This window comes from Nicotiana attenuata, unplaced genomic scaffold (assembly GCF_001879085.1).
Source record: "Nicotiana attenuata strain UT unplaced genomic scaffold, NIATTr2, whole genome shotgun sequence".
In the NCBI taxonomy this organism is placed as follows: Eukaryota; Viridiplantae; Streptophyta; class Magnoliopsida; order Solanales; family Solanaceae; genus Nicotiana; species Nicotiana attenuata.
The window spans coordinates 441,635-513,723 of record NW_017670523.1 but is presented as its reverse complement, the minus strand read 5'-3'; the positions used below and the strand labels follow the sequence as shown (position 1 = coordinate 513,723).

Below are 72,089 nucleotides of genomic sequence, written 5' to 3'. Positions count from 1 at the left end.
GGGCCCCGGGGGCCTCGGGTGTGTTTCGGGGTGGTTTTGGATCATTTCGGGCTGTTTTGAAATAGCTGATGTTGGTGCCTGGTGTTGTGCTTCGCGTTCGCGAGGATCCTCTCGCGTTCGCGAAGAAGGATTTGGCCTCAGGGACTCTGTTCATCGCGTTCGCGAGGAGGATCTCGCGTTCGCGTAGAAGGAAATCTCTGCTGCACAGGTCTGACTTCGGAGGCTCATATATCACAATCTATAAGGAATTTGGAGATGATCCAAAAATAAAAGTTGTAGCCCTTTGTGTCTAGTTTTTAAAAATGTAAACCATTTGGAATTTGGATTTGTGTACCAAAAGTTATGGCTGGTACACTATAGGCTGTCCGGAAAGATAAAGAAGAAATTTGTATTGCACAGGGCTGACTTTGGCAGCTTATATCTCAAAATCTACAAGGAATTGGAGATGACCAAAATAAGAATTGGTTTCTAGTTTCCAAAACATTAAACCATTTGTAATTTGGAGTTATACACAAAAAGTTATGGCCATTATACTAGAGATTGTCTGAGAAGAGTATGAAAAATGATTTTTGGGAATTTTCTTCTTCGCGAACGCGAAGAAGACTCGTCTGGGCAGTGTATAAGTGTAAAGAAATGGGTTTGGCTCATTTCATCTCATTTTCTCCATGGGAGCCGACCTAGGAGCGATTTTGGAGCTCCATTTTCATCATCCATGTCAAGGTAAGTGATTCCCACTTATTGCAAGTTAATTACTTGGATTATATCTAGATTTTAATATGGAAAATCATGTAAATTAGTAGAAATTTTGGAATTTTGAAGAAAACCTAGAAAATTAGTATTCTTAGATTTTGACCACGATTTTGGATATGGAATTAGGAGAAAATTGTATATTTGAGTTCGTGAGTTCATGGGCAAACCTTATCTTCGAGAAATTTCGGATTCCGGGCACGTGGGCCCGAGGGCGTTTTTGTCAACTTTTAGATCGGGGTTAGGAATTGCTATAAATTGGATTGTAATGAGCAATTGAGCATATATTAATGGATTTATATAATCCTTGGCTAGTTTTGGAGCATTGTGCGTCGACTTAAGTCCTCGGAGGAGCGTGGAATGCCGGTTATGGATCTTCGGAGCGAGGTGAGTCTCCTTTCTAACCTTGTAAGAGGGAATTGTCCCCATAGGTGAGTTAGTTGGTTATGTGCTCCTATTTGTGGGGGCTACGTATGCACGAGGTGAAGAGAGTCCGTGCGTAGCTACTATTACGCTATTGTTCGGGTAGTCTAGGACCCAAAAGCATGCTATACTTGGATTAATTGTAAACTTGTTGACAGTTTGAATTTTTTAAGTTACAATGAATTAGTAAATGAATTGCAAAAAGGATTAAACTTCATTTTCTTAAATTGTTAAAAGAGGATTTGCTTTTATTTGGATAAATGTTCCTCGATAAATTCTTAATTTGCTATTTGAGCATGTATCCCTATATGTACCTGCGTCGCATGTATGGTTCGCGAGCAGGGTGATTGTTTATTTTATGTTGACCACGTCGCATGGATAGTTCTCGAGCGGGGTAATAGATGCATCTATGGTTCGCGCCGTTCGACCCTCGGCAGTGCACAGTTTATTTTCTGTTGGAGCGGGTCGTACGCCTCGGCATGATTTGCGTATGCTTGTATTGCTGCCTTAAACTTATTGAAGTTGTTGTTGCCTCTTCATGGCTTGAGAATATTTGGATAAATAATGAAAAGGAATTTTGGGAAACTTCCTATAAAAGAAATAATTGTTTACTTGTTTCCTCCTATTGGATTAATAATCAAGTTTATAAGAGTCCACGATTTAATGAATTGTTGACATCATTATTGGACCACTAGTAAGTGTCGAAGTCGACCATCTCGTCTCTACTTCTTCGAGATTAGACGGGATACTCATTGAGTACACGTTGCTTTCGTACTCATACTACACTTCTGTGCATTTTTGTTGCACAGTTATATGTAACTCTAGTGGCCTACTGGGTGTAGCAGCACGGATGATTTGAGGACTAGGTGAGTTGCATTATTCAAGGCTGCCCGCAGCTAGTATAGTCTCTTCCAGTATATTGTATTTACTTTCTGTCCATTGTATTCCGGACGAATGTTGTATTATATTACTTCTTAGAAACTGCTCATGCACTTGTGATACCGGGTTCTGGGATGGTTTTGAAATATTTTGTATTAATTGCTTATTATTTAATTTGAATTGAAGCAGTTGTCTCTTTACTTATGAAATTAGAAGGAAAATCTGGGTTTTCAAAATTGTCTAAATTGGAATCTAATTAAGTATTTTAGTTGGCTTGCCTGACAGCAGTGTCCGGCGCCATCACGACCCTTAGTAGATTTTGGGTCGTGACAACATGGTATCAGAGCACTAGGTTCCCGTAGGTCTCACGAGTCATGAGCAAGTCTAGTAGAGTCTCGCGGATCGGTACGGAGACGTCTGTACTTATCTTCAGGAGGCTACAGGGCTATTAGGAGTACTTCCCTTCTTGATTCCTTATCATGCGATTTTATTCCTGTGAGGCTTATGCCTTTGTTTCTTTCCTACTCAATCTTACTCGACGCGAACCACTTGTTATAAATCGAGAATTGAAGAACCGTAATGGTACTACCGATGTGGTGCGGGATGTTTCTCTCGGTATAGCTGATCGGGTTGTTATCGTCGCTTTGTATAAGGATATTTTATTGTTTCAGCCCAGTAGCGGTACTTCTGAGGGCTCTGAGGCTAGGCACAAGTTGCCATAATGCTATAAACTACTGTTCCGCAGCATTGATATGATGGTAGGACATTTTCCTACGCGTCGAGGTGGTGAATGACTTGAAGGGAGGTTGACTCAGTGCATAATCTAGAGATTTGGTGTTTTATTCCCGGCAGGGGAAAGGCAATCGGGCAGAGGATGTTCAAGTTTGGGTTGATGAGGTATCGAGACTCGGTATTTGCTAGCGTGGCGGAGTTTTTTTTTCTCTACAATGCGGTGTCGTTGTCCTTATTGAATGTACTAAGTTCGTCGGTGTTATGACCTTCTACAATTCGCCTTTGGGGCAAGCTATTGTGAAATAGTATTGAAAATGTGGCTTCCAAATATCGCAGGGTGCGGTAGTTCAGGGTCGAAACAGTGTTTTTAATAACGATGGTATGAGAAAGATGATTTTCCGAAAGGTGTAAAGTTAGCAGCAATTGTGGGTTCAAGTGCCACGAAGATAGATTTTATTTAAGGCAACAGCTGAGCAGCAAAGGATGAGGAAAGACATGTGGGAAGTGTCAGGCGGTGGCTAAAATTTCTAGAAGGCCAAGTATAAGAGGAAAAGGTCGAGTAGTCGATTAAAGGGACGAGTTCCGCCAAAGTGGGAGAGTGGCGGAGTTGCATATGGGCATTGGGGTAGGATGACTATGCGCCTTACAGAGAGTCTGGGATGACTTGCAAATTTTAGTAATTTGGTGATTGAGGTCTACGGATTTAATTTGGAGTATGGGCTATTATGCGGCAGGAGATTTGATATAACGGGAAGGAGTTGCTTGAATGAGGAAGGATACAACGTAACCTTGAATTGGAAGAATGTTGCGCATATTTAATTGATGTCCACGAGGGGTGAATGGACTCGTGCAGCTGGAGAGAGAGCTCGAACTCAGGATGGGTTATTGATGTCATACTGATTTTACCCCGTGCAGCAGCGTTGGGAGATGTCGGGGAGTGATTTTCACAGGTGGGTTATTCCTGTGAGCAGTTTAGCGGTCGCGTGGTTGGCGAGGCTTCTGCGAAAAATTCTATGGGTTATACAGCGAAGGGATCGGTCGTGCGAATGTTGTTGATGATTCAGAGTATAAAAAGGGGGTTTCTACAGTAAGATATCGAGAATTTTGGCGGTTGATTGCGCAAGGTTATGTCAATAAGAGATCAAGAATCCTGGTAAATTCCAGAGTTGTGTAATAGTGGCTTCGAGCTAAGTGGGAGAGTCCCACCGCCTATGATGGGGTTGCATGGTTAATTACTTGCGGGGTTTCTGATTTTTAGCATATTGATGGGTTATCTCAGCTACGGGAAAAGAACATAGGTGGTAATTTGAGCAAAGGAATTATTAGAGGTGGGCTATCGTTGGCCTTATTGGCCCATGTTCAGACTTGGGGAAGGATTCAGGATGGTGCTTTGTAAAGATGTGGGTTCCAAGGGAATGATTCTGCCAGGTGCTTCACCAATGGGGTATTCATGTGCTAGAAGATTTATGGAAATGATTATATTCGGGGCCAAGTCAGAGCGGGTGGCTTTCAACAACGGTCCTAGTGAATTCAAAAGATAAAGTGTGATGCCTAATGATTTCGAGCCTATAGGTACGGTTAAGAATCAAGCTTGATAGAAGCCTATGAGAAGAGGCACAGAATGTTCTATGATGTTTTGACTTGCGATGTATCAATTGGGAGGTACGAAATGGTACGTGGGATTTGAGACAGCATGGTCTCGTGATTCAGGGTCACTCGGGAAGAGCGCGGATGGAGTGTGTTAAGTGTTGAATGGGGTTATCATTGTTTCTATGGCAATCAAGGACAAATTGGAAGAAGAGGGATTGGTTAGCCATAGTCGAATTGGCATGTTGCTGGTAATGATCAGTTCTTTCAGCGTGATCAAGTTATGCAAGTGAATTGTGACGGTGCGTGCGAGGCTTGTCGGCCGCCGTAGTTAGTGTTATTCAGAATGTATTCTACCGTTGTGGCCTGTTATGTGGAGGTGGATCCCGGAAGGGCTATGGTGGTTTAGACCACTACTTAGAGATTTGCATATTCTACGGTCATGAGAATTCACCTGTGTGTTGCTATGGTCCTCCTGAAGTGAGTTAAGTGGAAAGTTTTATATGATGAAGTGTTAATCTAACAGTGGTTCCGAAGCTATGATGAAAAACGAGTTCTATCGTATATTGGCATGTTGGGTGCAGTGAGTGGTATGGAATTTGAAGTGAAGATCAAGGTAGTAGTTCGGTGTCGGCAAGGACGTCACGAGCTCGGATGAGCAGGAAAGAAGTTTCGATGTTTAAGGTAAGTTGGTATTGTCTTCAGCGTCACCTGAGATCGGTGTTTTATAAAAAGGCTTTGCATCCTGGTTAATGATTCTTGATCGCTTTTCAGCGTTAGTGCGGCCGGTGGTTTGGAGATACGACCCAGTTATTTGTTATGGTAGGTTGTGGGAGTGTGTCCCACAGGAAGATTGTATAAGTGTGGCAGGTAGTCACTGGATTGATTAAAGACTTAAACCAAGTATGAAGGTTGTGATGATATCGTTGATTTGAGAATGGATGCCTGGAGGGCACTCAGTTTATTGGGTTGTGGACTGCGGAGGATTTCTCCTGTTGTGATAGTTGTCCTTGTGTGTTATGAGAAAAGGGAAGTTAGTATGGACCTTTGAAGGGTCATTTGCCTAGTTTGGTACGGTCAGGGTCGACTTGAGGTCGGTGGATGGATTTAAATGTAAATATGGGCTCTATATCAGGCCAGATGTGTTCATTTCAACACAACGCTCCTTAATGGAGGAGTAGTCGGGGTGTTATTTTGTCATCAGCTATTTCATGTAATGACGTATTGCGCTGTGCGAGTTGTGAGACGGCTTGGTGAATTCCTTATGTGTTGAGGCTCCGCGTAGAGATGATGTTATATGAGCAGGATGGCTTTTGAGATTTCAAATCGTATATCGCACCTCAGTTGTGCTTGAGTTTTGTGGCTTCTGGCGCTATATGTCTCCCCAGGGATGGAATTATGCACTTAGTGTGCTTGTGACCAATATTCGGTACATCATTGAAATGAGCAATCTAGCTCGGTGCGTATCTCCTTATGCGAGTTTTATGGATGGATCGGGTGGCACGCCGCCATAGTTATGTTGTTCAGATCGGGTTGCGCGCCGCAACAGTGCGAAGCTGAGTACAGTTCCCCATATTTGTTTTTATGTGTTTTGTTTCCTATTTTATGAGGAAAACTTATATTAGTTGTGTGCTCGCGTCACATGTATGATTCGCGAGCGGGGTGTTTGCTTAATTAAGTCGACCGCGTCGCATATATGATTCGCGAGCGGTGTAGTTGAATTTCCTTCTCAAAGTTTTCTTTCCATTATATCGCGTTCGATATGGTAGCCTATTGGCACATTGTAGCATCATATGGGACTTTTGGTCATGTCGGGGTGGCTTATTGCCTGAGCAGTTCGTACTGGGTGAGACGTGATCATTGAGTTCGAGATCAGTGCAATCTGGGTATATGAAGTATATTAAGAGCTAAGACCATTGTTTGGTTCAGAATGAGGTAATAGTTCTTGCCAGGAGTATAGACCCAATGAATTGTTGTTTCGGCAGTGGTTATGAATTAATACAGATCTCATCCGTCGTGTCAGTATTGTAAGAGTTAGAACAAGACCTATGTATGTCATGCGGTGCAATGGGAGTATCAGATTCGTGGAATTTCAATTAAATTGATCAGAGAATGTTATTGTGGTCCTATGAGTAAGTGGTCTAAGTTGTGAATTTAGCTAAGGTATGCAGCCGTGTTTTGGGCTGCGGGTAGTTATTGGTACGATGAGCGTATGTTGGAAACAGATCGGGCATAGAAATTCTGGATGTTGGAATTAGACTCTAAGGCTTATCTGCTTGAATAAAAGGAAATATTTTCAGAATTGATCGAGCTAATGTGCTCAACGGAGTTGTGGTAGTACGGAAAGGTGCATAAGGTGTTAAACAGTGATTTCAAACTACTTCAGTGTAGTTCTCAGCATGTTCGAGGACGAACATATGCTTAAGTGGGAGAGAATGTAACGACCCGACCGGTCGTTTTGAGCCCTAGCGCGTCGTTCGGCAGTCTGAGGCCATGAGCAGCTCCATTTCAGGTATTACGACTTGTACGCATGGCCGGAATTGAGTTTCGGGAAGTTCGGAGTTGATTTGGGAAGAGAATTCTCATTTTGGAAGCTTAAAGTTGAAAGAATTAACTAGGACGGGATTTTTGAGTAAGCGACCTCGGAATCGGGCTTTGAAGGTTCCAGCAGGTTCGTATGATGATTTCGGACTTGGGCGTATGTCTGGATCGGGTTTTGGAAGACCCGGGAATGTTTTGGCGCCTATTGTGGAAGTTAGCATTTTGGAAGAAATATCATAAGTATGTTTTGAAGTGCATTCCAGTGTTACCGACGTCCGTTTGGGATTCCGAGTTTGGGAGTAGCTCCGTATGGTGATTCTGGAGTTGGGAGCGCGATCCGAAGTGAATTCGGAGGTCCGTAGGTCGTTTTGGAGTCATTTGGCTAAACATAGAAAATTGAAGGTTTTTGAGAAGTTTGACCGGAAGTGGACTTTTTGATATCGGGGTCGGAATCCGATTCCGAAAGTTGGAGTAGGTCAGTAATGTCGAATATGACTTATCTGCAAAATTTGAGGTCAATCGGGCGTGATTTGATAGGTTTAAACATCGAAAGTAGAAGTTTGAAATTCTAAAGTTCATAAAGCTTGGATTGGAGGTCGATTCATGATTTTGATGTTGTTTGATGTGATTTGAGGCATCCAGCAGGTCCGTGTTATGTTATGGGACTGGTTTGTGTGATTGGACGGGGCCCGGGGGCCTCGGGTGTGTTTCGGGGTGGTTTCAGATCATTTCGGGCTGTTTTGAAATAGCTGATGCTGGTGTCTGGTGTTGTGCTTCGCGTTCGCGAGGATCCTCTCGCGTTCGCGAAGAAGGATTTGGCCTCAGGGACTCTGTTCATCGCGTTCGCGAGGAGGATCTCGCGTTCGCGTAGAAGGAAATCTCTGCTGCACAGGTCTGACTTTGGAGGCTCATATCTCACAATCTATAAGGAATTTGGAGATGATCTAAAAATGAAAGTTGTAGACCTTTGTGTCTAGTTTTTAAAATGTAAACCATTTGGAATTTGGATTTGTGTACCAAAAGTTATGGCTGGTACACTATAGGCTGTCCGGAAAGATAAAGAAGAAATTTGTATTGCACAGGGCTGACTTTGGCAACTTATATCTCAAAATCTACAAGGATTTGGGAGATGACCAAAACACGAATTGGTTTCTAGTTTCCAAAACATTAAACCATTTGTAATTTGGAGTTATGTACAAAAAGTTATGGTCATTATACTAGAGATTGTCTGAGAAGAGTATGAAAAATGATTTTTGGGAATTTTCTTCTTCGCGAACGCGATGAGGGTCTCGCGAACGCGAAGAAGACTCGTCTGGGCAGTGTATAAGTGTAAAGAAATGGGTTTGGCTCATTTCATCTCATTTTCTCCATGGGAGCCGACCTAGGAGCGATTTTGGAGCTCCATTTTCATCATCCATGTCAAGGTAAGTGATTCCCACCTATTGCAAGTTAATTACTTGGATTATATCTAGATTTTAATATGGAAAATCATGTAAATTAGTAGAAATTTTGGAATTTTGAAGAAAACCTAGAAAATTACTATTCCTAGATTTTGACCACGATTTTGGGTATGGAATTCGGAGAAAATTGTATATTTGAGTTCGTGAGTTCATGGGCAAACCTTATCTTCGAGAAATTTCGGAATCCGAGCACGTGGGCCCGAGGGCGTTTTTGTCAACTTTTCGATCGGAGTTAGGAATTGCTATAAATTGGATTGTAATGAGTAATTGAGCATATATTAATGGATTTATATAATCCTTGGCTAGTTTTGGAGCATTGTGCGTCGATTTAAGTCCTCGAAGGAGCGTGGAATGCCGGTTATGGATCTTTGGAGCGAGGTGAGTCTCATTTCTAACCTTGTAAGAGGGAATTGCCCCCATAGGTGAGTTAGTTGGTTATGTGCTCTTATTTGTGGGGGCTACGTACGCACGAGGTGACGAGAGTCCGTGCGTAGCCACTATTACGCTATTGTTCAGGTAGTCTAGGACCCAAAAGCATGCTATACTTGGATTAATAGTAAACTTGTTGACAGTTTGAATTGTTTAAGTTACAATGAATTAGTAAATGAATTGCAAAAAGGATTAAACTTCATTTTCTTAAATTGTTAAAAGAGGATTTGCTTTTATTTGGATAAATGTTCCCCGATAAATTCTTAATTTGCTATTTGAGCATGTATCCCTATGTGTACCTGCGTCGCATGTATGGTTCGCGGGCAGGGTGATTGTTTATTTTATGTTGACCGCGTCGCATGGATAGTTCGCGAGCGGGGTAATAGATGCATCTATGGTTCGCGCTGTTCGACCCTCGGCGGTGCACAGTTTATTTTCTGTTGGAGCAGGCCGTACGCCTCGGCATGATTTGCGCATGCTTGTATTGCTGCCTTGAACTTATTGAAGTTGTTATTGCCTCTTCATGGCTTGAGAATATTTGGATAAATAATGAAAAGGAATTTTGGAAAACTTCCTATAAAAGAAATAATTGTTTACTTGTTTCCTCCTATTGGATTAATAATCATGTTTATAAGAGTCCACGATTTAATGAATTGTTGACATCATTATTGGACCACTAGTAAGTGTAGAAGTCAACCATCTCGTCTCTACTTCTTCGAGATTAGACGGGATACTCATTGAGTACACGTTGCTTTCGTACTCATACTACACTTCTGTGCATTTTTGTTGCACAGGTATATGTAACTCTAGTGGCCTACTGGGCGTAGCAGCATGGATAATTTGAGGACTAGGTGAGTTGCATTATTCAAGGCGGCCCGCAGCTAGTATAGTCCCTTCCAGTATATTGTATTTGCTTTCTGTCCATTGTATTCCGGACGGATGTTGTATTATACTACTTCTTAGAAATTGCTCATGCACTTGTGACACCGGATTCTGGGATGGTTCTGAAATATTTTGTATTAATTGCTTATTATTTAATTTGAATTGAAGCAGTTGTCTCTTTACTTATGAAATTAGAAGGAAAATCTGGGTTTTCAAAATTGTCTAAATTGTAATCTAATTAAGTATTCTAGTTGGCTTGCCTGACAGCAGTGTCCGGCGCCATCACGATCCTTAGTGGATTTTGGGTCGTGACAACAAGGCTGGAAGGACATGGTCCTTCATTTGGAAGGAAGGTTGGCTAGGACTGAAATTATTGAATTTTTTGCCAACTGTGAGATTGAAAATGGAAGGATCGCTAGTGCAGTAAAGCGAGTAAAGGTCATCTTTCATGGCAAGGAGCTTGGGGAGATTCTAGGTATACCTGTTGAGAGGTACAATGGCTATAAAAAGTTGAAGTGGCCTACTCTAGAAAATCTTCCCACCTCACTGCCCATCACCAGGAAATTTGTTTATAGGTACTTGGAGCAAGAACTTAGGGCAGTATAGAAGAGTGAGATGAAATCTCCTCACAAAGTGTTGTTTGAATTTGTCAACAAAAATATTCTGGCCCGGGCAGGAAAAAAGGCACATTGCTACCTTCATGGACTTGGTCCTTATGAAGTGTATGGATAGTGGGAAGTAGATCAACTAGCTAGGGTTCATAATCCAGCTCCTTCATAGGGTTTTTTGTGGCACTAAAACTCATGTCATTCCCTATGGCTTTATCCTAACTGTTGTTCTTAACCACTTTAAGGTTCCTCTCAAGAAATGGGATGCCTATACAAGTAAAGACTACTTTGGGGCCAGAACTTTGACTGATTGTGACTACCAAGTCCAAACTGCACCCAAAGAACTTGGCTCATCCAAGAGGGTACCTAAGAACACTAAGGTTAGAGCATTGGATCAGGAGAGTAGGGCTAAGGATGCTAAGACTAAACGACTGAAGACTAGGTTGGTTGAAGTAGAAGCACAGCGAGACTCTCTTGAGAAGCCAGGATTTTGAGCTTATGGGTTCAGAATTGTAAAACTCATAAGTTACTGAGTTCTAAATTAATAGTTTATATATATTCAATGAACTTTTTTAAGATAAATCAAAGTTATTGGGTTCAGCTGAACCCGTAGTTGATACACCGGCTCCACCACTGGAAATAATTTTTGCATTTTTTTACTTGGCAATTGGCTTTTTTTTCTTTTTAAAGGAAAAAAACTACATAAAAATATAAAAGCTTAGTTGCCGGAAAGGGTGTATTTTCAAAAAGGAGAAATTAGAAAGCGAAGTACTTAAAAGAAAAACAGAGCTATACATAGCGTATAAATTCTGGTGACTTATGAATCTAATTCCCATTTTCCTGCTTTCCTCTCCATATATTTCCCTCTTAAATAAGTTGTAGCCAAGAATCAAGAAGTTGAAAATGGGTGATGAAAAAAGGAAGGAGAAGTTGAGAATCAATTAGAAGATGATCAAAAGAGTAATGAAGCAATAATGAGGCGCGCATCAAAACTGGTGGTAGAAGAATATCAAAAGAATGAGAACCCCAATAACTTCTCTGATGATCAACATAACACTCTTTATGACAAGTCCAGAACTGGTTCTCATCTCCAAATCAATCACTCCAAGTATGTCACTACATCGATCTGTTTATTAATTACATACATATGGTGTAACAACCCAGATAATATACCAAACAACTGATTGTATTAATTCTACAATAATTGAAATTACAAAGCAAAGGCTAATAAACGTAAGAACACTGTTACTGAAGATCTAAGAATAAAGAGGTGAGAAATAGACTGATATAGAATTAGGGATGGGAAGTATAGAAGATCTCAAAGATGAGAAAACAGAGTATAACACTTGACAANATCTCAAAGATGAGAAAACAGAGATAACACTCGACAACTTCCGTATCCAACGCACTATGCCTTCTACTGATTTATATTAATCTCTCACAATGCACTTTCACGTAGTGAGCATCTGGCCTTGCTCAAAATGGGTCCCACACATAATTTTCCAAATTTTCAAATATGTGTTCCACCGAGTCACTCACTAAGTTCACAACAATACCTCCCGCCTCAAAAAGAACCTTGTCCGCAAGGTTCGAGTAAAGCCGAAATTGCAGCAATATCAGTTTGACACAGTCAACAGCAACCAAGCAATACAAAGCCATATCTTCGCATCTGGTATGAGGCGTAACACTATAGTAACAGAATTCACCATCTGACATCAATGAAAGCAACCTAGATATAGGTGAATTAGTAACAAGGTTGTCGTCTCGAAGTGAAATCAACTGCATCCAATCAAAGGGATCATCAACCTTATACCTTATGTCATACCTTAAGGTACCTAAAGGCGCATCAGCAATAAGCTTAATCCAGTGGCTCATTACTCCAGCAGCAGTGCAAATAAATGCACAGGAAAGGGCAACACAAGTTAGTCTAATCTCAATGTGAACAAGGCCCATCCCTAGTGTTAACAATGGGTAAGGCATTTCACGAAATTTTAGCTTCCTCGCTGAGATTATAACCATGGAAAATAGATCTCGCCATTTGACACTAGGGATAAAATGATTGGAGGAATGATGCACCCTTTTGTTTATGTCACGATGATCTGATGCCACCCAACCAGCATCTGCAGCGGCCTCAACAACATCTACAGCAGCTGCACTTAGTAATTTGTGTTGAGGTAGCAACTTAACAGAATAATATGGAAAACCACCACCAAACAGAGCATTGGAAACATCCCCCTTCCTACATACAGGACCATAGGTGTCCTGGATTCCTGGATCATAGGGGTAAAGGTCGAAGTGTTGGCTCGCAACAACCTGCCCAACTAGTCCTGCGTCCTTGGCAAGCCATCTAGATGGATTCATATTAAGCCCAACATCCAGCAAGTCCATATCCATGAAATCTGCAGCTTCATATATATACTTTCCAGGATGAACTAATTGGCTTGATCGACCAAGCTACAATGAGCACATAATATGCATTGTCATGTTTGAGCTTAGACTCTTCCATTAAGTTGAGACAATGCAGTCCTTTGTCAAGCTTTAATAAATTTGTTGGCGCTTTGCTCTTCCAGCCTTCTTTAGCAGCAAACAGAGCCAAGACCTTACTAGGTTGATGCAACTTTAGAACTTTAGAATTAGGAATTCCAAAACAGCAGGAAAGCATCATTACAATATACGTGGCTGTAGCGAGTGATGTCTTCTTCATAATGAATGAGCTCCATGAGTATCCAATGCTTCCCACCGATTAGATAAGAAACCTCACAGTGACACCACATTATTCCACTCCTAAAATACCTCAAGTGAGTAATTATGGATTGTTCCTTAAGGTGAGTTGGAGCACCATCAAAGGGATACAAAAAGGAATGTGCTATAGACTCATCCAGTAGCTTGTATGATGTACAAGAATTTTGAAAAATACAATTGCATTCAACACCCGTTTCGACTCCACCCACATGCTCCCAATCATACAACTTTGCAAATAAGCAGCTCCTTCTGTTGCTAATTCCTTCAAACAATGTATGTGCCTCCTCCTGCTCTGTACAACCTGTTAGAGCCATGAACTCAGAGCTAAGTTCTGGATCCCATACACAAAAATTTACTGCAGTTAACGTTAATGTGGCACATAAGAAATTAGCACCAGGATCAAATGGAAATCGATTCAAAATAGAGTGATCATTGAAACCCCTAGTAGATTCCCCATGCTCAACATCAGATAGCATTTCATCCAAAGGCATGTAACTAGCTGAAATACTGTCCTCATTTGCCTTAAACAAATTATCAAGATAGAGGTCCTCGATAGTCTCAGGCTCCCTCACTAGCATATCTCTTTAGGGACTTTCGGTAAACAATTGGACTTCGATAGTTTCAGGACATGTAGCATCTTCATCGATCATTTTAACTGGGGCATCTGATTGCACCTTCGCAAATGGTGTTGGGCAGCAACTATTTAACATTTCATCAAACACCTCTTCAGATTTTATATCCTCTAAAGCAAGTTTCATCTCAGATGGAAGTGATGTACAATGGCAGGGTAGATCAGGTTCGTCATGCTGGGAACCAAACAGCACAAACAAGAGTCTAACATTTTTATGGACCCGAATATTTGGTGAATGCGTAGAGTAACTTTCAGCAATTGCCTGGAGCACTCCTTGTATTTGCTCCTCCATAGCAATGCATTCTCGATTTAGACAACAAAGGAAGATCGCGTTCCTGCACAGTATCAACCCAACTGCATCTGTGTGAGTCAAAGTCAAGGTAAAGTGACACCTGATTTTGATTAACCCCACCAATATCTTCAAGAGAATTACGCAAATATGGAGTTGTGCCAAACCATAGTGTACCGGCAAAAGGAAATTCTATTACAGCAAATCTCACACTCGCATTCGACAACACAATTCCTCGGCTAGTTAAAACCAGAAGATCTGATGTATCCCTTTGACGAGATTTGTCAAACAACTGAGCAACAGTAGTATCTCGTGATTTTTCTTCCTCCCTAGTATTCGATCCGGTTGTATCATCAAAGACCTCACTATGTACCTTGGTTTAGAAGCTGCCATTTGCGCATAAGCTATCATTGTACACCTTGGATACTGTAGTAACAGAGTTGTCTCCCTCATGGACAATAGCATTAAGATCATGAATGCTTGAGCTCACCGCGGCGTGTGAAATTTCGTCGAACACCTGATCATCAATAGTGACAAAAGGTTCCTGTACGAATTCCACTACTTCTACTGATTTTGCATTCCCAATTTGAGGTGCTTCTATATCTTCAGGATTCAATCTCAGTATTACTGCTAGTTATCAATGTCAAGGAATCTATTGTTTCAAACTACACTGGCAATTTATCGAACATGTGGTCCGCCTTCGAGTTTACATTTCCATAGGCCGATTCAAATGCTGATGAATTCGGAAGAAGGCTTGGACGAGGAAAAGGAGACACTAGAGCTGATCGTGACACTATAGGGATATGATTGACATTATTAAAACGAACCTTTGAGGAATAAGCTAGACTCCCTACTGGATGTGTGGTGGGTTGTTGAAAATGCTGAGCAAATTTTGCCTTGAAATGTTTCCAATCGAAAAATTGATCGTTTTGAAACAACCGATTGAACCAATGAAGAGCTTCACCACCAAGGTAAAGGGAAGGAAGAGGTAACCAATCCTTCTCGGTGAAGCCAAGGTAAGTGAAGTATCGCTCACCCCGAAAAAGCCAGCTCTCTGGGTTGCCGCTGCCGCTGAATCGATCCAGTACCTCCATGGGAGTCCGATGGATGAAAGCACCAATGTAACAACCCAGATAATATACCAAACAACTGATTGTATTAATTCTACAATAATTGAAATTACAAAGCAAAGGCTAATGAACGTAAGAACACTGTTACTGAAGATCTAAGAATAAAGAGGTGAGAAATAGACTGATATAGAATTAGGGATGGGAAGTATAGAAGATCTCAAAGATGAGAAAACAGAGATAACACTTGACAACTTTTCTTCCCCCAACGCACTATGCCTTCTATTGTATTTATAATTAATTCTCTCACAATGCACTTTCACGCAGTGAGCATCTGGCCTTGCTCAAAATGGGTCCCACACATAATTTTCCAAATTTTCAAATATGTGTTCCACCAAGTCACTCACTAAGTTCACAACATATGGTGCATGCATTAGAGAAAGGTTAAGTCCAATTTAACATGCAGGGTTGTTTCTGAGAAACAAGTCCATTATCCTTCAAGAAATGGATGCTGTACTGTACCCGATCACTGATGTACTTAATGAAAGCACCGATTCTAACAAGCATGTTGTTACTTGTTTCCCCTCTTTCTTTATGCTACAATAAGGAGATTAACACATTTCTATGATTTCAAGCTTTCCCTATTCTTTAAATGAGCGAATCTTGAAATTTAATTTAAACTTGTTTGATATGAACCCCACAACAGTGGTGAAATGTTTTAGTGAATATTGAATTGTTGTTCCATGCATATATTTGCAGAGTCCAAACTGTTGATGATGTCCGTGAATATGTAAATAAGGAATTGGTGCTTCGCAAGATTTTAACAAAATATGATATTTACGGTGGGAATGGCTTACGTGTATTGGAGGAATCCTTTGTGGGACTCAATCCTTATATTGCATTACCTGCAACACTAACTCTAAATAGTCAGATTGGAGAAGTATGGGTGATGGAACTTGTGGAAAATAAGAGGGGAAGATTTCTTAGAAAGGACTGGAAGAAGTATGCAGCTCGCCACAGATTGAAAGTTGGGGATACCATCATAATTCAAAGGACACTAGTAATGAAGCAAGTATTGGAAGAAAGCAGCAGCAGTGCTGTGAAAAAGACAGAAGAATTAGCCAAAATGGAGGTCCTTCGTACTAAGTATGATATCATAATAGAGTAAGAGAGCAGAGAAATTAAATAAGCAAATTAAAGGATTCCTGAACGTGCTACTAGTCTTCTACCTGCACAGTTTTGTTTTCTATAGCAGCAGCCAGCAAGTAATAATACCTTCATTCATTAGTAATACAGTTGGGTCATTCATAAACAAAATAGGTAGGTTGGTTTTATGCATATAATTGTAGTATGGTAGATTTCAGTACCTTAATATTCCATACTCAGACAAAATATTTTGGGATAATAGTGTTAGCATGCTACATTAGTAGTAGTAATAGTATAGACTTGAGTTGATAGTTCCTAACTTCCTATTATAATGCCACATTTTCTCTCTCGGTCTCTTATGTCATTATTGCGAGTAGAGGTAGCTTTCATGTTCTGTAAAGAAGTAGAGGATTTTATTGGGGCGTACACATACTTGGTAGACTAGTTGTGGCAGGCTTTTTCTTTTCCTTTACAAACTTATGCTAATATTTCAATTTAGTCTTTTGGGTAACAGAACGGATCAACTTTTGCAGACTTGAGCTTCATTTGGAGGTTCAATTTTTAATAAAGGCCACTACAATTGGGCCTGGGAAAGATTGAGTCACTATTAAAATGGGCTCTTTCACTTTAAAAATGTGAAAATACCACGAGCTAACTAGTTTTGGACCGGTAATTGAAAAATAGCCAGCGTTTGTAAAGTCATTGAAAAATAGCCACTATTTTGCTACAACACGGAAAGTTCCAGCATAATATATGGAGATTGGTGCATCTGTGTATGAACTTCCAGCATATTATACTGGAACTCCAACACACGGAAAGTTCTAGCATAATATAATGAAGATTGGAGCATCTATGTATGAACTTCCAGCATATTATGCTGGAACTCCAATATATTATGCTAGAAGCTCACATGTAAAAAATTCGAACTCAAGTATATTATGCTGGAATATTTTTCGAATTTCGAACAGTGCTTTGGTTCAGATTTATATTTACATGATAAGTGGCTAAACTTCGATTACTTTTGAAATTGTAAGTATTTTTCAATTACCACTTGTAAATCTAGCTATTTTTGAATTTCATACCTTCAAAATGCAATTGGATGACTTTTTGGAAATTTTCAGAAGTGCAAGTAAATTTTAATTAAAGATTCGAGCAATTATAATTGATTTTAACAGACTTAACAGTTATCAATTGATATTTTGATTTTTTATGTTATGAACAAACATGGTACCTGAATTTATGGATAACGAATAGAGCATAGTGTTTTAACTTAAAAATGTTGTTGCACAAAAAAAAAAAAAAAAACAGCAAGAATCAAAACACGGTTGCAATTACTTGTCCCCTTGTAACATTCTTGATTATTTTGATCACCTTACCAAAAGTAGAAAACTTCTATGAATTCTGATTTTATCTTCAACTCCAAATAAAAAAAAATTCTAACTTCAAGTCTAATTTTGTCCAAATGAAACCTTATTGTTCTAGTTATTGCTCCCAACTTCAAAACACAGAGAAATTGCAAAGGAGCTAATTCAAATTTAACATGCATATATACACACACACATTGACATACATAGGCACTTCCTTTGATTCTATCTATGAGATAAAGGTTTTTGCGAATACAATGGCCTAATTGCATAATCAGTAACTATTTGTAAAGATAAGGTGTAATGGCCTAATTGTCAAATATCCATTACAAATTTACAGTATTCTTTACAAACTCTTGTCAACTGGTGTGAACAATTTGAACTTCTGTTTCTTCCTTTTATTTTCACACAAAAAGTCTTGAGCTTCCTGGTGAAAGCCCCAAAAAAAGATTCAAGATTTGAAGTTTATAGGTTCCTATAGTGACCTCGAATTAAGATATGATAAAAATTGAATTCATGGTCAATAATGTATAGACATATATATACAGGGTCTGCGTAAAAGCTATAAAACTCTTGTGAGCCCGTTGGTTGTGCTCTAAATCCGCCTCTGAATCCCCTCTCCCCGCCCCGACTTGTAACTGTTGTGAGATAGCATTAAAATCATAGAGCTTTGAGAGAGAACTGGAATCTACCTTCTTGGAAATCCATATACAGTAGTAATTTTTACTTATCTCCCAAAAGTGAAAAGTGCTGATGCAGTGAGAAAGCAAAAGTAATACTAGTACAATACAAGCTAGCAGCAGAGTGAAACTTTTCCCTTCCTCATATAGACAGATATGACCACAAAAATAGTGTCATCATCTGGTGATATTAAGAATCTCATTTTATGCCAAAGGTTAGGCAAAAGGGGAACATATCAATCCATCAACCAACAAGCATGCCAAGAATCACTAGAGAACATTCAACAGAAACAACTCATAAAGAAATTAGAAGCTTTATCAACATTCACCCCTTCTCCCCTACCTGGAATTTTTCACTTTTTTCCCCCAACAATATCAGAAATATCATGGATAATTAGATAGGATTTGATTAATAATTGTTATACAACAAAAAGTATTTACTTGTTAAGTAGTCTAATTTCGTGGAAAACAAATATTTAATACTACTACAAACATCTCTCTTTGAAGCTAATTTAATTACTCCTTAGATAAGCATAATTAATTTGACTATGCTAAAATCATTCTCCACAATGGACCTTGTTTTTCTTGCTGACATGATGTAGCCATCCAAACCCTTTAATTGCTTTAGAAATCTTAACAAGATTAGGCCTTCCCATACCTAAATTCATCTTTCCAGCTGAGAACTTTAGAGCCTGTAAGCAACACAACTGCCCATTCATTTCTTCTTCCTCTTCTTCATCTTTTTTGTAGCTCTTCAATTCTCCTGATTTCTTCTTCTTGTTAACATTATCCCTTTTGACCTTGCTCTTTGCTGAGTCTAATTCATAAGTTTCCCACAACAAATCCATCCCTTCACCACCACTACTATCACTAGCATTGTGCCTTTCCTCATAAAGTTTGCATGCCAATGTCCTTGTCCACTCTTTTTCTTTCCTCATAGATCCATAGCTCCCCAAATTCTGCTCCATTATTTTTGACTTGTTGTAATCAAGATTTTCTCCAAGTCTCCAAGAATGTGACTTTTTCACTTTATCAACATGAGCAGCAGCCTCCTTGGATCCATTTCCCATCATCATTTCTTCCTTTTGTTTTTCAACAACTTTATCGGCCTTTGTGCCCAATGCCTCAATTTTCTTCCTTTCCACATTATCACTATTCCAAGTCTTGCTTTCGAACTCATCTATTTCTTTGAAGAAATCTTCCAATGTCTTCTCCTCCATTTCACCTGAATTTTCTGTGGCAGTGGCAGAGTCTTTTTCTTGAACTGAAGAATCAAGAACTGATTTTTCACTAACTTCAGCTGATGTATAGTCCAAGAATTCAATTGGGTTTTCTTGAAACACGATTTTGTAAACTTCAAAATCCTCCAGACGACAGAGCTCGTCAGTTTTGACATCACCCTGTGTCTTTAACATTTCCACTACAGCATGATAAACAGAGAGCAGAATACTAACCTTTTCTGACTCAGAATTTTCTGTACAAGATTTGAATTTTTCATGGCTGATGAATTTAGCTGGGGAGAGGGTGGTGAGAAGGGCGAGGAGCAAAAGGGAAGTGGTGATGAAGAGAGGGGAGAGAAAAGAGAAGAGTTTAAGGAGGTAAGGAGAGAAGAAAATGAAGTAAGAGAAGTAAAGAGGGTGAGAGAGAATGAAGTAACAGAAGAGAGTTAAGTCGGAGATGAGGAGACCAAAAAATTTAATACAAGTGTTTGATAAGCACAGTTCAGACATTTTTGTAGATGAGTGGAGAATTGAAAAATGGAAGATGGAGAAGAAATGGGGAAGAATGTAGACTGTTGTTTCTATTTTAGTTTAAGCAAAACAGGAAGAAGAAAAGTTGTCGGATTGTGAATTGTGAATGCGGCGTTGATATAGGGAATTAGAATGCTCTCTCTCTATTTGGGTTTGGCCGTGTGGCGAGGGCTGTGGCCTATGAGCGTTGATGAAGAAATAGAGAGAGTAAAAGTCACTAGTAACTAATAATGGAAGACACAGACATTTGCTTTTCTCTTTATATGATTAACAAACATGTCATTAATTTGTACGAATTATATTAAAGAATTCAACCCAAAATCATATTACAACGAGCGAAAGACTTTAATACTATAATTTACGAGTGCGATATAATACAGTGTGAAATAGTATAAGCATCTAATTCAGATGTTGATACTATAGTGATTCAAAATATTTATAAGCTCCTTTGGTTGCCGTTGAATATTCAATGTGTGACATTACACCATTCAATGATTCGAACTTGTAACAATGAGATTCTAATTACATAATTCAATAATGTAACAATGAGATTCTAATTCTGATTTCTCAGCCATCATATCGGGGACAAACTTGCTCTTGTTTTATTTTTACAAAAGATATTGAAATACGCAAGTAAAAGTATTCCAAGTACTCTATTGGTAATATTTCACACCAGTAAAACATCAATTAACTTTACTTATTAGCTAGCATTTAAGAAATTAATAAGAGCTATGAATTTGTTCCATTAAAAAAATAAAGAAATGATGCATGTATTCTGCAATATCCGCACGTTACAATTCTAATTATGACATAGCAAATAGAGACAAAATTGACTAATCTACAATGTAGTGTGATAATATGAAACGAAATACAGTGTGGAATAAATGCACGCTTGTTCTTACGAACAATAAAGTTTCTGATTGTCTCTAACTTTTTACTTCTACTTTTACTTCTGACACAAAAAAGAAAGAAAATAATAAAGGAGGGAACGACAGAAAAGCTTTCTTTAAAGGCCAAATACAAATACAGCCCATTCAACTTAGCCCAATTTTTTATTTTGGCACTCTATCTCAACCTTATTCCATTTTGGCACTCCAATTCTATTTTTTATGTTTCACTTTCACACAAAAGCTGAAACCAGTGCAAAAAATATAGCGCGTGTGTATACACAAATCTGAGGTGTAATAAATATATTAAATGTTGCCACCTAGTTTTTCATCCATGTCAAACGGGTCATTACTAAAATACCCGAACCCGACCGTATTTTTTTCATCCACTGTTGCCCCGTCTCCATTCTCAAAGTTCCAAAGCTTTCATTTGCCGATTTCATATCTGGCCCATCCATAAAATTTCAAACTTTTGCAATTTTATTGTTCGTTTATTAATTCTTTTTTTTTTTTTGTGATTTATTTCATCTAAGCTTGAAGTTTGAAGTGATTTCATGTCTCAAAGAAAATTATTTTTTCATAACGGAATGGATGTTTGTTCTTGTAGATTTCAAGTTGAACTCAAAGTATCACGGACACCAAGAAATCTAGGTTGTCGCTTTTATGGGTATAAATTTGACAAAGTAAGTGAACCGTTTTCGGATTTCATTTTCAGTGTTGTCATTTCCTTGTGTAAATAAGAAGCAGACTTAATTTTACCCAAATACGATCGGGTTCGGGTATTTTAGTATTGACCCATTTGATATGGATGAAAAAACTAGGTGGCACATTCAACTGATATTTATTACACCTCAGATTTGTGTATACACACACGCTATATTTTTGCACTAGTTTCAGCTTTTGTGTTAAAGTGAAACATAAGAGTTAGAGTTGGAGGGCCAAAATGGAACAAGATTGAGATAGAGTGCCAAAATGAAAAATAAGACCAAGTTGAATGGGCTGTATATGTATTTGGCCTTCTTTAAACGAAAGCGTTGGCTACTCAATAAGTCATCTACTCATCTCCAAAGTAGTACTCTCTCCCGTCAACAATAAATGACCATTTTACATTTGGCACATCGATTAAGAAAATACGAACTTCTAGAAAGAAAAAAAATGTATTTACTAAAGTAATCTTGATTAATTGTTATCTTGATACATTATAATATGTAAATAAGGGCAAATTTTAAAAAAATAAAATTAATTCCTTCTTAATTATATAAATGAACACTTATTTTGGATCAAAATAAAAAGATAAAATGAATACTTATTGTGAACCCGAGAGAGTAATAGTCGTAAAAGAAAAAGAAGAAGGAGGAGCAAAAAGGGAGCATGTAAACGCTCACTCAAATAACTACTCTCTTTGAAGTTATGAGTTCTCAGTATGAGAGTCAAATCATATAATTTTTGGTTTCTCATACCGGTTCAATTTTTTGTATATTTTAAGTATTATACAAAATATACTATAACTATGATAAGTATAACTAAAACTCTAAAAGTTCTTTGAAAATACGTTTAAACAATGAGTCCATTACTTAAAAGGTCATTCAACTATTTGAAATTATCTAATAAAACCATCACTCTTTCGTTTGTAACAGAAAAATCATTTAACTATGCCTTTAGCACTCAGAAGGTCACTCAACCAGTTTCTCAAACTTTTGATTGTCAAATACCTATTTTATCCTCTAATTATCAACTTTTATCTTCTTCTTTTTTACTTTTTTAATATTTGTTTACCCTTAACACTGGATAACAATTAAACTTATAATGTGATTTTAAGGACACGTGATTTCACCTAATACCAATTGATAAATGTAAAGAGTAATAATAGAAATTAACAATAATATAAAGCAAACCAGTGTTTGAACGGAATTCAGCCCTGGAACTTGAATACCCTCGAACTAATTTGTCCCAGAGCGGTTAAAATATAGCAAGCTGATAAACAATAATATGAACTAAAGAAAAAGGCGTTATATTGCTTTGATATCTCAGAGTGTAAGGTCCTTTACAGAACGATTAAGACCCTCTTTATATAGTTGAGGAATCCTACCTATGGTACAATTCTAATTACGGAAGTAAATCCTATGATTAGCCTAAATAATTGCCTTTGATATCCGTTCCGAGATTTTTTCCATGATCTTCGACCAGTCACGGATATCTCATTTTTCTGTTATTGCGTTTTACTCGAAGTCTGCCCTGTTTAGTCTCGATTGCTGGCCTTGATCTCGACAGGCACCTTCTCGAACTCGGTACCTTATCTTCGTCACTTTGATTCGTTTCATTACGAGGCTGACCCTCGATGCATCTCCCTGGTCTCGATCGAATAGTAAAATCGGGTAGGCCCAGTTTTAACCGTATACAAATAGTCCCCTCATTTCTTGGAATATAATGAGAAGAAACGAATTGAGCGTTCGACTTTATACTCCGACATGTCATGACGTCGTCCTCATGACGTAAGCAGCGGAAGTGATTGAAACGTCCCGTCGGTACAGTTCCCAATGTCATTAATGAGCGTCAGTTGGTGGTCGGCCACCAGTGCTTGAACCGTCGCCGTGAATCCCTTAAATAGGCCCCTTGTCTCGTTGATTCAATCTTAACTTTCACTTCCTTCTAATCCCTTAAGCTTTTTACATCTATTAAGTTTTTCCGTTCTGCATAATCTCTAGGTTTCGTTATCAAAACACCAAGCCTTATTCTCTTCTTCTTTCTTTAAACTTATACAAAAATGGCAAAAACGTCAAAAACTGTGCCTCAAAAGTAAAAAGCTTCTTCATCGCGGCTGGCCAGCGATAAAACACCGGTGGAGCCATGCCCTAAGGAGTGTATTCCCGGGGGGTGCGAACTTACTTCCGACTTCAAAGTCGAGAAAACTTCGTCGATCCCTGGTCGATGCGAGCCAATATCGAGATACATGTGCTCGATAACTAAAGATGACCTTGAGCAGGTGAAGAAAGACTGCCATTGGGAAGATAAAGAGGTGGTGATTTCGGCCCCCGAAGAAGACATCACCACCCATGTGAAAGGGTTTCTAAGTGTTTACACTTACCCTTTCACGCTGGGCCATGTCGATCCCGTCATCATTGATTTTTGCAGTCAATATCAAATAATCCTAGGTCAAATCCATCCCTCTTTGGCAGATTGTCATTCTGCTCCAATTCTTCTCGAGCAAAGTCGAAGGGATGTCTTTCACCTTCGACTATCTCATCAGGTTGTATAGCCCCCATCTCTATCGAGGCGGGCTGATAAGGCTTCAGCGTCGGGCTACCAAGGTGTTGTTCTCGAGCATAGATGAGGACAAGGATCGAGGATGGATGGGCCTGTTCGTTCGAGTGAAGACTTCCGGCCTAATCTCGGCCGAGAAGATGCCATTTCCCGAGGAATGGAAAATGAAGTGTAAGTACAATCTCACCTACAGCTTCCATTTATTGTTTTGTTTCCTTTGCTTTTTCTCATCGACATCCCTTCCTATAATGTAGCGGTCTCTTGGATGCCCAGTGCAATTCCTAACCTCGAGAGCTGGGTTCGGGACCTAGCTTCGACCTCTTCGTACGCTGAGCGCTCATGGCGTGATTTGGCAAGGGGCCGATGGGAGGCCAAAAATCATGGTAAGCCCCTTTTTACGTATTTGATGATTTTCGCTGGAATGTTTCTTTTCATACTCATTTGATTTCCTTTCGTACAGGCCTCGGAGAAAAAATTGTCATGAGGCCCCCATCCAGGGATGAAGAAAACACTCCCCAACCGTCTGCTCCGAAACAGAAGAAAGAGCGGAAAAGGAAAGAGGCTTCGAGCTCTACGAACCTGCATGAGCAAAAGCCTAAAAAGAGGCGAACCCGCAAGGGGAATGCTTTGTCAATGGATTCAGTCCTCAGGCTACGAGATGAGCCCGAAGAGGGTGAACAAGAAGAAGAAAAAGAAGATGATTCAGGGTTGGTAGCCCGCACTCGAGCTAGCACCGGGGCTACGAAGGCTTCGGAGCCAATATGGACCGATATTGACCGGTCTAAGCTCGATGAGGTCAGGGAGGATGCTTCGGCCCAAGTCCCCGTGTCGAAAGGCGTTTTGCCTCGGGGCGAAGAGGCCGTTGAAGAGGCAGTGGGTGCCGAGCCCAAGGCTCTTCAAGATGAAGAGAACTCCCCAAGCGACCCACTTGGGGTAATTGAAATTGGAGATTCCCTGTCGTTTCCTTCATTTTCCGAGGGGACGATTCAGGAGGCTCGAGACATGAAGGCTACTTCCATAGAAAGAGCCCACGGAGGAGAGGACCTTTTCCGTGACTGCTTTATTGGATCGAGGACATCCCTGGCTCGGGCGACTTGGAGACGTCGAGGAAAGATTCGGGTAGAGCGCCGAGTCTCTTCAATGAGGCACAGCTGGCTCTGAATCGGGTAAGCTTTAATTTCCTTCGTTGATATCATACTTGTGTTTTTTCCTTTCTTCGTCTAATTCCTTTTCTTCTATCTGTGTAGGCCTTGGTGCTTTATCAGGAGGCATTCTCCAAATCTCGGGCGGAACTGAGTTGTTATGAGACCGACATTCAAAGGCTTACCGAGGAGAAGAATGCCTTTGAACTTCTTAGTGGGCAGAAATAAGAGGAAATTAAAGGCCTCCGAGCTGAATTGGCAGCGGCTCTGAAAGAACAGAACGAATTGACCGAGCAGGTAAATAAAACTTTAGAAGCTCATGGCCTCAGTTCAGGAATGGCGGCTAACAATTCGATCTCACAGGTCCAGCAACTGCACGAGACGATCGGGCAACTCCTTAGAGAGGTAAATGTGGTGATGGCAGAAACCATAGCGTGGAAGCAAAATATGGACCTCCTTGCCTCAGAGAAAGAGATTGTTCGAGCTCAGTTAACCTCGGCTAAAAGCCAGCTCCATGGCATGAAAGAAAATAACTTGGCACAAGCCAAGAAAATCGAGGACCTCCAGGCTCGGTTGGTCACGCATCTTGCAGTGGCAAAATCCGAGGCTGAAAAGGCTAAGGCCGATGTTGAGGCAATCGTGGCCATCTACCGATACGATGCCGAAGTCGCTCAACCTCGGGAAAAGGAAGTTATTGTTACTGCTCAGACTTGAGAATACTGTACCGCCGAGCTTCCCTAGTGCCAGTCTCGAAGAGAGACTCCTGAGGAGATTCATGCTCGTGGCTTTAACCTTGCTATGGAGATCGAGAATGCGAAGGAGCTTGAGGCAGAAGCTAGAATGTTGCTTTCTTCTGATGATGACGATTCCGAGAGCGTGAGTGGATTTGAGGGTGGAGGAGATCCCGATGGCGAGGATGTATCTCCCAAGGAAAATTAGGCGCTTGGGATATTATTATATTTTTGATTTTTTGCGTAGGACCCTGATCGGTCCTTGTAAATATTTTCATATATACAAAAGATCTCTTTTCTCTATGACTTGTCTTTATTTCAATTCTGCCTCGTGCAAATTTTGTTTTGTCTATGCCTTGTGAAAATTTTGTTCATAAGTACAAGGCTTAGGCAATTTGATCAAAGTCGGACTAATGTAGTCTTAGTAATCGAGTGAGTACTTGCTCGGAATCAAAGTAGGGTGACCCTTAGGTTTTAGTTGAGTGAGGATAACTTCTCGAACTCAAAAAATAAAATGGCCCTTAGGTTCTCGAATTAGGCCGATATGGCCTTAAAAGAATGGTTTTTTTTTACCTTTTCGGCTTAAAAAGTTAATCATATAAAATTTGGTATGCCTTATCACGAGATAAATCTGTATCCATTAGGGTTTTCGAGGTTTAGTGTTTCCGAAACCCTTTTCTTCTTTACGCCTTAGCATGAAATAAGCTTATTTGGGAGTTCGAACAATTCGGTACCCCTTAAGGTTTTCGAGGGTTGATGTGATCGAAACCCTTTGTAAATTTGCCGAGGGTAGCCTTTTAAATCGGTTTTATGAAGATATTTGAACGCCTATTTTATTACGGAATTCGGATGTCTCTGAGCCGTGTTGGTCTGGCCGTAGCCTTTGACTTGGGATTTGCCTCTTGGGCTTGTTTCCCGGTTACACTTCGAACTTGTTCGCAGTGTCAGTCCCCGAGTGGGGTGGTCTTGGCCTATAAAAATGAGGGTTGCCTTTTTAAGGTCTTATGATCTCGAGATTTTAGTAGTTCGATTACATCGATTTTTCGCACGGCAGTACCCGAGTACGGGGTAAGTTGTACGAACTTCAGTTGTGATCAGCCCTTAAGCTTGTTTCCGCAACAGGCCAAAACTAAGAAATTGTAAAGTAAAATTTTTTCTAAAGCATGAAATATTTGGCAAGGAAAAATACTTCTCTCAATAGATTATACATGCGTACATGTTCATCATTAGGGATCGAGAAATCTACACGGGCACGGTTCGTTTGATCGTTTGGCCCTTACAAAGTTTTACCTATCGAGACCCTGTTGACACGAAATACCTTCCTTGTAATAAAGTTAACATCAGAGAGTGATGCCCCCCATTATTCGAGGTTTATTGTAAAGAAACCTCGGATATTATCGAGTTGCTCTAAGTTAGCACGAACAATGGTTGCCTCATTAAAAACCTCGCTGAAAAAGCCCATTTGGGACAAAAACCGGTCTAAGGGAAAAAGAGTGCAACACGTGCTTTCAGACCTAAGGACTTTGTGATAAAGGAGCCTTCGATATCTTCGGTCGAACACCTGCAATCGGTTAGTATACAATATAAATGAAAATGGAGAAGGTCGTACCTTAGCAGTAATATCGTTTGAGGAGTGATATATTCCAATTGTTTGGTAATTGCTCGCCGTCCACGTTCCAAGTTTGTAAGATCCTTTTCCGACGATATCGAGGACCTGATACGGTCCTTCCGAGTTCGGGCCAAGTGTTCCTTCATTTGGATCCCGAGTACTAATAGTGACCTTTCTCAGAACTAAGTCCCCGGTTTTAAAGTGTCGAAGATTGGCTCTTCGGTTGTAATACCTCTCGATTTGCTATTTCTGCGCGGCCATTCGAACAAGGGCAGCATCTCACCTTTCGTCTAGTAATTCGTGGCTCGTATTCATAGCCTCGTGGTTTGACTCTTTCATTGCATACCGAAACCTAAAGCTAGGTTCCTCGACTTCGAGCGGGATGAGAGCTTCGGCACCATAGACTAAAGAGAACGGTGTTGCCTCCGTACTGGACTTCGACGTTATTCGATACGCCCAAAGGACCTTGGGCAATACTTCTCTCCATTTTCCTTTGGCTTCGTTCAATCTTTTCTTCAGATTTTGGATGACGGTCTTGTTTGTCAATTCGGCATGTCCGTTTCGACTAGGATGATACGGTGTTGACAGGATCCTTTTCATTTTGTGATTTTCGAAAAACTTCGTCACATTGCTGCCGACGAATTGCTTTCCGTTATCACGTACGATCCCGGCAGGCATCCCGAATCGGCATATAATGTGATCCCAGGTGAAGTCTAAACTTCTTTTTCTCTGACTTTCTCGAAGGCATGTGCTTCAACCCACTTAGAAAAATAGTCAGTCATAAGCAAAATAAATTTAGCTTTACCTGGGGCCGATAGTAGAGGGCCGACGATATCCATCCCCCATTTCATGAATGGCCATAGGGATAGGAGTGAGTGAAGTTGCTCTCCGGGCTGGTGGATCATCGGCACATACTTTTGACATTTGTCGCATTTTTGAACAAATTCTTTAGTGTCTTTTTCCATATCGGCCCAATAATATTCTGCTCTAATGACTTTGTGAACCAATGACTCGGTACCGGAATGGTTTCCACAAGTGCCCTCGTGAATGTCTCGTAGAACGTAATCGATTTCTCCTGGTCCCAAACATTTTGCTAACATTCCATCGAATGTTCTCCTATACAGTGTTCCATCCTCGGCCAAAGTGCACAGTGCGGCCTTAGTGCGTAGAGTCCTTGATTCTTTAGGATCCGTTGGAAGCTTCCCGTTCTTTAGGTATTCGATGTACTTATTCCTCCAATCCCAGGTTAGACTTGTGGAGTTTATCTCGGTGTGTCCTTCTTCGATTACTAACCTTGAAAGTTTTACGACCGTCCCCGAACTAAGCTCATCATCTTCAATCAACGACCCCAAATATGCAAGGGCATCGGCCTCACTATTTTGTTCTCGAGGTACGTATTGTAGGGTCCATTCTTTTAATCGATGTAGAGACATATGTAATCTGTCCAAGTATCTTTGCATTCGATCTTCTCGAACCTCGAAAGTTCTGTTGACTTGATCTACCACAAGCTGGGAGTCGCACTTGGCCTCGATGACCTCCACTCCCAAGCTCTTAGCTAACTCGAGACTTGCAATCATGGCCTCATACTCGGCCTCATTGTTAGTTAATTTCAAAGTTTTGATAGACTATCTAATCGTATTACCTGTGGGTGGCTTTAAAACGATGCCTAGCCTGGACCCCTTCACGTTCGAAGTGCCGTCCGTGAAGAGGGTCCACACCCCCGATGATGTACCCAATTTTGATAATAGTTCCTGTTCGACCTCGGGTTCGAGGGCTGGCGTAAAGTCGGTCACGAAGTCTGCCAAGATTTGAGACTTGATGTCCGTTCGGGGTTGATACTCGCTATCGTACCCGCTGATCTCGACGGCCCATTTGGCCAATCGGCCCGAGAGTTTAAGCTTTTGCAAAATGTTGCGAAGGGGGTAGGTGGTTACAACACAATTGGGTGACACTGAAAATATGGTTTTAATTTCCTAGAGGCACTTATTAAAGCAAGGGCTAATTTTTCTAAGTGTGGGTACCGGGTCTCGGCTTCACCTAAGGTCCTACTAACATAATAGACATGAAATTGTGTACCTTGCTCTTCTCGAACTAAGGCCCCACTTACCGCTATCTCCGAGACCGCTAAGTACAAGTAAAGTTGCTCGTCCGTTTTTAGGGTGTGAAGCAATGGCAGACTCGACAGGTATCATTTGAGTTCCTCCAAAACCTGTTGACATTCTAGGGTCCATGCGAAATTGCTCTTTTTCTTAAGCAATGAGAAGAACCGGTGGCTCCTATCTGAGGACCTCGAAATAAATCGTCCCAGTGCGGCTATGCGTCCTGTTAAGCTTTGTACAGCCTTGACATTGTCAACAACTGTGATGTCTTCGATTGCCTTGATTTTATCGGGGTTGATTTTGATCCCCCGATTTGATGCCATAAAGCCGTGGAACTTGCCCGAGCCGACCCCGAATGTACATTTCTTCGGGTTAGGCCTCATGTTATACTTTCTCAGTGTATCGAAGGTCTCCTGCAAATGTTTCAAATGGTCCTCTGCTCGCATGGACTTAACCAGCATATCATCAATATAAACCTCCATTGATTTACCTATTTTTTCTTCGAACATTCAATTTACTAGGCGTTGATAAGTAGCACTAGCATTTTTTAGTCCAAATGGCATTACATTATAACAATAGGTGCCGTACTTAGTGATGAACGAAGTCTTTTCCTGATCCTCCGGGTTCATCTGTATTTGATTGTATCCGGAATAGGCATTGAGAAAACTAAGGATCTCGTGGTCGGCCGTGACATCGATCATGCGATCAATATTCGGCAAAGGAAAGGAATCTTTAGGGCATGCCTTGTTTAAACTCTTATAGTCTACGCACATTCTAAGTTTGTTTCCCTTTTTTGGAACTACAACTACGTTTGCTAACCATTCGGGATATTTTACCTCCCGAATGGATCCTATATTGAGAAGTTTTATTACCTCGTCCCTTAATGAATGCATGTTTTACCTCGGACTGAGGTCTTCTCTTTTGTTTCACTGGGCGGAACTTCGGGTCCAAGCTCAGTCGATGCGTAATGATCGTCGATGGGATCCCTATCATATCTAAGTGGGACCAAGCAAAACAATCCATGTAATTTAAAAGGAATTGAACGAGTTTTTTCCTAAGCTCGGGAGTTAACCCCATGCTCAGGTACGGGCAGATGCTCAATCAGTATGACTTGTTCCAGCTCTTCGACCGTTAAATTCATTGCATCGGAATCAACGGGGATTACGAAGGTAGGTTTGAGGTATCATATAATCATCATCCTCAAAAGTTTCTGGCTCTTCCGATCGGGTTGAGGCCGACGACTGTGGTTGCTATTTGACTTCTTATTTTCCATTCGATTCCGATCTCTTTGTTAATGACAGCGTCGATACTGGTATTACCTCATCGATTGCAAACATTTCCTTGGCGGCGGGTTGTTCACTGTACACCGTTTTGATTCCTTCTGGTGTTGGGAATTTCAAGACTTGGTGAAGCGTCGAGAGCATTGCTCTCATATTATGAATCTAAGGCCTTCCGAGCAGCGCGTTGTACCTCATGTCGCCTTTGATAACATGGAACTTTGTTTCCTGGATAGCCCCGGCCACGTTTACTAGTAGAATTATTTTCCCTTTGGTGGTTTCACTTGCCATGTTGAAGCCGTTAAGTACCCAAGCTGCGGGCACGATCTGATCTTGGAGGCCGAGTTGTTCTACGACCCTTGATCGAATAATATTTGCCGAGCTACCTGGATCAATCAACACACGTTTAACTTGAATTTTATTCATAAGGATAGATATTACCAGTGCGTCGTTGTGAGGTTGTTCGATCCCTTCTGCGTCCTCGTCGTTGAAAGACAAGGTTTCTTCTGGTAAGAAGTCTCGAGTTCGCTTTTGCCTAGTAATTGTTACTTTGGTGCGTGTGAATACCGGTCCTTGAGAGATATCGACCCCACCAACGATCATATGAATTACGTGTTGTGGCTCATCCTGCTCTTCTGCTTGTTCGAATCTCTATTTTTGAAGTGGTTCTTCGCCCGATCACTTAAGAATTCTCGAAGGTTACCCTCGTTAAATAAACGGGCTACCTCCTCCCTCAACTGTCTGCAGTCTTCGATTCTATGACCATGGGTACCATGGTATCTGCACATTTTATTAGGGTTCCTTTGAGCTGGATCGATTTGTAAGGGTTTGGGCCATCTAGTATCCTTAATCTGACCAATGGCTGATACAATACCTAATGCATCGATGCTGAAGTTGTATTCTGACAGTCGACATGCTTCTTTAGACCCGGCATCCCTATCGAAACCACTTTTTCTCATAAGCCACCGGGAACTCTGTCCCCGGTCATTCCTTCTATCATTCCGTATGGGGTTGCATCCAGGCCCGTTATTTCTCTGATCTCCACTGTATGGCTGGTATCTATCTCTATTCGATTGTGGTTCCCGATCGACGTCCCTTTTAACTCTGTCCACGGGTATGTTGGGATAAATCGAACAATTGGAGTTCCCAATTGATCATCTTCGACCCTAATCTTGGACTGATACCGATTGTGTACATCGGACCAAGTGACAGCTGGATATTCGATCAAATTTTGCTTCAACTATTGTGAAGCTATGGAGCTCCGAGTGTTGAGACCTTGTGTAAAAGCTTGAACAGCCCAATCTTCGGTGACTAAAGGCAAATCCATTCTCTCCGTTTGGAACCGAGATACGAATTCCCTGAGCATCTCGTTATCTTTTTATCTGACCTTAAAGAGGTCCTATTTCCTTGTTGCAACTTAATGGCTCCGGCATGGGATTTCACAAAAGAATCTGCGAGCATAGCAAACGAATCAATCGAGTTGTATGGTAAGTTATGATACCATATCATGGCATCCTTCGATAAAGTTTCTCCAAAATTTTTCAATAGAATGAATTCAATCTCATCATCTTCTAAGTCATTCCCATTGTGCATGTGTAAGAAGTGATGTGCTCATTAGGGTGGGTGGTCCCATTGTATTTGGGGATTTATGGCATACGGAATTTCTTAGAAATGGGCTTCGGAGCCGCACTTGGAGGGAAAAGCTTCTGCACAAACTTCTTCGAATCCAAACCCTTTAGAATCGAGGGTGCCCCGGTATTTAGTCAACCCGTGAGTTGTACGTTTCTACCTTTTTGTCATTAGCCTCGATTTTCCTTTAACCTGATACGATCCGCTTAGTAAGCTCCTCGAGCATCTTCATAATGGCGGGATCAGTCCCCGATTCATTGGCGTTCAATTTCTCCGGTATAGGTTCGATTTTATAAACAACTTCTTGTGATATTTCGAGCTCAATTCTGCTTGGTGCTCGAGTTCTGATTTTGGAGTTGGACTATCGCAACTTGTTGAGTCTGCAACATTTCAAATATCATTCGAAGGCTAATTCCGCCTTCTCCACCGCTCTGTGCATTCTGATCGGCTGCTCGGGCATCAATGTGGACACTATTTCCAGGGTTAACACATAGATTTGCATTTAGGGTGACGTGCGAACTAACATCAACGGGTTCTGCGATCGGTACTCCCTCGTGGCCAGCTTGGGGCACTTCGATCCCTAGGGCGGCTACATTATCGTTTTCTCCACGAAAACCGAGGCCGTCATCGGCGTGAGTGGGTACTGCTTGGGAGTTAGACATGTTGATCCTGAAATCAAAAACACTTACGAGAACAAGCGTAAAGTAGTGTGTGTTACGAGAATTTATACCAGGAAATCACTATTATCCTTATCCCCAAGGTGGGCGTCAAACTGTTTACCCTTAAAATTGGATAACAATTAAGCTTATAATATGGTTTTAAGGACACGTGATTTCACCTAATACCAATTGATAAATGTAAAGAGTAATAATAAAAATTAACAATAATATAAAGTAAACGAGTGTTTGAATGGAATTCAGCCCTCGGGTTGAATACCCTCGAACTAATTTGTCCCAGAGCGATTAAAATATAGCAAGCTGATAAACAAGAATATGAACTAAAGAAAAAGGTGTTATATTGCTTTGATATCTCAGAGTGTAAGGTCCTTTACAAAACGATTAGGACCCTCTTTATATAGTAGAGGAATCCTACCTATGGTACAATTCTAATTACGGAAGTAAATCCTATGATTAACCTAAACAACTGCCTTTGATTTGATCCATTTCGAGATTTCTGCCATGATCTTAGACCAGTCACGGATATCTCGCTTTTCTGTTATTGCGCTTTGCTCGAAGTCTGCCCTGTTTGGTCTCGATCGCTGCCGGCCTCGATCTCGACAAGCAGCTTGATTCTCGAACTTGGTACCTTGTCTTCGTCACTTTGATCTGCTTCATTACGAGGCTGACCCTCGATGCATCTCCCTGGTTTTGATCAAATAGTAAAATCGGGTAGATCCGATTTTAACCGTACACAATATTATTATTTTTTCGCTTTTTAATATACTTTATGGACTTTTCTATAGAGAAAATAAATTTTATTTAGAAAATAAAAATTAAAAAATTAATTTTCTAGCATATATAATGTTGGAATAATAATAATAATAATAATAATAATAATAATAATAATAATAATAATAATATAATTAAGCATAATACTCAAGAATATAAATATATAGATTAAAAACCCTTAATTTAAATAACTATTTTTTATATTAAGTGCATGGAATATAAATTGTAAAACTTTTATTTTCTTTCATTCTCAATTATGTAAATAACTTTTGAACTTTTGTTGTTAGTATCAAAATTATTATTACGAACAAATTATTTCTTTTACTATGCTCAATATTTTGTTATTCCAACATTATATATGCTTAAATGTTATTTTTTAATTTATAAATAAAATTTATTTATTATATGTAAGTCCATAATATAAATTAAAAAGGGAAAAAATCATAATACTAAAAAGTTAAAAATAATAAAAAGAAGCAAAAGTTGATAATTTAGAAGGTAAAATTTGTTTTTGACAATCAAAAGTGAGAAATCTAGTTGAGTGACCTTCTGAGTGTTATAGGCATAGTTAAGTGACTTTATTGTTACAAACGAAAGAAAGATGACTTTATTAGATAATTTTGGATACTTGATAACCATTTGAGTAATGGACTCTTTAAATAAATAAGGGAATTGTTATTGTATCGTAAACATCATTCAATAGTCGGCAAGCTCTTAAACATCATTTAATCGTCATGTAAAAGGAAAAGATTAATTGCTTTTCATTCTTTGTGAGAAGACCGTCAATAGAAAAAAAGGTAACGAAGAGTGTGGTTGGGGGAGTTAGATGAATCACATGGGAAACCACTCGATACCTACTCATTTTGCATACCCCTTTCTCCCTCTCAGCTTTTTTTCATGTCAAAAAAGTGATGTCTCTAATGTCTGTTGTTACCATTTTAATTATTATTCACTATAATTAAGTAAAGGGTATCCAACTGAGGACTCGATGCGTTAGAGTTCTTTTTCTTTGGAGTAAGTTCGGGGGATTTGCATCTATACCTGCTTTTTAGGTCACGTTTTAACTTATACCCGCTTTGTAAAAAAAATTGCAAGCGTACCCACTTTTCGCGTAAACTTCAGGCATACGGGCCTAAAGTAGCAAAGGCAATCACGCAAACTTCAGCATTCTTGGACGGGCCTGAAGTTGTTTGTAATTGCTGAACTTTAGCATTCTACTAGCTGAAGTTTTGTTCTATATTTGCTGAACTTCAGCATGTTTTAGCTGAAGTTTTTCGCGTAACTTCAGCTAGTAGAATGCTTAAGTTCAGCAATTACAAACAACTTCAGGCCTGAAGTAGCAATGACAATCACGCAAACTTCAACATTCTAGTAGACGGGTCTGAAGTTAACCAAGTGTTGGCTGAAGTTTTTGTTTGTAATTGCTGAACTTAGCATTCTAGTAGCTGAAGTTTTGTTCTCTATTTGCTGAACTTCAGCATGCTTTAGCTGAAGTTTTATTCGATATTTGCTGAACGTCAGCGTGTTTTAGCTGAAGCTTTGTTATGTTTGTGATGAACTTCAGCATTCTTAGAGATCAAATACAAGAGCAATGTAAGACAAAATAGAGTAACAAGATCTGGATTGTGGAAAGCAACCGGGATTGACAAGCCTGTTTATTCTACTACCAAATCACGATTGCGTCATTGGCCTCAAAAAATGTTTAGTATATTATCGAGGAAGTGCTGGGAAAGGCACAAAAACAGATTGGATGATGCATGAGTCTCGCCTCCCACCAACTTGGAAGATTACTACCAAGAAAGGAGGAAGAAAGGAGCGCACAGGTAGCAGGAAGAAGGGGGCGTCTTAAGTTATAAAAATTAGGGTATAGGTTAAATAATTTTAAAAATATGGATATAGCTTAAATGGGGGCGCCAGTAAGTTCCGACCAACCACTTAGCCTTTTTAGGGTACAGTAATAATACACCTTTCATCTTTTGAATAGGGACTGAGAACCATAAGCTTCTTTCTGAGCAATATACTACTGCCTCTAAGACTTGTGTGCAATTTCAACTACACTAACTAAAAATTAGAGGTGCTCTAACAGAACAAAAGAAGAAACCTGCAATTGTCTTTGAAAATGAGTCGAACAGGTGTATTCCACCACTTTTTTTTAGCTCATACAGGTCAAATTATCCCCAAAACAAGTTTAGACAAATGGAGTACATCCATTTTCTCCTGATTTCTGATAAGATCCAATATTATTCTAAACCTACAAATAAACTCCGCAAGGAGCGCACTGCAACCATGAATGGGACTAACAAATAAACGAACGAAAGCAATAACAAAAGAAGCTGGCTCATGCCAATTATCACATGGAACAATGCATCTTTAAACACACCAAAAAGCTCCTTTTTCAATTTCTGTCAAAGGTGCCATTCGGCCTATTAAGTGACGGTTTCACAGTCGCGTCAAAGAGCATCCAACCATCAGAAGCTTTTTTGTACATCCCCCATGACCCCTTTAAACACTTTTCCAATTAGTCAACTACATCAATCTCCAACATGATTACATGTTTTCTTGCTAATCTCTCCAATTATAGAGCACCAACAAACCCTAAATATCTACTGGCACAGTTGACAGTACAACTAGTTAATAAGAACACATCATCCTGCAATGCTGGACCGACAATCATGCCCCTGCCATCTAGTAATTACTCGGATAACTAACCCCCTTTTAACCTACCCAGTAGCCACTAACGGCTGTAATATCCTACCTAAGACTAAGAGTAGAGAATTACGTGAAAGAAAGAAAAAGCACACCACAAAAATAAGAAATGATTTAGTGAACTATTACCTTCCATCTAGAAACAGTTACATCTACTGCCAGTGACACATATAGTACCAGAAAACGAAATTGAGTTTAGATCGCAGAAGTCAAATTGGGAAGCATCTCGATCCCCCCCCCCCCCAAACCCAAAAAAACCCGTCAAAATCCCCCCTCCTAACTTTCTAGACATTCTGGATTCACTAGGAGGTTGAACTGAGTTTTGCACCTTTCAACCCCCGGTTCTTATCCCACAAAGCAAAAATCAGGACTGGGAACAATAACGAAGTAGAAAAAGAAGAAAAGTGAAATCTCTTACAAAACGACGCATTCAAATGTCAAGCAGCATTTCATTAAAAGCCTTGTTCAACAACATTCCATATATAACAAAACAAGTCTACATCTTTCACTCTCACTCATTCATAACAGGCTTGTTTTCACTAGCTTTTGGCCTCTGTTCCTTTGGCTTCTGCTCTTCTGTTTTCCTGGAAAAATTATAAAGATGTAAGAAGCATTCTTACATAAAGATCAAGGGATGCAGAAAGATGTGCATAACCACGTCGGATATGCATCACAGATCAGCTTCGACATAAAGAAAAGACCTACATTGAGGAAATAAGAGCCTTCATATAATGGAGATATGAAAAACCCATTATCAAGTTCCTAATCCATTACACAACGTGACATACATTTCAGGAAAGAAAATACAATCAGAATAAAATGAAGCATCGCTATAATATTCAACGAGGAAGGGTTACCCTTGTTTGTTGGAGTAAGGAGTGCAGCTGTATCATAGTTGGCATGGAAACATAATTAGATTTGATAAAATTAATCAATCAATTAATTACGCCTCAATCCAAACATTTAAAGAAGAAAAAAAAAACCACCTTTTAAAGGAAAGAACATGCATGTGAGCTATCTCATTACACAATGATGCTTTTGACAAGATAAGTGCAGAATTGCTAGAGGTAGCAGCTTGAATAACTACCACCACTTGAGTCTAGTTAATGGAGAGAAGAGAGAGAGAGAGATCCTGCTAGTTTAATGTTGAGGTTTAGATATCAAGATTAATCTGAAGGATAGATTTAAGATCAACTTAAAACACTGGATTTTGAAAAAAAAATGAAACCAAAAAAAACATTTTATGTGCAACAATGCTCCATTAATACAGCAACCTTCTTATTATAATAATATAGTATTAAATATCACTAAGGAAATTTTTTTGAAGATTCTAAACCAATGAAGTTGTGGAATTCTCCACTTTTAAATAACAAGCTACTTTAGAAATCTAAAGTCCTAACGTATAATTTTATTACAGGCCAGACAATTCATAGTGCTCCAGAAATTTCCAATTGTTTACCGATGACTCTAAAAAAGTCTATAAAGAAGTAGCCATTATACTGTATTTACTTTCTTTTAACTGAGACCTTTTTTCTCAGCATTTAAGTCATAAATGTTATTTGCATTTCTTACTTCCTTGCGCTCTTTTCATGTTAATTTTTATTTCGGTGGTTAGTTTATGTCGTAAGACAATCTCTTATTATGTTTTTAGGAACTTAATAAATGTCTTTGTATGGCATATGAACAAGTTAGAGCTTCTTTTGTAAATTATATGATTATGCTGTTATAATCTGAAAAAGTTAGGACCCTACAGTAGAATTGTAACAATGCTAAATTTTTAAATTGATGTAGAGATATTTCTATACAAATTACAGACATAATCCGCCAAGACTTTCAGTTTCAGCAATTTAACATGCTTTGGAGAATTCAAATTGAGAAGTCACGATAACTATTTGCTTTACCAAAATTATTTGTATGGGAAATCCATACGGATAGCCTTCTTTTCTTCTGCCATTTATTTATTTGCAACTTCCATTCTTCTACTTCATAAAGAGTAGAGTTTGTTTATCTTTTCTTTAAACGTTATGTTTCCCGAAGAGGTATAATCTTCTTTTTAAGGGAATACTGAGCACTTCACAAAAAGAAATTAAGATATATAAATATATATAGCAACTAATCATTTACTGGAAAAAATACTCTCGTAATTAAATGAAGGCATAGGCATAGCGATACATGCTTTCTGTCATATTACATTCAGCAACCTACTGCTCTAACTTCCAGTGTTAAATCTCTAGTGGCTAGTTGATACAAGACAGTGGTTCGATGAAGCGTAAAAACATTTCAGTCCATCTTATAGTGAATAATACAACTAATCCAGTCTCTCCTTATCTACAAAGAAAACTAACCAAGACACAAGGTGAGTTCACAGGATTGCATGTCAAACGTATATTCTACTTGTCAAAACTTGTCATAGAGCAGAACCAACTGAGATATCTATATAAGAAGCCAAAAGGAACTTATGCAGATCTCACCAGCAGAAAAATAAGAAAAGGAAACAAACAAAAAGAACGAGCAGGTAATAGAATACAAAGGATATGATAGGGAATCTAATTATGCTTACAAATTTCAAATCTTTTCGAGCATGTAAACATACACATTATTCTGATCATTTGATGCTCACAGAACTGTTGTTGAAAGTTAGACAAGCCAGTTTAGAAACTCGATTTTGTGTTCGTGGCCTAAATGTTCAAGCGTTAAGTTGGCTTGACTCTTGACTTTTCGACTCTAATTGAACCAACGCTTAACTGGGCCACAAATATAATCTAGATCGAGCTCATCGACATCCATTCCAATTAACCCAACACCTATAACGTCTATACCAAAAACTTGATCAATTATCTAGACCATTTCACAACACCATAGGAGTTTCATCCAAACACCAAGATACATTCTTTACTTTACCAATTTCCAATAGCTATGGCATTCATCATTAATATTGTACCAGATAGCGAGAATATGATTTGCCCAAGAGCACTCAATGGCATATCATAAATGGGTTCACATTCTCTCCAAAGTCAAAATAAGGCGCCAGAGGTTCAAATGTATGAAAATCACAGGGCAAAGACATTTCGAACAAAAAAATCACTCGCTAGCGAAGCCTAATCGAAATGACCATTGAAATAACAATTGAAACAAATGTAACAGGAAAAGTCACAACTATGACAGAATCAATATGGCTATGCAGAAATATTAAGCTTTTTCACCTTCCACAAACAAAACTGCTATAACATCAATACTATGAAAAATTGTCAGAGAGGCGACGGTTAGTTTACAGCCAAAGAGAGAATTGTACATACCTCTTGTCGGAGGCGCCTCCCTTCTGGCTAAGGAAGGATCGGAAAAGCGGCGAGTTAACGTCGTAAATCATCGTCGTCGGTCGGAATTAAACCCTAATATACCCAAAACCCTAATCTCCTCTCTGCTCCTCTTTGAACCTTTCTAGCACAAGCCGATCTTTTGACAGTTCGAATATTACATATACAAAAAAATAAAAATGCGGAAAGTTGGATTGGGCCGACTTGAAACTGATTGGGCTATCGTAATTGGTAGTAGAACTGAAGAAGGCCTAAAAATAGCACGGTATAGCCAGTTTTCGGACTGGTCATTCAAAAATAGCCAGCGTTTACCAAGTCAATGAAAAATAACCACTATTTTGCTGCAGCACAGACCGGTCCAGCATAATATACTGGAGTTCGGTGCACCTGTGTATGAACTCCAGCATATTATGCTGGACCGGTATACTTTGCTGGCTCCAGTATAATATACTGGAGACTGGAGCACCGGTGCTCCAAACACCAGTATATTATGCTGGACCGGTATACTTGCTGGAACTCCAATATATTATGCTGGAGTTCCAGTGTACTTATGCTGGAACTCCATCATATTATGCTGGAGTTCCAGCATACTTATCTTGGAACTCCAGTATAATATGCTGGAGTTCAAGTATACTTATGCTGGAACTCCAGCATAATATACTGGCGTATTTTTCCGGGTTTTGAACAGTATTTTCGCTCAGATTTTTCTTTACATGAAAACGTGGCTAAATTTCAATTACTTTTGAAACTGGGCTATTTTTGAACGACCAGTTGTAAATCTGGCTATTTTTGAATTTCACCAAATCGGGAGTTTTATAGCTTTACCCACAAAAATAGAACTAATTACCCTTGTTTACCCATTGACTTTTCTACCCACCAAACTAATTATATTTCATACCCATTGTAGCTTTTGTGGGTGATTGTTTCTTTTTTTTTCTTTTTTTTCTCATGTTCTTGTTATGTCTACGTTTTTTTTTTCTTTCTTTCTTTTCTCCGTTTATTTTTTCTTGTTTTCATTTATTTATTTATCTTCTATTCATATATTTTTTTCCATAATCATGTTATTCTTTATTTTATTTATTCACTATAATCTGATTTTATACTCAATTCGGCTCGTTTCTTTTTATTTTTTAAATTCTTTCTTTCATTTTTCTTATTTTTTGATTTCGCGTTCCTTTTCTAATTCCATTCAACTTTTTTTTAATTCCCTTCCCAATATTGCTATTTTACGTCATCTGACACCTACTTCTTATACAATAAATATTATTTTCATGGAACTCCATCAAAAAATTTATTTAAGAAAATATTTGCAAGGACCTAGTTGAAAAAAATTAAAAAAAATACTTATTTATTACGGTATATTGTTATATTGCATTGTATACTATAACAGTATAATGTTACTATAACCATGACTTTAGCTTTGCATAATAGCATCTCGATAATTCAACAAATAGCAGTCGAAGTATATTATTATGGTATATTGCATATTATTACAGCATACTATTATAGTATATTACATATTATTACAGTATACTGTTATAGTATATTGTATACTATAACAGTATATTGTTGCAATATAGCTATATACTCCTACAATATATTGTATATCGTAGCGGTATAATGTTAGGTAATTGTATTCTTCTTCAATTATTACAGTATACCGTTGTAGTATATTATATACTATAATAGTATACTATTGTAATATAGCTATATACTTCTACAACATATTGTATACCATAGCGGTATACTGTTGGGTAACTGTGTTCTTTTTCAATTATCAGCTGAAAAATTCGATCTCAATCACTTCAAATCAGCTCCATGCGATCAAATTTTAGTATGAACTTTCAAAAGGTACTATAAGCAATACTTAATAGCACCAAAAATCACAATTAAATTTCGGGAAATGACCCGAAATAGTACAATCAGCAACGAGAAAATATAAAATTTATAGGGAGGGAGAGAGCATTTTGTGGCGATGAAAGGTATTCAATAGGCGACGATTTCATTCAGCAAGAGAAAATTAAACTACATGCGCGTAGTGAGTTAATTGAATCATAATTTGTAGATATTGAGCAACCCTCTTTTTTTTGTGTACACAAAATCATCACATAACTAAACAAAAATTGTTACTCCTTGCACCCATTAATTTGTCAATATTTTACTTTGTGAATATTATAAAAATATTGCCTATCAGATAAATAATTTTACTTATGAAAATAGAAGCAAGAACAAAGAGAGAAAATCGATGAAGAGAGAAATAAAATGTTTCTTACCTTGGATTGAAGGAAGAAAGATCACGTATGGGTTAGGTATAGGTTCATTGCCCCTGAAACCTTTAAAGACTTTCTTAAAGGATGGACATGTAATAATTTTATATGGAATAGGTATGTATAGTAATTATTATCCAAGTGGGTACAACCGGGTAATTAGTTTAAGTTTAATAGGTAGTCTCCATAAATTGCTCTTTCAAATGAGTAGTTTAAATAGGGGCTTTTACATCTATACCCGGTATTAGGGTCACAATTAAACCTATACCCACTTTGCAAAAAAGTTTGCAAGCGCACCCACTTTACGATCAACTCCAAACTTATGGGTCTGAATTTATAAAAAAAATGCCTGAAGTGAAAAAATTGCACTTCAAATGCACTTATGGCCAAATAGGTCTGAAGTGCGACCAATGGTTTCATGCACTTAAGGCTAATAAGTCTGAAGTGAAAAATTGCACTTCAGATGCACTTAAGGCCAATAAGTTTAAAGTGAAAAATTACACTCCAGATGCACTTAAGGCCAAAAAGTCTGAAGTACAACAAACGTTTTCATTCACTTAAGGCCAATAAGTCTGAAGCAAAAATTTACGCATCAGATGCACTTAAGGCCAAATTGGTTTGAAGTGTAACCAATAGTTTCATTCACTTAAGGCCACTGTTACATCCCGCATTTTGTTGTACGTTAAAATTTTGACGTAAGTTCGGGAATGAGATTATTTTGGGATTATAAGTATTGTGCTACTTCAAACAAGTGATAAGTAAATTCATGAAGGTAAAAGGGTAAGCGAATCAAAGAAAATAAGTTTCGTCGAAGTTTGACATTTTGGATAAAACACGGCCCGAGCTAAAATACCCGGTATTTATCGACTAGTAACATACAAGGTACCACATGTCTATGATAGTAAGATGTATAAAGTGTATTAAAAGTTAATAATATTTTAAGTAATTTGAGATAATTCTTGATTATCTCGATAATCGGGTAATAATTAATTTTAGTGGAAGGTTAACACTTAATTAAGATAATGGGTGGTTTATTATTGAAAATGGATAACCACCCACGTGGCATTAAGCCACCCATGAATGTGACTGTTAAGTAACTATATTAGGTGTCAAGAATAGAGATATGGGATTTGGCATGCTTAAGAACGTAGTCACATATCTATTCTATTCTTAACGAAAGGTCTTACATATCCATTCTAAAAGAAAGGTCTTACATATCCATTTTTAAAGAATGGTCTTGTATCAGAATGTTAGTCAATGGATATTCACGCAAGAATTCAAGGATTCAAGCAAGAAAATTTCTTAAGCATCTTAGCAACATGCGAAGTCCGGTATAATCTTTCTCAAGAATATCATACAGATTTTTTCTTACTTTGATCAACCGTTAAGCATTGTTGCAATCAACGGTGTTAAGGGGATTGTCAAGAGAATCAGTTCAGGTATGTTAAGGCTATCCCTACTTTCTTTTGGCATGATCTGTACGACAAAAACGAAACGAGCAAATGCACAATTTCCATAAGTGACTCTATTCATAGAAATACTAGAGATGCTTATGTTCTTGATTCCCCATGTGTCATATTATTCTATCATCTGCTCATGGGTCTTAGAAAATATATAAGTTGATAAAATTTATCTCATGATATTAATCAGAGGCATAATAGTCTTATGACACTACGAAAGATTTTATTGACGTACTTCTTATGCATTGCATTCATTTACATTGACTCATGACCAGATGGCGTTATATATATATATATATATATATATATATATATATGGGATCACCACCACCTGATCAGCTGGTATACGTTGATGATTTGCCCGCAGTGGTCGAGATGATATGATGGGATGCCCTCAGAGGCTTGATGATGTTATGAACGCATATACCCATGCAACATATGACATTTATACGCATATGCATGACAATATAATATTAAATGATTCACAAAGCTATTCAGAAATACATGTTGAGTCTTTTATCTCCATGTTTCTCTCATGTGTTTACTGATTTTCATTCCTTGCGTATTCGGTACATTATTTGTACTGACGTCCCTTTTGACTGGGGACGTTGCGTTTCATGCCCGCAGGTCCTGATCGACATGTCGAGAGTCCTCCAAGTAGGCTATCAGCTCAGCGGAAGGTATTGGTGCACTCCATTGCTCCGGAGTTTCTTATTCGGTCAGTATGATTAGTACATGTATTGGTTGGTACGGCGGGTTTAGTCCCGACCTTTATGATAAGTATGTACTCTTAGAGGCTTGTAGACAGATGTCATGTGTATGGATATTCGTATGGCCTTGTCGGCCTATGTTTAAAGTATATAATGGATCACGTTGGCCTTATAGGCCCGTATGTCACAGGTATCAGTTTCTATATCAGGTTGGGTCGTTCTATGTCGGGTACTCCCTTATGTTTACTTTGGTTGTATCATGACGCGCCTTCTGGCCCACTTATCTATGATGATGTAATAAGAAAGATACGCTACGTTGGTACTTGGTTGAGTAAGGTACCGGGTGCCCATCGCGGCCTATCAGCTTGGGTCGTGACAAAAGTGGTATCAGAGCAGTTCTGTCCTAGGGAGTCTACAAGCCGTTGTCTAGTAAAGTCTTGTTTATGGGTGTGTCGTGCACCACACTTATAAGTAGGAGGCTACAGGGCATTTAGGACTGTCACTCTTTGTTCTTACTCTAGATCGTGTGGTGGAGCTTAGTCGTAGAAATTCAAATTCCTAAACTCTATCTTATTCATAATACAACGATACCTACATTTAGAAAGACGGTTGGTAAGAGATATAGTTGTGGAAGTGTTGAGTCAGAGGAACTCAATTTTTCATCATGATATGATTAGTAAATGTGAGGTCTTCAGCAGATCATGCGTGTACTAAAAGGTGTAAGGTTCTTGATAAGGAGCTTTAAGGCAAGAATACTTATCCACTATTACGGTATAAAGGAATAATAGAATTGGAAGGTAGACACGAGTTTCAGCATGCAAAATAAACAAGGTGAAGAAGGGTACGAGGTACCCAGTTAATGAAGGTTAACAATATTTACAATTCAAGCAGAGAAATGTAAGTATTCTGAGTTACTTTCAACAGTAACGAAGATATATACAATTGATCACACCCATTTCAGTTATGCCCTATGGGGGATGATAGGTGTAGTTTAAGAGAAGGACGGAATATCAGGATCCGGCTGGGGTTAGAGTAACCCAAAATGGTGAATGGATTATTTGTGTTAGTTGACATTTTCGAAGGATATTGTAAATGTGCTAACAAAATCTCCTTGTGAGACACCTAGATGGTGCACTCTATAATAGTACATCTAAATATGAATACTAGAAGGATCAAAAAAAATTACAAAGACAGGCACTGGAAGCCTGGAAGGGATAAATATTACCTTAGTGCGGCTCCCGTCCCTAGTAAAGAAATAACGTTAGGCAACCCGAAGAGCCAGTAGGTGGAGCAAGGGGAGCTAAAAGAAAAAGAATATCTTGTTAAAGTTTTCAGAATAAAGTGATAGACAAAAATATTAGCAGGGAAATAAGAAAAGAGATAATGAAGAATTATGAGTAAGATGTGATATATGGATGATAACGGTAGAATATTACAGAATCTATAGTCAAGTGAAGGAAAAGACGAGAGGTGATAGGCCTTGAGACACCAAAATAGTATGGGCCATAAAGTCATATCCTCATTTCGAGAAACAAGTTCATGACTCTAACATAATTACCAAAAGGAAAAGTTAGACCCCAAAGTAATAGAAATTAGTATGGGCCGGTGAACAAGAAAAACTAAACATGAATTAGGACTGAGTGATTTGATAATAGTCGGCATCATGAGAATTTCAGATTGCATTCTGGCGATAATAGAATGGACGATAGAAGAATAACCTTTAAAGGTCATTCAAGAAGACGATGTGAGCAAAGTAAAGCTTAAGGGACTATGTGTGCCAATTATACTAGGTGTCACCCTCGTGAGTAAGGAAATTTGTTATCCTCGGTACAGAAGGATTACCGCAAGGCAAGTAAGGGTCATCGATGATGTGAGAAGACGCCAAAGATGAAGAGGTAAAACATCTATACTTAGATCATCGTAGCACTAAATTTTAGTACTCCCCAAAAGGGGGGAATATGAGTGGGGTGGCATTAAGACAGAATTAAGTGGTTCTAGTAACTATGGAATGGTAAAGGAAGAATACGATAAAAATGAGAAAGGGATGAGATTGCACTTATTCACATCTTACAGATATGCTACGATTTTAGAACATTATGCAAGCACGACGTCAAGGAGAGAAAGTAAGGGTTCCTGCCCGAGATGTTATTGATAAATAAGGAGCCAGTGCGAGATGTAAGTTAAGACAAAGGAAATAACCTAAGAAAGATCACGCGGAATATTGATATGAGAATGGGCCAACAAGTAGTTAGTAGTTGATTTAGGAAGAGCCTAGTTATGAATAGACAAGAGGATACAGACAAATCAGCAGATCGTGCAAGATAAACATAGTGAACCCCAACATAATGAATTCAGCCTCGCAGTTATGACATTGTAATCCTTGAGAAATATTCAGATAGAAGTTGGGTAGTTAAAGGTACCGTATGAGTGTTATAGAAATAAAAGAGAGCGCCACTGGGAGGACAGTCAAAACTTCAATTCAGAAGCAACCGCACGAGCACATGAGTGTGGAGCTAAGTAACTAAGGATAATTATAGGCAAGTACGAATATCAAGAATTCCATCGGGTATACGATGTAATAAGCTCGCAGCTTTACAAGAGTCAGAGGGTCTCCCCTAGGTACTACAACGAAAGACTAGCTGAGAAAATAAGGAAGAAAGCTTCAACCTAAGCATAGTAACTTTAAGAAGAAATGGGCATGTAAAAACAATCTCACTACAACATTGTATGCACTCTATAAGAAAGTGGCACCTACCGTGGCTAACGTACAGGAAGTAAAGTCAAAACTAATATTCGAGATCATATGAGTTGCAAGAAAATTCTGGCAAGCGGGGAACTAAGATAAGCTAAGTATGCACGCAACAAGGAGGCAGAAGATCAGGAAAAGTAATAGCTTACATTTAAAGAAAGTTGAGAAGGAACGAAAGGAATTATTCGATCAACGATCCAGAGTTAGTTACGTTATGAATGAACTTAAGGTTTCAGAGTATTATCCATGCAGCATATATGTGACAATCATATAGTCATAGAAGACTCTGGTATAAGTTAAAAGAAAGAATTGAGTCCAGGTCGTAGACAAGGGATTGTATTATTAGATGATGGTATCACGGATATTCCATAACGTCTATAAAAGGCTAAAGTAATAATTAATACCATGAGCTGCAGATCGGAAGATAGCTTAAGCCTACATAAAGTTTGATCAGAGGGAAGAGAAAACTAAAGTGTTACATCAACTAAGTAAATCAGCAGTTTGATTATTGGACCAGAAAATTATAGAAATCGTGATTGAGAACATTGCAAAATCACTCTTAATATCAGAGGTACAAAAGAGATAGTACAACAACCATAGTCTATAACAGCTCTACGATAAAGCCAGTTAGAAAAGTAACAGCCTCATAAGAAGTCAGTATGAAGTTTCCACCGGATTGTAGTATTATTATAAAGCTTCAAGTTGTGGATGTGAATCATACCTATGCGGAAGGGAGGTTATGAAAGAGATAGAAGATATGGTGCGAGATTTTAAAGCAAGTAGGGTAAAAGTGAACAACGTATGAGATATTCACATACGGAAGGTTGTGTTTAGTCCATACTTCAGATAGAAGGCTAGAAGAGTTGGGATTCAGTATCCAGGAATAATAGCAGCGTCGTTAGTGGCATACCTTCCAACCCATGGTTGCTAGGTGCTGAGAAGTCTGGTTAAGAGAGTAAAGAACAATTAGAGACGATGTGATGTCTCGCTTGATGTTCCAGAATAACACAAGGAAATCTATGGTGCAAGCAAGTTGAAAGAAGGTTGCAAGTAGTATAAAAAGATATGTGTAGATCTCAAGTTAAAGTACAGTAAAGCGATAAGGTTTTATGACATGAATAAGGATGAGAAAGGAAGAGTGAGAAGGTGACAAGAATGGACAAGTCTTCGGGATTAAGCCCATGAAAACAAGAGGGACAATGGTTTCTCTAAGCTATAGAAAGTTCAGTATAGCCTAAATGAACTCAAAGGAGACTAAGACTAATAACATCTAGAAAAAATAGAATGCTGCCCTGGTAGTTGAATGAGGGTGTGATTGTGATAGATAAAGGATGACGTTAGGGCCTTCGATTGAGTAATGATTTCATGAATTGTACAGAATTAAAATACCCACGTAAGTTAAATAACATTTCGATGCTATGAAATACGCTTATGGAAATATAGCATTGTATCGCCCTAGGTGGATCAGGATAGTCACTTCAAATGATCCTCAATGCAACGTGAGCCTTAGTGATTACGTAAGAGGTTTCAAGTTATCAGTGGTAGAGTGTAGATCAATATTGAGGTGAATCAACAATGGATGGATAAGGGTTACAAAATATGAGATGAGAGTAGGCCGTCATTCTTCAGATGAACAGTAATGAGGAAGCATTAAAGGACTTGGATTTATACATATATGATAAGCAGCGAAAGAGTAACCTGGAGTTTGGTAGCATACCTCAGTAACGATAAATTGAAGTAAGAATTATGGTATAATATGACCTACCTAGATGCAGTAAAGTCATAGGAATAGATAACCGGGTCTATGAAATAAGATATAACAAATATTCGTAAGTTCAACAAAGTATCGAGCGAGAACTTCATTGTACTTATAGATGCCCCGAGGGACATCTTATTAAGCTCTGTATGCGTTCACAAAATGAGACCTAGGGATTGGCTAAAAGCTAGAGGAAAAAGAAGAGAATAGTCGTATAGGCGCACTTACAAAGTCAGAGTCGTACAAGCTACACGATAAAAGATAGCAACAGTTACAAGATTGGAATGATTCCGACCACGAGTCGTGGTGTGAGAAAGAGGTCCAAGGGGGTAATGTCCTGGCGTTTAAGATTCATTCACAGAACAGTTGCCTAGATGACAAGAGGAGTACTAAATCATTCGCAAGATATGTGTTATGAGAATGATAAGTGCATCAGTCAACATTCGAAGACGAATGTTCCAAAGAGGGGGAATGATGGTACATCCCTCATTATTTTGTATGTTAAAATTTCGACGTAAGTTCGGGAATGAGATTTTTTTGGGATTATAAGTATTGTGCTACTTCAAACAAGTAATAAGTAAATTAGTGAAGGTCAAAGGGTAAGCGAATAAAAAAAAATGAGTTTCGTCGAAGTTTGATATTTTGGGATAAAATACGGCCCGAGCTAAAATACCCGGTATTTATGGACTAGTACCATACAAGATACCACATGGCCATGATACTAAGATGTATAAAGTGTATTAAAAGTGAATAGTATTTTAAGTAATTTGAGATAATTCTTGATTATGTGGATAATCGGGTAATTATTAATTTTAGTGGGAGGTTAACACTCAATTAAGATAATTGGTGGTTTATTATTGAAAATGGATAACCACCCACGTGGCATTAAGCCACCCATGAATTTTGATTGTTAAGTAACTATATTAGGTGTCAAGATTAAAGATATGGGATTTGGCATGCTTAAGAACGTAATAACATATCTATTCTATTCTTAAAGAAAGGTCTTACATATCCATTCTAAAAGAAAGGTCTTACATATCCATTCTTAAAGAATAGTCTTGTATCATAATGTTAGTCAATGGATATTCACGCAAGAATTCAAGCAAGAAAATTCCTTAAGCATCTTTGCAACTTGACTCTAAAGAAGCCCGGTATAATCTTTCTCAAGAATATCATATGAATTTTTTCTTACTTTGATCCGTCGTTACATATTGTCACAATCAACGGTGTTAAGGGATTGTCAAGAGAATCAGTTCAGGTATGTTAAGGCTATCCCTACTTTCTTTTGGCATGATCTATACAACACAAACAAAACGAGCAAATGCACAATTTCCATAAATGTCTCTATTCATAGAAATACTAGAGATGCTTATGTTCTTGATTCCCCATGTGTCATATTATTCTATCATCCGTTCATGGGTCTCAGAAGATACGTAAGTTGATAAAATTTATTTCATGATATTAATCAGAGGCATAATGGTCTTATGACACTACGAAAGATTTTATTGACGTACTTCTCATGCATTGCATTCATTACGTTGACCCATGACCAGATGGCGTTATATATGCGTATATATATATATATATATATATATATATATATATATATATATATATATATATATATATATATATATATGCGTATGTATGTATGTATGTGGGATATGGGAAAAGGTTACGGCGTTATATACGCACCACCACCTGATCAGCTGGTATACGTTGATGATTCGCCCAAAGTGGCATAAGATGATATGATGGGATGCCCTCAAAGGCTTGATGATGTTATGAACGCATATACTCATGCATCATATGACATTTATACGCATATGCACGACATTATAATATTAAATGATTCACATAGCTATTCAGATATACATGTTGAGTCTTTTACTCCATGTTTCTCTCATGTGTTTACTGATTTTAATTCCTTACATACTCGGTACATTATTTGTACTGACGTCCCTTTTGACTGGGGACGCTGCGTTTTATGCCCGCAGGTCCTGATAGACAGGTCAAGAGTCCTCCAAGTAGGCTATCAGCTCAGCGGAAGGTGTTGGTGCACTCCATTGCTCCGGATTTGCTTATTTGGTCAGTATGATTAGTACATGTATTAGTTGGTATGACGGGGTTAGACCCGACCTTTATGATAAGTATGTACTCTTAGAGGCTTGTAGACAGATGTCATGTGTACGGATATTTGTATGGCCTTGTTTGGCCTATATTTAAAGTATATAATGGATCACGTTGGCCTTATAGGCCCGTATGTCACAGGTATAAGTTTCTATATCAGGTTGGGTCATTCTATGTCGGGTACTCCCGTATGTTTACTCTGGTTGTATCATGACGCGCCTTCTGGCCCACTTATCTGTAATGATGTAATAAGAAAGACACATTATGTTGGTACTCGGTTGAGTAAGGTACTGGGTGCCCGTCGCGGCCCATCGGTTTGGGTCGTGACAGCTAATAAATCTAAAAGTGAAAAATTGCACTTCAGATGCACTTAAGGCCAAAAGGTTTTAAGTGCAACAAATGTTTTGCTACACTTAAGGCCAATAAGTTTGAAGTGAAAAATTGCACTTCAGATGCACTTAAGGCCAAAAAGTCTGAAGTGCAACAAACGTTTTCATTCACTTAAGGCCAATAAGACTGAAGTAAAAATTGGCCAGAAACGAAAATTTGTTCTTCGAATTATAACAATCCAATATACGATTTAATACCTAATCTACTCCAAATGAGCTCAAATTTGAAACGTAGCCTCCAAATATCATCTGGAACAAACCCCAATCATCAATTTTTCAAAACAACAATAAATCTAATGAACCCATTTTGCAATTAAGAAAAATATGAATAAGAAACCCTAAGCAGTAGTAAAAAATAAAACGTCATAACAGCTTACCATTGTAAAACATCATAACTACATTAAAATATATTCACAACCACCATATAAAGTCATTGTCACCCGAAGACGAAGAAGAAGAAGAAGACGAAGAAGAAGAAGAAGGAGAAGAAGAAGAAATTGAAGGAGGAGGAAGATGTCTGAAGTTGTTTAAAAAGTGGGTACAAGTTAAAACTTTTTTAAAAAGTGGGTATAGGTTAAATGGAGGCGACCAAAGCGCCCCGTGCAATTTTTACATTTTAATAGCAAGTATCACTTTTAGCTTGCACCAGAAGCTATTTCTATTTGGTAGCCGAAAAAGTGTATAAAATTTGTATAATTTTTGTATATAACATACAAAACGTATATATACATAAAAATTATACATATTTTCGACTATTATTTCGAGAACGGCTATACAGTCCCCTGCCCAGTCCCCGCTTCCACTCAACCCTTTTCTTCTTTCATTTCTTCTCCTTGTTCTCCCTCAATAATCCAACTTCATCCATATTTTTTAAATCACCACCTAATTTAGTTATTTAGATATAAACTTTAAATAACCCAGTCCTCCCTTCCGCTCAACCATTTTCTTCTCCTTCTTCTTCCTCACTAATCCAATTTCATTCATATTTTCTTAATCATCACCCAATTTAGTTATTTAAAAATAAACTTTGAATAATTTATTATTAATATATATATTTTTGAGTATCCACAACTAGAGGAATTCGAACTTCAACGAATTCTTCCTCTCTCTTTTTTTTTTATTGAATTCTTGACTCCCTTAAGAGAGAAAATGAGTAGCTAGAAGGAAAAAGTTGGAGAATTTTTGTACGAAGTGGAAGGGGGTGGATTTGGTAATTACAAATTTATTTCCTGGAAGAGCTTTTAACCTTTATCTTTATTTTCACTTTTCATATTAATTTTTTGTAGACTAGACAAGAAATCTCAAGCTCTTTTTTAGAAACTCTTTGAACATTTTTTAAGAAGTAAAATAATAATAATACTTACATATATTTAAAAATTAGAAGTTAAAATTTGAAAAAGAAACCTAGGAATATCATACATTTGAAAATCTTAAAGAATTTGGTCATATTTCTTAAGGATTACCGAAAGTAAATAAAAATATCAACATAAATTCGATATTATCTCCTGAACAATCATTGCTATCTAGCTTATATGAGATCATATTTCTACTGATTTGGATCTTAAATTTTCTAGAAAAAATTTGAGAATGATTACAAATGGTATTCCAATATTTTTGGTATAATACACAATAATATATTTTGTTTGAGTATGCTTAATGTTTTTCAATATTTTTGATATATTATACAGTATAGTATATCATGATTCCAGTTAAATCTTGGTATATTGTAATTATTAGTCATGGTATACTTTGTTTGAGTATGTTAAATAATATTTATGATAAACATAGTATAACACGAAGCAAACAATATAGTATACCATGATTACAGTTGAACTATGGTATATTTCGTTTGATTATGTTAAATGGTATTCACAATAAATCTTGGTGTATTGTATATTGTTTCATGAGGTATACTATATAATATACCATGATTCAACAGGTATACTTTGTTTATGTTAAATGGTATTTCCAATATTCTTAGTATACTATATATTGGTATACCATAATAAGTATTGAATCATGGTATAATTTGTTTGAGTATGTTAAATGGTATTCAACAACAACAACAACAAAAAATCCAGTACAATCCCACAGGTGGGGTCTGGGGAAGGTAGTGTGTACGCAGACCTTTACCCCTACCTAAAGAGGTAGAGAGGTTGTTTCCGATAGACCCTCGGCTCAAGAAAAGGTATCAAGGAAGAAAATGGAAGAAGAAGAAGAAGAAGAAGAAGAAAGAGGGGGGAGAAAGAAAGAAAAGGGAGACAAAAGACAATAAGAAAAAAGGGGAGGAAAGTAGCATCAAATAGTAACAATCAAGGAGCAACAATTTCCAGTAAAAGGGGAGAAAAAGTAGCATCAAATAGTAACAATTAGGGAGCAACAATTTCCAGTAGCAATTTTTAAAAAAACAATGGACGTGGTACCTAAGTACCTGATATACTAACAAACTAGAAGAAAGTATCTTTCAACCAACAACAAGAGTACTACTAGTACTACTGGTAAAAACCTTGGATAAAGTCACAACTACCTGCCAACCCACCACCTTAATCCTCGACCTCCACACCTTCCTATCGCTAGTCATGTCCTCGATTAGGTGAAGCATCGACATGTCCTGCCTAATCATCTCTCCCCAATATTTCTTTGGCCTACCTCTGCCTTTCCTCAAGCCCGCCTTGGTCAACCTCTCACACCTCCTGACAGGGGCATCTATGTCTCTCCTCCTCACATGCCCAAACCATCATAACCTAGATTCCCGCAACTTGTCTTCCATGGATGTCACTCCCACCTTGTCCCTAATAACTTCATTCCTAATCTTGTCTTTTCTGGTATGTCCACACATCCATCTCAACATCCTCATTTCAGCTACACTCATCTTCTATAAATGGGACTTCTTGACGGGCCAACACTCAGCTCCATACAACATAGTCGGTCTAACCATCACCCTGTAGAATTTTCTCTTAAGTCTAAGCGGCACATTCTTGTCGCATAAAACCCCCTAAGCTAGCCTCCATCTCATCCAACCTGCTCCAATGCGGTGAGTAACATCCTTGTCAATCTCCCCGTCGCCTTGGACTATAGACCCAAGATACTTGAAACTATCTCTTTTGGGAATGACTTGAGTATCAATCTTTACTTTCACTTCTTCTTCATACCTCTCATCACTGAACTTGCACTCCAAGTATTCAGGACCTACTCAACTTGAAACTTTTGGACTCCAGCGTCTGTTTTAAAACTTACAACCTAGCGTTAACACCCCATCGCGTCTCGTCAATCAGTACTAGGTAATCAGCAAATAACATACACCATGGCACCCTCCCTTATATGTGTTGCGTTAGCACATCCAACGCTAGGGCAAACAAAAACGGGCTAAGGGTTGATCCCTGGTGCAACCCTATCTCCACAGGGAAAAGTTCCGAGTCTCCTCCCCGCAGTTCTCACCCGAGTCTTAGCACCTTCGTACATGTCCTTAATCACCCTAATGTACGCTACCGAGACTCCGTTAACCTCCAAACATCTTCATAGCACCTCCATCGGGACTTTGTTATAAGGCTTCTAAAGGTCAATGAATACCATGTGCAAGTTCTTTTTCCTCTCCCTGTACTGCTCCACCAATCGTCTCACAAGGTGAATGACTTATGTAGTTGACCATCACGGCATAAATCCGAACTGGTTCTCGGAGATAGATACACATGTCCTCACTCTCTTCTCCACCACCCACTCCCAAACCTTCATAGCGTGACTCAACAGTTTGATACCCCTATAGTTGTTGCAGTTCTGGATATCACCTTTGTTTTTGTACAACGGAATTATCAAACTCCACCGCCAATCTACGGGCATCTTCTTGGTCTTGAAAATGACATTAAACAAGCTAGTAAGCCACTCTAATCCTACTTAATCCTACCCTACCCGCGTTTTTCCAAAATTCTACCGGGATCTCGTTAGGCACAATCGCTTTACCCCAGCTCATCTTCCGTATTGCCACATCAACCTCCTCACATTTAATATGCATACAAAACCCAAAAATCTCTCTGACTCTCTGAGTTCTCCAACTAATCCAGCACAATGTTCCTATCCCCTTCCTCGTTCAAGAGTCTATAGAAGTACTACTGCCATCTACGCCTGATACACGCCTCTTCCACCAATACCTTACCATCTTCGCCTTTGATGTTCATCACTTGATTCAGGTCTCGAGCCTTCCTCTCCTTAATCTTGGCTAACTTGTACAACTTTCTATCCCCTCCTTTTCCCTCAAGATCCTCATACAATCTTTCAAAAGCTACAGTTTTAGCCGTTGTGACCGCGAGCTTCGCCTTTCTCCTGGCCTTCTTATAACACTCCCTATGCGACCTCCGCTCTTCCTCGTCCGTGCTCCCCACTAGCTTTAGTTATGCCGCTTTCTTAGCTTCCACTTTTCCTTGGACCTCCCATTCCACCACCAGTCCCCCGAGTAACCCTTCGAGACTCCTAGCACCTCCCTAGCAGCTTCCCTAATGTAGTTCGTTGTCGTGGTCCACATACTACTCGCGTCCCCAGTACTCCTCCAGACCCCCAAAGCCAACAGCTTCTCCCCAACTCCTGAGCCTTTCCCTTAGTCAAGGCTCCCCACTTAATCTTAGGTTGGTCGTACACCGCTATCTTCTTCCTTGTTCCCTTGACCTCCAAGTTCATTACCAAGAGCCTATGCTGCATCGACAAACACTCACTCCAGATAACTTTACAATCCGTACAAAGGCCCTTATCACCTCTGCCGAGGAGAAGATAATCAATCTGCGTCTTGGCAACCCTACTCCGAAAAGTGACCAAGTGTTCCTCCCTCTTCTGAAAACCCATGTTAGCTAGCACCAAGTCAATAACTTTAGCAAAATCTAACAACGAAGTACCTCCCTCATTCCTAACCCCGAAATCGAACCCGCCATGCACCTCGCATAACCCCTAGCCGTCTCCCCAACATGACCATTAAAGTTACCACCTATGAAAATCTTCTCGGACCGCGGGATACCACGCACAACCTCATCCAAATCCTTCCAGAAGCGCCTTTTGACCTCCTCGTTGAGTCCCGCTTGAGGCGCGTAAGCACTAATCACGTTAAAAGTGAACCCATTAACCACTAGCTTAATAATCAACAGCCTATCATTCACCCTCCTGACATCCACCACTAACTCCCTGAGATCCCTATCAACTAAAATACCTATCCCGTTCTTGCCTCCAACACCCCTCGAATACCATAACTTGTACCTATTAACATCCCGAGCCTTCGTACCCCCCCCCCCCATCTAGTCTCCTGAACACATGCTATATTAATCTTCATCTTCTGGAGAATCTTCCCCAACTTTATCGACTTACCTGTCAGTGTCCCTATGTTCCAGGATCCAACTCTCAACCTTGTGTGTGCCTTACGCCCCTTGGCACCCTTGCTCCCCGCCCCCTGAGCCACCCCCTGACCCGCCGGAGGACACGACCTCACACTACCATCGCTCAGAATAGCCAGCAAAAACACATGGATATAAACTAAACCTTAACTACTACAAATGTAGACAAGCAGACAAAGCGTAAAACAAGCAAAGCCTAAATATAAGTTGAAATGTAATGTAACTTGAGTATGCAAAATACACGAGTGATACGACTAATGATAGATAAATGCAAGCAAGCCGAAGGAAATATAATAATCAGGGATAAAAGACAACCGACAGAATATTAACAAATAGTAAATTCTAAACAAGAACGGTAGAACCTGGAGTCCCAACGGCTGCCAAGAAAGGTGTTGTCCATAGCAGCTATGTTCTGGAAGTTCCCGCGCGCGTCGCCTGAGGATTGACGAAAAATTGTCCCCGTGCAAAATCCATGCTGCCGCTGCTAGGTCGAGGAATCTGGCCAGCAACAATAAAGAAAGGGGAAAGAGGAGACGGGTGAAAGCAGAGGTAATAGGGGTACCGCCGCCGCTACACATTGGTATACCATGATTAGTCTTGAATATGGTATTCTTAATATTCTTAATATATTAAATATTGATATAATATGATTAATGTTGAATCATGGTGTACTTTATTTGAATATTTCAAAAAGTATACCAAATATTTATACCATGATTACAATTGAAAGATGATATTCTCAATATTCTTGATATACTACACATTGGTATACTATGATTCGACAATCATGGTATTCCCGGTATTTTTGGTATACTATAATTACTACAGAACTATGATATACTTTGTTTGAGTATGTTAAATGGGATTTCAGTATTTTTGTTATACTAAACATTGATATACCATGATTACTGTTGCATTACAGTATTCCTAATATTCTTGGTATAATATACATATGCATACCATGATTAATGTTGAATCATGAAATACGTTGTTTGAGTATGTTAAATAGTATATCCAATATTTTTGGTATAATATATCTTGATATATCATGATTGGTGTTGAATCACAGTATACTTTTTTAAAGTATGTTACATACTACACCTAATAATCTTGGTATATTATATATTGGTATATCATAATTACTGTTGAATCATGATATCTCATATTCTTGATATACTACATATTAATATATCCTGCTTAGTGTAGTGTACCAAATTCTAAAATTCGACGATTTAACTACAAAGAACAAAATACGATAAAAAAGAGAGACAATTTTTTTATTATAAAAAACCTAAATTTTCTTACATAATTTTAAAAATATCTACAACAACAACAATAACTCAGTATAATCGCATAAATGAGGTCTGGGGAGGATAGTTGATTAATGATTGTATAGAAAGTATTCTAATACTTATTTTCGGGCTCGATTATTTATCTAGAAAGGAAAAAAATTAAAAATAAAAGTAGAATAAAGTGATAAAATTTGGTATAAGCCCCGGGTATGAGTAAGTTTTTACGTGTTAAGGCTGTCTCATTCTCGTGAACATCCAAATGTTATTACAGTGACTTTACCCTAAGGTGTACTGCAGTTAGGTACTGTAATTGCATCCTTGATTCTTCCAAATGACAAACACAAACAATTTGTCCGGTGACTTTGGCATGTATTATCCTTGGTTTTCTTGTCCAAGTTTGGACAGACCAATGGACCACATGTAACCAAAATTTTAATATTCTATAGAGTAAGACTAACAAATCCTAGATGCAATATTTATATTAAATTATTATGATTAAGTTATGAAAATGAGGTAAGAATATATAGAATTTAATCACAGTTACATGGTAAAATTTTATATAGATACATATCATGCATCTATTTATTTAAAATAAATTGCAAGGGCGAACAATTTTTTTTATGTCTCAGTCTTCTTATAGGAAAATATAAGAAGGTAAAAATGTGTAAGGTGACTAAAATTCATCTATATCTACTTAGGCACACTGGCGGATCCACCTTGAGAGGTGGGGGTGCCATGCCACCCACAAGTTAGGCAAGAGTTTTTATAATCTATGTTAAAATTGTTCAGAATATTGATTATATATATATGCTGCCACCTGCAATATCAAACCAGATGAAGGTGCCATTGTTGGGAATTGCTTAGTTTCTTAAAGTTATTCGTACGTTTAGGCTTAAGTTCGAGTCTGATTCTAATGAGGAAATCAATTTTTTCTTTTGCTCAGTTTCCTTTTTCTTTTATTTTTTCTCTTTTGTCTTTGTCTTTTCTACTTCCTTTGTTTTTCTATCCTTTTCCTCTTTAAAATTTTTTCCCAATGTTTTCTCCTCTTTTTTTCTTTTTCTTTGTTGTCAATTACTTTGAAAGGGGAACACATAAAAAAGAAACTTAAAATTATCAAAGTACCATAAATAAAAATTATGGCTCTTAATTCAAAATTCTGGCACTTGTGAATGAACAATTTATAAAAAATTTCTTTTTAAAATTCTGTTAGTTTGTATAATTTATATACGAAGTGCAATTGTCCCATTGCTTGCAAGGTATAATTTCTTATTCAAAAATATTATTTTACTTATGCTCTTATAGAATCAGTGTGATTCTCCTATTAAAAATACTCACTTGTGCAAAACAATTTATAAAAAAAGGCATGATTTCTTTGTTGAAGGAAGATTGCTAATTTTTACTTGTGATGATTTATCTTTTATAAGATTGTGTTAATTTTTCTATCAAAAATATCACTAAATTTATCAAACCGACTCGAACGAACTCAAAATAAATCGAACCGAATTGAATCCAACAGATATATACTCACACTCAAACTTTATGGTCAGTGCAAGATGTACATTAAAAGAAACGTGACACCCGCTATCTTCAAATTTTGGATCTGTCTCTGTCTCTGCTTAGGCATTTTACAAATATCCCCTCGTGGCATAGTTATGGCACTAGATCCTCTTGCAATACGACTTTGCATCACTTGGCACATGCGAGTTGCCCCCTCTACTAGTCCAATTTTAACTTGCGCTCTGAAGAAGTTAAAACAACACAATCTCTTTCTCTTTGGTTTCTCATCTAATGACCAATTCTCGAATTGTGGTACCCACTAATCCGTATTCCCATTATGTAAGGTGCATTTAAAAAACACTTTCTAGCAAAATCTTTTTTATTCCCAAGATTCAAATCTGAAGCTTCTATTTAAGGCTCGTACCTTTGGTGGTAGACAAAACAATCTCTCAAAGTGCAGACGTCTGGTTCCAACACATTCTTGTTATGTTTTTTTGCCCTGTGGTGTGTCCTAATTAACTTTGCGTTTTTTTTTATTTGGATATCCCTAAATTGTGTCTGTTTACCCCAAATCTGAATAACAATTAAATATCTACGCGGTTTTATGGATACTTGGGATAAATAATTAAGAATATTAGATAAATGAATTAAAGACTAAATAAATGATCAAACCAATTGTGATGTTATGGCCAAGCCTGAACTTAGATTGAACAGTGACCTCGTCTTCGATTGGACCCTCGGTTCGAGCCCAATCGTGAATGAAGAATAGGATAAGTGGACAAAAACTTTAATAATAGCTAAAAGATAGAAAATATAACTTGAATTGCTTTGATTCGCATGTTACAGTGTGTCTCACAAAAGAAAAACTTTCCCTTTATGTAGTAGGAGGGTTTCATCCCTAGTATAAGTCTAAAAAAGGTAAAAATCTTTTATTTTCTATAATTACTAATCCATAATCGACATCGACCGAGATCCGCATTGTGATATCCGGTGCGAATATCACGACCCTCTATCCATCATGTGTAACCGTTTACCATGTTGCCCGAGGTCTTATAACTCATTCTTGGCCCGGGGAGCGTCGTTTTACTATGCCCGATGACGAGCACATCATCCAGTCTTCCTGGATCTCGGCACAAAGGGTCTCTAACATCGATTACAATCTCGTGCATCGGTGCCCTTCCTCCGTTTTCTCATCGGACAATCGAGGTAGACATTACCCCGATTTTACCCGTACACAGATAGTCCCCTCATTTTTCGGAGAGTAGGTTTACCGAAATGATGGGAAGCGATAGATGAACCCTGGTTCTTTCCTTCGTACGTTACAACTGAGATGACGGGTCAATCAAAAAGTCCCATCAGTCTTGTCGTTCTCACTTCAGACACATGTCAGCCGCCAGTTGACTGTCCTCGAATGCGAAGAATCGTGCATTAATTATTCTTCCTCTATAAAAGCTCTAACCCTTTTTCACTTCTTCCACTTTCCGATTCTAGAATTTACCCTCGAACTCTCTAATTGCTTTTAGCGCCTCCAAATCTTCATACATTGCTCCTTAAACCTTCATATCTTTGTCTTCAATCCTCATACATTTTCTTTGAATCTTCAACCCAGACCTTCATCTCTTCATACGATCTTCACATCTTCATATTTTTCTTCAAACCTTCATATTTTTGTTCAAACCTTCATACTTCCCAGATTACGATGGCAGAAACCTCAAAGTCAGTGCCTCATCAGACTGCTCCTTCATCTTCCGACCCGGCTACAGATGTCGAGGTGGCCATTCCCGAGGTGGCTCAGGAGCCCCCTATGAGAGCTTTGTACCTGGGGGCTGCTCTATCGGGAACCACTTCAACGTCGAGAAGGCCTCTAGGCAACATGACCGATGCGAGGGAGCATGGAGATACATATGCTCCGTTACTGAGAGAACACTACCCATAGTCTGAACGAACTGTAACTGGGAGAGTAAAGAGGTGGTCGTCCCCGGGCCCAATGACAACATTACTACTCACATGGAGGGGTTCTTAAGTGTTTTCACGCTCGCCCCGATGGACCCCATAGTCCTTGCCTTCTGCAAAAGGTATGAAGTGTGCCTCGGGAAAATTCACTCGTCCTTTTGGAGTATTGTGATCCTCTTACGACATTTCTTGAACAATACTGAAGCCCCTCGGTTAACCCTCGACTACCTACTTTGCCTATACAGACCCCGAATCTTCCAAGGGGGGCTGATCAAGCTTGTTCGCCGAGAAGTGGAACACATCCTGTAAGTATTTTCCTTCTCTAGCATTTGTTATTTCCTTTTTTCTTTCTCTCATTGCCTGTGTTCATCATCGTGCACCTGTTGCCCAAATTCCCAATGCAGTTCCTAGCTTCAAGGAGTGGATCGAGGGGATCTGCAAACAGATGCCATACTCTGAGCACGCATGGCGCAAGCTCTCGTAGGGCAAATGGGAGGCCCGTTCCTACGCTGGAAGTCTCTTTTGAATAGTTACTTTTGTACTTTTAGCTTACGCAATCTTCAGTTTTCTTTTTTCTTAGAGGTTTGCCCAAGACCAATGAACTCAGGCCGTTGGATGAGGACAAGGATCCGTTCTCTCTTGCCGAACTCTCCGCTTCGAGACCGCCCGAGGCTGCCTCAAAGGAGGAGAAAAAGAAGAAGAAAAGAAGGTCCTCGGGTTCCCCGGATGCCGAGGCAAAGAAAAAAAAGGTGACTATCCGGGTCTGGAAAATCGAAAAGAGCACCAGGTCCAGGGTATCGGACTCTGATTCCCTCCACCAGCTCAGGGACAAACCTGAGGACGGTGACTTTTTATTGCTCATGGGTCAACCCTTAATGAGGGGGAGTAGGCAGCACTCAGAAAAGATGACCATGAGGTCAACCATCCTCTAGCTCGGAAACCAGAGGGAGAGACAGAGGTCGCGGCCTCTCGGGAAGCCGCTCCCGAATAAGGTAGCTAGTGTCATTGACATTGTGGAAACACCCTCCTACACCGAGTCCATGCTCGAAGAGGCCCAAGAGGACAAAGAGAAGTCAAGAAAGATGGTGCTCAGCCTAAAGGACGCCCTCAACACCTTCTTTGACGGCATGGATATGGCCGCACTAGAGGATTTTTCCGGTCTCGGTCACCTGGAGGTCCCGAAGAAAAATGTGCCCTCGAGAGTAGGCGGACCAAGTTTGTGCCCAAGACTAGTGAAGTAATTCCCCGGTCCGATCGTACACCCCGAGCGCAAGAGACGGTCGTTCTTACAATCACGGAGGATGCTCGAGTCCTGTCTGCTCCAGTGGGCGTAGCCAGCTACCTTCTATGCCTGGTGACCGAGGAGGAACAGGCAAACATGAACAAAGTGGGGATGTCGAGCCTCTTCAATGAGGTGCAACAGGCGCGGAACCAGGTAAGGCGTCAACCCTTTGTACCCCTTTGTGAATCTTACTTGGTTTTTTATGTGCTCTAGTAACTTCATTATTTTTTCAGGCTACAGTGCTTCATCATGAAAGCTTCCTCCGGTCCCGCTCGTAGATCAGCCAACTCAAGTTCAAGCTCAAAGAGCAAGTATGGAAGAAGGACATCTATAGGGCTCTTAGTGAGCAACAGGACGAGGCCATCAAGGACCTCCCAAATCTCCGGGCCGAGCTGGAAAAAGCCTAGAAGGAGGCCTCGACCATGAAGCGGGAACACGCCGATCTGGTTGAGAAGGTAAAGATCTTTGAGTCTAAAAATGAGAAGCTAGTCGTGGTGACTAACAACAAAACTTCGCAGGTCCAAGAGAAGATAGACCTAATCGACCAGCTTCGGGCTAAGATGAATGAGGTCAAGGCCACGACCGAGGTGTGGAAGGGCAGGATGGACCTACTAGCTTTGGAGAAAGAAGCTGCAAAAATGGAGCTGGCATCGGCCGAGAACCAACTCCGCACGGCAAAGGACAAAGTCGATAAGTGGCCTCGACTAAATGATGATCTCCGGGCACAACTGAACTCAGCTGTCACGGAACGGGATGCCCTTGGACAAGAATATGCCGCCACTGAGGTCCAAATTAGTTGCAACCTCTTCTGGCATCGAGGAAATATTGGTGCAATATAAGGCTGATATGGTGGAAGTCGAGGCTCGCCTAAAGACGAAGACCGACTACGTGAAATGGCTATCCCGGAGGGAGACCCTCGAGGAGATCCATACCCGAGGTTTTGACCTATTGGCCGAGATCGAAGAGGCTAAGAGACTCGAAGCGAGGTGAAGGAACTCTATGAGCTGGAGGGTCCCGAAGGTTCTGAGGATTCCGGGAGCTCCAATGGTTCCAATGGTTCTGGTGACGAGTTAGGCCCCGGTGAAGACCAAGCATAAATGCCTTAGTTCTTTTTTTAGTTTTTCCTTGTGTATTTTCTTTTTTGTTTATTTCGAGGCTATTTTATCGTGCCTTTGTTAATATTTTTTGGAATATATAAATTTTTCCCTTTTCGGGAATGTTGTGTCTTTACTTTTCCAGCATCTACTTGTAATTTTCTATTTGCGTATTGTTTTTAATGCCTTAGCATAAAATCAGATATAGTCTAGAGCATATGTTTTTCGGAGGTTCGAGCGAAGCCCGACTTCAGTGCTACTTCAGATTACTTTTGGCTTTGAATCTTTGGTAAAACCGAAGGACTTTAAGATGCTTAAGTGTTTTTAGATGATATTTTTGCCGAGGATAACTGATAAGTGGGGATTTTGACTGCTTATTAGCGCCTTTTAGCTTTTGTTTTTGTCTAAAAGCATTGAATTATGTTCTGGAAACTAATGAAATTGTGCAAAATTGCATGAATGATAGAAGTTGTTCTCCCGAGATGAAATCCAACTCAAAAAGGAGTAGTCCGAGGTAGAAGGCAATAAAGGGTGCAAGAGCATAACTGTGCGGTCTGCAGAAGGAATTTTGCGGCCGTAGAAGAAATTACGGGCCGCATATAGAAGGAACATATAGCAAACATTTGCACAAATTGCGGACCACACATGAATTGTGCGACCGCAAAGCAGGGCTAAGAGTTGAAGATCAGAGAGTGTGCAAAACGGCCAAGTTCAGGAGTCTCTATGAATTGCGGAAAGCACAAGAATTTTGCAGCCGCAGAAGAAGTGCCTTGAGGCCGCAGACCTAATTGTGCGGACAACAAAAGATTGCCTCGTGGCCACAGTTCAGAAATGTGCGGCCGCAGAACTCCACTTCCTGCCAAGATGAAGAAATATGCGGACCGCACATGAAATTATGCGGCCGCAACACCTCCCGAGGGGCATTTTTGTCTGAGATTTTCATCCTTGTATAAATAGACGAGTTTCATGAAATTAAGTCAAGTTTGAACATCTGAAAGTGCTGTAGCTGTTTCTCTTTGCTGTTTTAGGAAGTTTTAAGTTATTTTGGTGTTTTAACATTCGATTTCTCTATTTTAATTTTTCAATATGAGTTTTATTAGCTTTTCTTCTTTGTTTTCTTCAATACCCACTATGAGTAGCTAGATTTTTACTAGGGTTGTGACCCAACCCTAGTGTGTAAACCTTATGGGTGATTAATTTTATGCTTGTTTATGATTGGGTGTTTATTATTTAGCTTAGTTCATGCGTCAATTGTAGAATTGATGGTTGCAAACATTGATTCATGCCTATTTGACTTAGTCTCTACTTGAGAAAGAGGGACCTAGTTTAGGACAACTTAGCTAACAAGGAATTGGGTCAATTGAGAGATTGATTGACCTAATTAAAGGGTCCAACCTAAAGATAGTAACAACCTGACTTGAGCTCTTATCAACTGTTTTGGTTGGTACCCATTTGGTCTTGAGAAAACCAAATTGGGCAAAACCACTCTATGCCCGAGAGGTATTGAGTGGGTAACGTAGAGTTGTGAGATATAATACACCCCAGTCTACAAAATGAGCATTAAAGTCTTTATCCTATTAGGCAAACACCTAGGTCATGGTCACATCCCTAGGCCTTTTATATATTTGGAAAACCTCAAAAACGAATATCTCTAGTCATCTGTCTTATTTTGCAATCCTTAGTTTAACATTAGATATAGAAACAAAAAACCTTATTGTGGAAGTGCAATCTAGATACTTCACTTGATCATTCTGAATATATACTCCTAGCTCCCATCTTAGCTCCCTGCGATTCGACCCCGACTCTTAGTCGGGTTTTATTATTGCATACGATTGTGTCATATCTCTTTTGAGGTGTGCATTTGGACGTGAATAATTTATGGCGCCGTTGCCGGGGAGTTAAAAACTGTGTTAGCTATATATTTGGGTTTGTGTATGGATTATCTTCTTTTCCTTCCGTGTTACTAATTTGTGTGAATCAATTGTACGTTCAATTATGGCGGCAAACAATGAACTCGGAAACATGCCTTTGGGGGATGTGGACATTGATGATGACCAAGTTGAAGAGGTTCCTCTTGAACCTCAAGCCAATAGAAGAGGCTGGGCGCCTCATGACAATGTTCGAGCTCCACCCCCACCTCCAGCATGAGCGGCTCCATACAGGGTGTTACCCAATGAAGGGCATGCAAGTGCAATAGTCCCTCCCCGTATTAGGGCGGGAAACTTTGAAATCACCAATGTGATGCTCACTTTGCTAGAGAAACGAGGTTTCTTTACCGGGGCTCCAAGTCAAAATGCGTATAAACACTTGAAAGGGTTTGTGGACACTTGTTGGGGGAGCAAACAAACAAATGTCTCTAAGGATGCATTGAGGCTAAGGCTTTTTCCCTTCTCTCTATGGGGGAAAGCTTTAGATTGGTTGGAACGTTTTCCGAACCATTCCCTTCATACTTGGGATCTTTCCTGGGCATATGATACACTTCGAGATGAGATTGTATCATTCAAGCAAGAGCCCAATGAACCACTACACGAGATATGGGAGCGTTATAGAACAATGGTCAAAGAATGCCCCAACAATGATATGACAGAAAATATGATTCAACAAACTTTCTATCGTGGGATTAACATGACCAACCAATGTATAGTGAACCAACTTGCTGGTGGAAATTTATGACTACGCCTTATGCGGAGGCTTGTGAGATTTTGGATGAGATGGCGAAAACATCATCGGCATGGCAATCCCGAGCTAATGTTCCACAAGGTGATCCAAACATGATTCACCTCCATAAGAGTCGCACGACCATGGGCAAGCCATTGCCAAATTGACTACTACCATGAATCAACCAGCAAGGACACAACTTCATCAAGTGTAAAATCCTAAGCAAGCCAATGCCATGGAAGAGGTGAACATGATGGTAAACAAGAGAAGAACAAAGGGTCCACAAACGCAAAATCGAGTGTTGAATTATGTGCAAGAGGATAGTGGGTTTGATCAAGATGACTCTTATAATGAACAAGAAGAGGAGGTGCAATATGTGTACAACTTTCAAGGGCAAAGAAACAACTTCCAAGGCCCGAATCAACAACAATGGCGACCTCAAAGTAATCAAGGTAATTGGAACTCTAACAATCAGGGAAATTGGAGTGGTGGCAACAACCAAGGTAATTGGAGTGGTGGCAACAATCAAGGAAATTGGCCTAATAACAACAATCAAGGAAATTGGAGTGGAAATAATCAAGAAAATTGGGGGGGGGGGGGGGGGACAATCAAGGCGGATGGAAAAATAATCAAGGAAACCGGGGGTCAAGTTTTCAAAGGCACCCGATGTATCAACAACCGAGCAACCCGCCTCCTTATCCTTCCCATGGTCCAAGTTCTTCCAACAATGAAATGGGGCGTATTGAGAATATGTTCAAGCAAATGATGGAAAAGAATGCCAATTCGGATGCCCAACTTTCCTCACACAACACATCAATCCGCAATTTAGAAGTTCATTTGGGGAAAATCTCTCAAGCTCTAAATACTCGTCCTAAGGGGGCACTGCCAAGTGACACGGTGGTAAACCCAAAGGGTGGTAACAATACGGGGCATGTCATGTTCGTTACTACAAAAAGTGGAAGAGGTGGGAATGCACCTACCTCAAGTTAAAGGCAACTTGTGGATGAAGAGCAAGTGGTAAAAGAAGAAGAGATCTCTAACAATATAGAGCAAGCTAATGATGAGGTTCGGATTGATATTGATGATAGTGTGGAAGAGACTCAAGAGGAGGTGAACCCGTTTAGGGATCACATTATTGACAAACCGGAACCGGTAGTGCAAAGGGCTAAGGCACTATTGCCTAAGCCTCCACCTCCATACCCTCAAAGACTTGCCAAGAAAAATGGTGAAAACCAATTCAAGAAGTTTATTCAAATGCTTTCTCTCTCAATCAATGTGCCATCTATGAGATTGCAGATGGCCCATCGTATTATCAAGAGACCTTTGGAAGTGATTGAGGATGTTTTGGTTCGTGTTGATAAATTTATTCTTCTGGCGGATTTTGTCATCCTAGATTGTGAAGTTGATTATGAGGTGCCGATTATTCTTGGAAGACCTTTCCTTGCTACGGGGAAGGTTCTTTGTGATGTTGAAGCCGAAGAACTTACTTTCCGAGTTGGTAATAAAAAAGTGGGTTTCCATGTGTGTAAATCCATGCGGCAACTCAATAGCAATGAGGTGTGCACTTTTGTGGACTTGGTGACCGATGTTATTGTCGATGAAACAAGTGTGGTGATCAATGTTGGTGATATGTTGGAGACCTTCTTGCTCAAGTTTGATGATGACAAGATGAATGGCTTCATAGAATGTGTGAACTCTTTGCAAGAATGGGGTCGTACAACTATGAACCCCGAAAATTGTCCTTGTATCTTGAAAAATGGACAACTCCTCCTACAAAGCCTTCAACTGAAGAGCCTCCTACTTTGGAGTTGAAGCCATTTCCTCCACATCTTTGGTATGAATTTCTTGGCTCTTCTTCTACTTTACCGGTTATTCTTTCCTCTTGTTTGACTAACGTGTAGGTAGATTCTACATTGGCGGTGCTACAAAAGAGGAAGAAGGCTATTGGGTGGACATTGGCAGATATTCGGGGGATAAGCCCCACATTTTGCATGCATAAGATCAACCTGGAGGAAGGTGCCGAACAATCTATTGAACATCAAAAGAGATTAAATGAGGCTATGCAAGAGGTTGTCAAAAAGGAGATTATTAAGTGGTTGGATGCTGGGGTTGTCTACCCCATCTTTGATAGTTCGTGGACTTCTCTGGTTCAATGTGTCCCAAAGAAGGATTGCATGACGGTGGTCACCAATAAAATAATGAGTTGATTCCTACAAGAACGGTGACCGGTTGGAGAGTGTGTATGGACTATCGTAAGCTCATCAAAGTCACTAGGAAGGATCATTTTCACTTCCCTTCCTAGATCAAATGCTTGATAAATTGGCCGGCCGTGCTTTCTATTGCTTTCTTGACGGGTATTTGGGTTACAACCAAATTCTTATTGCTCCGGAGGATCAAGAGAAAACAACCTTTATATGTCCCTATGGCACTTTTGCTTTCAAGCGGATGCCATTTGGTTTGTGCAATGCACCGATGACTTTTCAAAGGTGTATTATGGCTATTTTCACAGACATGGTAGAGGACTACCTTGAAGTTTTCATAGATGACTTCTCGGTGGTTGGGGATTCTTTTGAAGATTGTCTTGCAAATTTGGATAAAGTGTTGGCAAGATGTGAAGAAATAAATTTGGTGCTCAATTGGGAGAAACGTCATTTCATGGTCGAGGAAGGCATTGTCCTTGGCTATAAGATCTCAGAGAATGGAATTGAAGTTGACAAGGCAAAGATTGAGGTGATTTCAAAACTTCCACCTCCAACTTTGGTAATGGGCGTGCGGAGTTTTTTAGGTCATGTGGGGTTTTACTGGCGGTTCATCAAAGATTTCTCTAAGGTGGTGAACCTGCTGTGCAAGCTTCTCGAGAAGGATGCTAAGTTTAACTTCAATGATGATTGCATGCGAGCCTTTGAACTGTTAAAGTTCAAGTTGATAACCACTCCCATAATCACCGCTCCAAATTTGAGTATCCCTTTTGAACTTATATGCGCGTGATGTAGCAGTGGGGGCTGTTTTGGGGCAACGCATCAACAAGATTTTTCATCCGGTCCACTATGCTAGTAAGACCATGAATAGTGCCCAAGTCAACTATACCGTTACAGGGAAAGAGCTTCTTACCATTGTGTTTGCAATGGAGAAGTTCCACCCGTACTTGATGGGTGCAAAAGTCATTGTCCACACGGATCATGCGGCATTTCGTTATCTAATGAGCAAGAAAGACTCCAAAGCTCGATTGATGAGATGGGTGATTTTGTTGCAAGAGTTTGATATTGACATCCAAGATAGAAAAGGGAGTGAAAATCAAGTGGCGGACCACTTGTCTCATTTGGAGGAGGAGGGGAGGCCGCATGATGGCCTTGAAATCAATGACTCCTTCCTCGACGAGCAACTCTTGGCTGTTTCAATGAAAGAGGTGCCATGGTTCGCGGATCTAGAAAATTTCCTTGTGTGTGGTATCATCCCGGATGAGTTCTCTTCAAACCAAAGGAAGCAACTCAAACGGGATTGTCAAGATTATAATTGGGATAAACCATACCTTTTCCAGGTTTGTACGGATGGGGTAATTAGAATATGTGTACCGAAAGAAGAGCAAGATAATCCTTTGGGCTTGTCATTCATCGCCATATGGCAGTCATCATAGTGGAGCGAGAATGGCAACCAAAATGCTTAGTTGTGGATTCTATTGGCCCACTCTTTACAAGGATGCAAGTGATTTGGTGAAAATATGTGATGAATGTCATGGGCCGGTGGAATCTCAAAGAAAAATGAAATGCCTCTCATTACAATTTTGGAGATTGATATTTTTGATGTGTGGGGTATTGACTTCATGGGTCCTTTTGTGAGTTCTTGTGGAAACACCGAAATATTTGTCACGGTTGATTAAGTGTCCAAATGGATTGAGGTAGTTGCTTTACCCAACAATAAGGCAAGAAGTGTGGTAGCTTTCTTGAAGAAAAATATTTTCACAAGGTTTGGTAATTCGCGGGCAATTATAAGCAATGGGGGTCACATATTTGCAACAAGGCTTTCGACACCTTACTTAGCAAGTATGGTGTTACTCATAAAGTCACGACTCTTTACCATCCACAAGCAATCGGTCAAGTGGAAGTCTCCAACTGGAAGATAAAGAGCATTTTGTCCAAAAAGTGAATGCTAACCGGACGGATTGGTCCAAGAAGCTTGATAATGCATTATGGGCTTATCGTACGGCTTACAAAACACCTATCAGAATGTCTCCATACTGGTTGGTGTTCGGAAAAGCTTTTCATCTTCTGGTGGAACTTGAGCACAAAGCCATATGGGCGCTAAAGAAGTTGAATCTTGATTAGGATGTAGTCGCTAACTTGAGGGATGCACATTTGAATGAATTGGATGAGTTCCGGTACCATGCTTATGCAAGTTCGTCCTTATACAAAGAAAAGATGAAATATCTTCATGGCAAATACATTTGGAAGAAAGAGTTTAAGGAGGGCGATCTTGTGTTATTATTTAACTCACGGTTTAGGATGTTTCCTAGGAAGTTAAAGTCTAAATGGAGTGTCCCTTTTGAAGTTGCGGGTGTGACACATTTTGGTGCATTGGACTTGAAGAACAAAAACAATGAGGTATTCCAAGTCAATTGTCACCGGGCAAAGCATTATTTGGGAAAAGTTGGAGATGGCCACATCGTGGTAGTCATTCATTTCAATTGATGGGATTCTGCATTGTGCCACGACATTAAATCAGGTGCTTCTTGGTAGGCAACCCATGTTTCTTTTTCTTTTCTTTGTTTATTTTGTAGTTAGGTGTTATTTTTGTGTTAACTTGATTTGAAGTGTGCCGTGGGGATGACTGTGCCTTACAGGAATTGTGGATAGAAATCTGGTTAGGTGTTGGAAGAATTGAGGACCGCAGTTGCATTGTGCGGACCTAGTAACTCCGAGGAAGTGGAACTTACCAACCAAGCTGATATTTGACTTTGTCTGCTGGGAAGGTTTATCCAACTGTCTATCAGGACTTGCAGGCATAAAATGCAGTGTCCCCGGCAAAAGGGACATCACTACGAAATAATGTACCGAGTATGTAAGACAATAGAATAACTGAAAGCTGAACTAAATTGGTAATATAATAACTAAAAGTAACTGTGAGTAAAAGATAATCTGAAGATATGCTTACCTACTGATACTGACTTGACTCTCTCAATATAGTAAGTAAAATAGCCGCCCGACCTTATAAGACTCAGTTTGTGTAACTCCTCTGCCGTAGTAGCCTCGCTCATAGGTGCTCAGTCATACTAGGCTCTGTATCTCGGCCATTCTGGGCTTGCTCATAGGCGCTCGGCCAGAGTAGGCTCGGTATATAACTTACCATCTGATCAGAGGTTGTCCAATAGGGGCCTGCCCACCGATTATAGCTCGATAGTGGTGAAAATACTGTAATATTGTATATA

At 39.3% G+C, this 72,089-nt stretch overlaps 2 protein-coding genes across 2 annotated transcripts; both read right to left on the bottom strand.

Moving 5' to 3' along the window:
• Positions 1 to 18,764: 18,764 nt before the first annotated feature.
• LOC109240537 lies at positions 18,765 to 19,622 on the bottom strand. Its single transcript, XM_019407191.1, has one exon. The coding sequence runs from the start codon at positions 19,620 to 19,622 to the stop codon at positions 18,765 to 18,767; it is 858 nt and encodes a 285-aa protein (XP_019262736.1).
• A 17,519-nt stretch (positions 19,623 to 37,141) lies between these two features.
• Positions 37,142 to 40,213, bottom strand: LOC109240549 (wound-induced basic protein). Its single transcript, XM_019407201.1, has 2 exons — positions 40,044 to 40,213; positions 37,142 to 37,331 (listed from the first exon to the last, which is right to left on the bottom strand). The coding sequence occupies exons 1-2, from the start codon at positions 40,112 to 40,114 to the stop codon at positions 37,259 to 37,261; spliced, it is 144 nt and encodes a 47-aa protein (XP_019262746.1). The 5' UTR covers positions 40,115 to 40,213; the 3' UTR covers positions 37,142 to 37,258.
• Positions 40,214 to 72,089: the final 31,876 nt, after the last annotated feature.

Excerpts from the sequence above, each read along its gene's own strand:
- LOC109240537 (XM_019407191.1), bottom strand. The coding sequence starts at position 19,622 with ATGTTAAAGACACAGGGTGATGTCAAAACTGACGAGCTCTGTCGTCTG.
- LOC109240549 (XM_019407201.1), bottom strand. The coding sequence starts at position 40,114 with ATGATTTACGACGTTAACTCGCCGCTTTTCCGATCCTTCCTTAGCCAG. Across the intron at positions 37,332-40,043 it reads GGAGGCGCCTCCGACAAGAG|GAAAACAGAAGAGCAGAAGC; the intron begins GTATGTACAATT and ends TAATTTTTCCAG.